Raw genomic sequence first — 72,089 nt, forward strand, 5'->3', positions numbered from 1 at the left:
TTCACTTATTTAAAGAATCTACCTCCAAATAGAGTCACATTGGGAGGTATTGGGAGTTAGGGCTTTAACATATGAGTTTGGGGTGGATGCAGTTCAGCCCTTAACGCCCCTCAAGGCCTGACTGCTGCCTCAAGCTCTATTTAAGACAGAGCTGAACAGAGCTATGCTTCAATATTTCTGCAAACTGTTTCTTCAACTAGTCTTCATTTCACCGAAGCAGGAAACATTACCTTCTGCTTCAAATGATTGGTTCCCAGAAGTTGTCATAAACTGAGCTTATAATAATCTTAGGACTACCTGTCTGGGATCAAAGGGTCTGAGTTCTGATCCTGATGCTGCCCCAGCCTTGGTGAGCTGAGCTCTGCATCTGAAAAGTGAGCAAATTGAACTAGAAGACCTCCCGGTTCCTTTCCATCTCCAAAGTCCTCTGACTTTTTGGAGCCACAAGGAGAGTTTGCCTTAGAGGAACTGACTTGCTCATCAGCCTTCTAGGGCGTGGTGGTGTCCTTCTTATTCAAAAGTCCCTCACTTACTGTGCTCAATCGAAGCCACAGTCACAGTCAAGCTGTGCCTCAAAGGTGACTGCGTTCCACTCCCAGGTTTTTGGTGATTTTGGAAAAACAAATGGACTTATTTTAGGGACTGTCACTTTCTGAGATCCATGCAAGAGGTCCCATTTAGGACCACCTGTCTGGAAATAAGTTCACGCAGCACCTTGAATTCTAGCTTCTTCTCAAGGCAAGGAAAGTTGGTTCCACGGCAGTTTGGACAGCTGTTGTTTGTTCTCGTTATGCAAAGCCAGCCCAGATGAGGCCCCTCCAAATCTACAGAAACAGGCGCGCAGCTTACCCAGGCAGCCTGGATTGGAAGGGCAGCAACACAGAATCAGGCAATCTCTGTCTGCATTGTAAATACTGAGGAGGAAACAGATGGAAGTCATATTCGAGGGCAGAGGAGAACACGGTACCAGCTCACAACCTCTGGGACAGGTGGCACCAGGAACAGCATAGTGAAGAGCTCCTGAGCTGAAGAAGGGCCACAGAGGAAAAACCAAGGGCACGGCGGGGTCCCGCTAACTCCCGGAAACTTGCAACCCAGGCTCCTTACCCCAGCTCACCTTCCCAGAGAGGCCCCGCCTTCACCTCTCTTTGAGTGTTTCAACTCTGCACCGAGGACTTTCCCAAGACTGGGGACAGGCAGAGGGCCCTCTCCAGCCTCCCTATGCTGGGGGCAAAGAGCCCTGGGGTCAAAGGGTCTGAGTTCTGATCCTGATACTGCCCTGGCCTCGGTGAACTGAACTCTGCATCTGAAAAGTGAGCAAGTTGAACTAGAAGACCTGGTTCCTTTCCATCTCCCAAGTCCTCTAACTTTTCTGGGGAGCCACAAGGAACGCAGAGTTTGTGTTAGAAGAACTGACTTGCTCATCAGCCTCATAGGGCGTGGCAGTGCCCTTCTTATTCAGAAGGCCCTCACCCACTGTGCTCGATCCAAGGCCACAGTCACAGCCAAGATGCAAGGGCTCTAGGCCCCCTGTCACCCAGAGGCAACCCAACGCTTCTGCATGCCCCAGCCACCTGCAGGGTGTATGGGCTATAATGGGGCACTGGCGGAGTGGGCCTTTCCTTCCCTCTTCATAAAATGAATACGAATTTATACATACTTAAAAAAATCCTCCTTTCTCTATCTCAGTTTGGAAGAAACTAAGAAATATGTGTGTCCTACGCTTTCTGGTTGATTAAAGAACAGCTTGACCTGGAAAATGGAAATTTTAAGCTGCTTACAGGGCCTGGAAAGAAACGAGGAAGCCAATTTGAGCGCAGAATAAAAATACCATCTGGACTTTGGTGACAGTGAGTAACGCTGCTGGCTTTTCTGAGCTCAGACAATTATTATATGAAAAAAGAGTTTCTAAATGCCTGCATGTTAAAATGGTAAAAGATGTTTAATGGGGAATAGAGACGAAAGTGACCCCGGCACCCCTGCGTGACACACACTTGGGTACAGGGCACCCACCGTGTCTGAAAGCACGGGAGGAACAGATGGTGTCATCAAGGGCATCTCCAGTCTGTGTAGGCGCAGAGCAAAACCAGCCATGCGCCAGGTCTGGGGTCTCCCCACATGGCCAGCTCACCAAGGAGGCGGAGGACAGGAGGAGCACGGGGGAGGAAGTCCCATGTCCCATACGCTTTGTCTTGGACTTTGTGAACTCTTAGCTCAAGACTCTGCAGCACTAGGAAGGGCCCCTTCGTCCATGTGGGCTGCTTCAGTGAAGTACCAGAGGCCGGGTGATTACAAACAGCACCTGGTTCAGATTCCAATATATGTGTGACACACCCCACACACACCACACACAACACACGCAACACCACACCACACACACACGTACAAACCACACATCACACACACAAAACTACACACAAGCCACACATACACACACCCCACACAACACACTCCACACAACACACACACCCTACATACACCACACACATACAAAACCACGCACATGCCACACACACACCCCACACAACACACACACCCTACACACACCACACACACACCCCCCACACCCCACACCCACACACACACCACACCACACACACATGCACCACACATACACATGAACGCACCACACACCACACACACACCCCCCACACCACACACACACCCCCCACATACCACACACACACCCCCACACACCCCCCCACACATACACACACATATACCCCATACACACCCCACATCACACATACACACCCTACACACCCATCGTACAACACACACACACCCTGCACACACACCACACATGCACCACACCACACATACACATGCACACACACCAAACACACACCCTACACACACACCCCACACCACACACCCACCATACACACACCACATACACACACCACACATACATACCTATACACACATACACACACCACCCCACACACACACCCTACACCACCCACACTCACATCCCACACACATAGCCACACACACACAACACACATACATACACCCCACACACCCTACACTACTCACACCCTACACCCCACACACATACACACATTACACCCCACACACATACACATGTATATACATACACACCACACAGCCCTCCACACACACCCACACCCACACATACACACACACTGTTTTGTAAATATTAATTTTTTTATAATTTGGCCTGAGGTCTCTCCTGAGAGTGGCTGTAAATTCTAGCCCTGACCAGGAGCGAGTTGGGCTGAGACACACGAGGCGGTGCTGCAGAGTTCATGAGCTCAGAAGCAGCCGGTCTCCCAGGGCCGGAAGAGGAGAGGGCAGCCCACCTCGCAGGGCTGACAGGAGTGGGGAGCTGTTGGGGACATGCACACTCAACCACCGGGCAGGGGGAAAGACAGGGAGACCCAGGGGTCAACGCCTTTATGGGGACCAAGGAGTTAGTCAGGAAGGTTTTCCATGGGAGTTCTAATCCGTGGGTCTGGAGCAAGCAGGCCAGAGCTCCATGGGGTCTCACTGTGACTGAAGGGTCACTGGGGCATAGGTCTGCAGAGTCCATGTGAAGTGTGGGGTCTGAAGGCGAGTCGGGCAGGTTATGTCCAACTGTCCCATGGGGAGGGGTCACCAGGAGGCAGTGGTGCAAGGCAGATGTCTGGACCGGCCACCTTGAGAACCTGGGAGGAAGAGGACTGGAAACTCTGTCGGAGTGAAAGTCCAGCTTACATTCAAAACGGATCTGGCACAACATAAAATTATTCACTACACACCCACATACACACACACAGAAAGACACACACATTCTTGATGTCCTAACTGCTTCCTCAAATTCTTGAAACAACCCTAATCAGGCTGTCACCTCCACCACTCCACCAAAACAAATCTCAAAGTCACCCAGGACAGCCTGTGATAAGTGCAGCACTCACTTCTCAGTCTGCCTCTTTCTGAACTCTGCCGCATGGAATACCATGATCGCTCCCACCTCCTAAGACACCTTTGTTTACCGGCCACCCCAGGCTTCCAGGATGTCTTTGTGGGGATTAGGAAAAGCCTCTGCTCTGGGCAAATGCAGCTCCATGAGCACCTAAGCCATGAGGAGAGCAAGAGCAGCCCCTTCACCTGGAGCCTTTATGCAGTGCACAGACTGCTCAACAGTACAGGGCAGTTCTGCAGGGTTACAGGCCAAGGAGGGTCATCCAGTGATGAGAGGCTAGAGACACAGAACAAGGAACCAGAGCCGACCTCAGAAGAGGCAGGCAGGAACATGACACGGCTCCTGGAGGAAATAATTGGAAGGAGAAGGAGAGGAGCACCTCTTCCAACAAGTGAGAAGCTTTCTACCAGTGTCTCATTGCCAAGAATCGGCCCCAGTGCTTATGTGAGAGCATATTCTGATGCTGAAGACATACACACTGAAGTAGGCAGGGGTCAGGGTCCTGATGTACGCAACTGACTCTGAAATGATCCTGCTCTGTGTATATGGGGTGCCGAGAGAGACAGGGATAGCAAGGGCTAAGGCAGCGGGCACAGTCGGATGGCAGGTGGGCTGGGGTGAAGAGGGTGGGTTCTCTGTACTCGTCCTGTGCTTGCAACTTTTGCTGGCAGTTTGAGATAATTTCCACCTAAGATGCTCTCTCTAAAAACAAAAAAGCTCAGCCTGGATGGCACCAGGGTAACACCCTGCAGAGCCACCCTCATGGACCTCCAGAGGGACAGTGGCCCAGGCACCCTCCAGAGGACAGTGGCCCGGCCACCCTCCAGAGGGACAGTGGCCCATGCACCCTCCAGAGGGACAATGGCCTGGGCACCCTCCAGAGGGACAGTGGCCCGGCCATCCTGTTCTCCCAATGCCCAGGGCTTTTCCTGCTGCAACAGCAGAACAGTTTCACTGGAGGCCCAGGCACTCTCTGAGGAGCTCCCATCTCAGACTCCACCACAGCCTGTGCCCCATGGGATGGGACATATGGAGGGGGGTGCTATGAGGGACAGGACCCAGAATGCCCCCTCAGGAGGAAGCCATGTGCAAGCAACAAGATGCAAATTGGAGAGGGGAAGCCAGTATGCTGCAGTATTCATGCCTGGGAAAGGGGCTCTTGGCATCTGTCCCCAAGACAGGATACTCTGGTAAAAGCTGGTTTGGAGGCCATGATTGAGGCCTGGCGGATGACCTGAGCCCCCCACTTCCTTCCAGACCCCAACTCAGCTTGTTCAAGAGCATCTGCAGGGAAGGGGAGATGGGTAAGACCCAGTACAGCATCTTCTGACCTGACTAAGGTGAGAGCCTGGCTCTGCCTCCCAAGGAAATATCTAGAAGGTAGCAAGAGATGGTTCTGGGCCCAGGCAATGTGAGTTCCCTGCCAGAATCAGGCTCAAGGCTGCTGCGCTGACCATCAGGGCCGGGTAGCCTGCCCTCTGGCAAACTATGCCTGGGACCCACCAAAGTGACCATTCTTCCCATGGTGGCCAGGCCTGGGGCGGAAACAGGGAGACCGTGGCACAAGACAAAGACCAAAGGGAAGACTCAGGAGGCTGAGGGCCTGCCGCCCACCCAGCCCTGCACAACCACAATCACCTCACCTTTTCCCTGTTCTGAGGTCTCCGTGTTCAACATGAGTTCTCTAATGGATATAGTGTTCAAACCAACATTTTATTGCAGGGCATATAAATATCATGATCAAAGTTTTGACTTTTCACTTCAAAAATACCGAACTAGGGACTGATTTCACATTTCTGTTTGTAGAAATATTCCAAAGAAAACAAGTCTCTGAAAGCAATGCTTGCCAAAAATATTGTTTCTTAATACCCTTGTTTATAGAAAAATGAAGCATCTGGACCAAAGGCTCAGCAAAGAGCAGAGGGCTGATGCTTGCATGAAGGAAGCTGCCACAGCGTCCCGGCAAGCTTTGCAGAGGGGCTGATGCTTGCACGAAGGAAGCTGCCACAGAGTCATGGCAAGTTTTATTCCTTCTTATTTCTAAAGAGATGTTGTGGGTTATGCCCAAAACTGAAAACCCAGAAACAAAGATTCGGGGGGGATGGCTCTGAGCTTGTTATCTCTGAACTTCTCTGGGGAGCACGGTAAGATTGCAGAGGGCTGCAGGGCCATGTGAGTTGAGCTTTCAAACTTTTTGGAGGTTTTGCATTCTATTTTTGTCTCTAAGACAGATTTATTGAGGCACATTATGCATGTACGGTTTAATTCATCCTTTTCAGGTGTACACACCATAGGTGTTGACAAATGTAGCCAGTCATGTGACCACCACCACAGTCAAGATATAGATCATTCCCATCACCCCCTAAGCTCCCCTTCCCCTGGCCATCAATCACCTCCCCCCATCCTCAGCAACCTTAATTTATGTCCCTATAGTTTTGCCTTTTCCAGAAAGGTGTACAAATACAGTTGTACCAAATGTAGATTTCAGCATCTGGCTTCTTTCACTTCGCATAATGCGTTTGAGATCATCCATGTTCTTGTATCAGCAATTGTTTGTGGCTGAGCAGTACTCAGTTGTTTATGGCTGAGTAGCATTCTATTGGCTGGATATCACACTGTTATCCAAGCACCAGTGGAGGGCCCTTTGGGTTGCTTCCAATGTGGGTGATGAAGCTGCTGTTTTCTTTTCTCTTGGGTAATCACCTGGGAGTGAAAGTGTTGGGTCGTGGCAGTTTCCTGTGCAGTAGGTTTAACTGTGGCCCAAAGTGGCTATATCATTTCACATTCTCACCAACAATGTATGTGAGTTCCAGTTGCTCTCCATTTTTGCTGACATTTGATCTTGTATTTTTAATGTAGCCATTCTAATCGTGGTATCTCATTATCATTTGAATTTGTGTTTCCCTAATGACCAGCGGTGCTGAGTGCCTTTTCATGTTCTTCTGTGCTGTTTGATCTCTTCTTTGGTGACGTATCTGTCGAGCCCAACCCTTAAACGCATTCTCATACCCGGTGCTGATGAGTGGTGGGGGCGGGGCCTATGTGAGAGGCATCCCAACGTGTCTGTTACTGCGGCTTTCCTTCCTGTGCCCTCTAATGATGCCCTGGAGGACACCGTTTGACCACAGCCATCCTACAAAGGCCTCTCGGGGTGAAAGCTCCTAGCACTCTGTGCTAATCAGCTGTGAGGTTCATAAATGCCCCTCTCATTGAGGTTATGGGGAGGACGTAGTCCAGTGACTCTCATGATGTATCCATGCATACTTTTCTGAGCAGGAGAGACAGCGTGGTGACCGCACAGCCGGCACATTTAGAATCATGCAGAACCTATGGCCTAGCTGATGCTGGGCCCAGAGAGGTGACCAGATTTGACGGATCTTAACACAGTTCTTATGGCTGTGAAGGCAGCAGGGACCTTGTCAGCAAGTCCACTCATGGCAGTGGATGGGAAGAGCAGGGCTGGACCCCACGTGGACGGCAGCAGCCTTGGAGCCTGCCACCAGGGCCCTTCCATGACAGCTGCATGCGGTACCGCTCCGGGGTTCCTGTCCACAGGCGCCCTATGCTGCCCTCTGCCAGGTTCTTGGTCTTTTCCTGCACACTTTGTGCAGCCTCCTAACATGAGCTCAGCATGACCCCAGCTCCTCCCCACCTCCTTGCACCCTGGCTGCTGCTGCCCACAGTCAGATGGGCCAGACCAGTGCTTCCCAGCTGGGGCCGGCTTCCCCTCCTCCCCGATGCCTGGAGATATCTCGGGTTGTTGTGACTAGAAGCAGATGATACTAGCTAGCATCTTGTAGGTCAAGGCCAAGGATGCTGCTCAACACCCTACAGTGCACGGGACGGCCCCCCTACCCACAATCAGGGCATATCCATCCCTGGTGTTGATAGGGTGTGAAGAGTGCTGAGGTTGGAACCCTTGCCCTAGGCACTTCCTGACTGACATCCTCCATGGGGGGGCCCAGCTTTCCTCAGGGCACACATGGCACTAAGCCCATGGGGGTGGGGGTGGACAGGGAGCCGCAGAACCAAGTGTCACCCACAGCAGGGACTTAGGGGCGAGCAGGAGGAGCGGGGACATTGGCTGTGTGACGAACATATCCAGGGCACCAATTTGTCATTAATCCTTGTGGCACTTTAGGTTATGAACTGTGGTTTTATCATTACTTCCATTTTATTTTTATCTTCAGCAAGGAAAAAAATAATAAGGAAACAGGCAAAGATCAAAGAAGAAGGCATGAGTAATAGCTACACCCCACAGTGATCTGGACGTCGGCAGGGCTGAGGACATGAGACTGTCTGCTGCAGATGCCACCCTTCTGCAGCTGCCACGTCATAGCAGGCCAGCCCTGTGTGGTCCCCACCTCCTGAAAAAATCTATCTGCTATTTTTTCAACAGGAACGTTTATGGATTCTCTTTCTCACATCATTAATCTTAACTTAGAGGCTTACAAAAACTGAACTTGTTTAAAAAGTAAAAGCAAATTAAAAAGTAGATTAAGCATAAGGTAATGGTTAATTTTATGTATCAACCCGGCTAAGCCACAGTACCCAGATATTTGGTCAAACATTGTTCTAGATGTTTTTGTGAAGGTACTTTTTGTAAATGAGATTAACGTTTAAATCAGTAGACTTTGAGTAAAGCTGATTTGCATCCATAGTGTGGGTGAGCCTCATCCAGTCAGCCAAAGGTCTTCTAGAGAAAGACTGAGGTCCCCTGAACAGGAAGGAACTCTCCCGCCCACGGCCTTCCTACTCAAACTGCAGCTCTTTACTGGGTCTCCAGCATGCCGGCCCATCCTACAGACTGTGGACATGCCAGGCTGCACAACTGCATGAGCTGATTCCTTAGAATAAGTCTTCCTCCCTCCTTCTTTCTCTGTGTGCACGCACACACACACACACACACACACACACGCACACACGTTGCTTCTGTTTCTCTAGAGAACCCCGACAAACATGCCATGTTTATTATTTTTAGATTTTTCAGTGGCTGACACTTCATTATCCACATGACAGTGGCTCTTTTTCCTTTCACAGTATGTTTTAATTTCACGGAGATCTGGGTCAGCCTGTGGGCGTGGGTAGCTTGTGAACCACCATCAGTGGGTATGTTCCAAAGAGACTCAGTGTTGAGAATGGCTGTCCTGTCCACCCAGAGTGCGATCTAAGGCCATGGAGAGAGGGTCAGTCAGGCCCAGTCACAAACAAAACACCCATAAGATCTCAAGTCAGTATCACCTCCCTCCTGGGAAGAAGGCTCCGCACAGGCAGGACCCAGGGAGGAGGCCTGGGGAAGCCACCCTGGCCTGGAGAGGAGAATGGGAGACAGAGGAAAAGGGAGCTCGGTGAGGCTTCGAGTCACAGCCACAACCCGACAAAGTGAGGCGCAAAGTCGTTCGGGACACAGAGGAGAGCAGCACCCACAGCATGGTGCCACCTAGGGAGTCCAGGAAGATGATGGTGGCATTGGGCCATGTCCTCACACTACATTTTATCTTTCATAGATCGTGGAAGACAAAAGGCGGCAATACGTGTTTACTAAATGAACAAATGAATGGAAGAAGCCCATAGAGTCAAAACAGAAGAAGTTTTTGTGCATACATGTTCAGCCCTAACTCCTTCACTCTTCCAGCCGTTAAGAAAACGTCACCCAGTAGTGGCCGACACTCAGCACCTGTTCCAACACATTCTTCAGAGGCCGCCCAAGGTTTACAGTGAAGTCCATTCTCTAAAATGTGGTAGTGAAAGTTCTTGAAAATGCCTCCCCGACCATTTTTAGTTATTTTTGTGAGAAGTAGTGTTGTGAGTTGAATTGCATTCTGCCAAAAAGATATGATACTCAACCCCAGTGCCTAAGAATGTCACCATTTTTGGAAATAGGGATCTTGCAGATGTAATTAGGTGACGATGAGGTCATGCTGGAGTAAGGTGGGTCCTGAATCCAATGACTGAGGACCTTATATGAGGAGAGATACAGAGAAACACAAGAAGACCACGCAAAGTCAGGCAGTGATTGGAGCACGGCTGATGCCAGCCAACGAGCGCTGAGCCTTGCCAGCATGCCAGCAAACTGGGAGAGGCAAGGAGGGACCCTACCCTGGTGCCTTCAGAGGCAGTGTGGCCCCGTAAAATCCTGCACCTGGATTTCTGGTCTCCAGATTGTGAAAGAATGCATTCTGATGTTTAAGCTTGTGGTAATTAATTACATCGTGGTAATTAATTACATCGGCCACAGGAAACTAACAGAGACCCCAAACAAAAGGAGTGGAACAAGGGGTTGAATCATCACTCCAGTTGAGAATTGAGATTTTCTCAGGCCTTCCTTCGAAAAGATGTAAGTCTGGTTGAAACGGACACAGGTAAAATGGCACAGAACAAGTCTGTGCCTTAAAGAACAGGTACTAATACTGAACCCATTGGGAAACTCCAATTCTTAAACACGGCACCTTTCACAACACCCAGTGCTCTTGCGGTGCTTACATCATGCTGGGCAGCCGGCTCTTGTCTGCTTTACACTCTTGTCTTGTACTTTACACTCATTAACTCAACTCTTCCACAACCCATGGGGAGACCGAGGCACAGAGAGTTTAAGTAACTCACTCAAGGTCACACAGTTGATCGCTGGCAGGGTCAGGATGTGAGATCTGGGTCCACAAGCTTTTTTTTTTTCTTTTTTTTTTTTTTTCAGGGTCTCACTCTGTCACCTAGGCTGGAGTGCAGTGGTGCCAACATGGCTCAGTGCAGCCTTGACTTCCTGGGCTCAAGCGATCCTCCCACCTCCATCTCTCATCTAGCTGGAAACACAGGTGTGCTAATGTTTTTATTTTTTGTAGAGACAGGAACTTACTTTGTTGCTCAGGCTGGTCTCAAATTCCTGGGCTCAAGCGATCCTCCTGTCTCAGCCTTGCAAAGTGCTGGATTCTAGGCGTGAGCATCAGCACCTGGGCACAAGCTTTTTCTTAAGCACTAAACGATGCTGCCTGTATTCATTCTCTGGGGCTGCCACAACAAATGCCAACAAACCAGGTGTCTGAAACCACAGAAATATGGTCTTTCAAAGTTCCAGAGAGTAGAAGTCCAAAAGTGAGGTGCGGGCAGGACCATCCTCCTCTGAAGCCCCCAGGAAGGCGCCTTGCCCAGCGCCTCTCAGGCGACTTCAGTCCTGGGTGCTCCTTGGCTTGGAGCAGCATCACCCTAGTCTTGGTCTCCATCGTCACGCGGCCTTTCCCTGTGCATCCCCCACTTATAAGGTCACAGCCATTGGATTTAGGACCCACCCTAATCCAAGATGACCGCATCTGAACCTGAATACATCTGCAAAGACTGTTTTTCCAAATAGGGTAACGTTCACACATACAGAGAGTTCGGGCTTCCATCTACCTTTCTGGGGACTCAATTCAGCCCACCACAGAGCTCAGGCCTGCCCCAGGAATGCTGTGCCCTTGGGCTGCTCCAGGCTGGAAGGGCGCAGGAAGCAGAGCCGGCCTCCAGGGCTCCGCCAGGGACCACACTCCAGCCCATGCACCGGGGACCCAAGACAGCCCAGCGGGAGGACAGTTGGAACAGAGACTCTGATGACCGTGGGAACAGCTTGCACACCTCTGTGCCGCTCTGAGTGTGACCTGCTCCATCCCTTCACTTGATTTGTCCTCTATATCTGGAAGCGTCCTCTCCACAGTGCAGTGGTTTCCCTGCGAGGCTCCTGGGTTATTCCCGATGATTTGCTTTGCTGCCCAGCACAAAGGCTAGCATTTAGAGTCACTCTCCAGAGAGACCCCTAAGGCTCAGCTTAAAGCAGAATCACAACAGAAGCCTAGAGAGGTTGCCTGGCAACGACTCCCTATTGTGCCTATTGTGACCTCGTCTTCCCCGGCCTCCTGCAGTGCCCCTGTGCACTGCCACTGTCATCGGCCTGAGGTGCATGCCAGTATGGGCCTTCCCACAGTTCTGTGCCCTGTCCCCTTCCTCCCAGGGACTAAAGACCCTGGAGGAGCTTGGAATGCCAGGCTTCCAGAGCCTGACTCCTGCCCATTACACACTGCACAGCAAAGTCCGGATTCTATGTTCCATTGCCGCCTGGTCACCTGGTCCCTGCCCTGTTGTTCCTCTTTTGCAGGACTTGCCTTGGCTCTCTTGTCCTCAGTCTACGTCTTGTCTCAAACAAAGGCCCTCCCCAGACACAGTGCGCTCTACAATAGTGACATGTGAACAACTACACATCCCTGATTTCCAGGAACACTTGTGAATTCACGTATTCACCCTCCATTTTAAAAAGTCACATTTCCCATGCAGTGCTGGGTACAGCATTTAAAGCATATCTCCCGGACTGCTGTGTGCTCTGGGCAGCTGCCGGAGACCATGGCAGGATGTGTGCCACTGTCACAGATGAATAACCCCTTCTTAGCATACTTTGCAATATAATCAAATCCCATCATGCCTGTTTGGTGATGTTAATTCCAGGATTCTATTCTATTCTATTCTATTCTATTCTATTCTATTCTATTCTATTCTATTCTTCTATTCTATTCTATTCTATTCTATTCTATTCTATTCTATTCTGGTAAGAACACATGAGATCTATCCTCTTAAAATGCTAAGTGTCCACTGCAGCATCATGACTATGGGTGTGATGTTCTGCAGCGGATCTCTAGAGCTCATTCATTTGGCTTAATTAAAACTTAATGCCTGTTGAGCAGCAACCTCTCATTTCCCCTCCCTGAGCCCCTGGCAGCCACCTTCCCACTCTTTGGTTCTATGAGTTTCACTGCTTTAGCCAGCTCGTATAAGTGGAATCCTGCAGGATTTGTCCCACTGTGACTGGCCTGTGTCACTCATCCGTGTTGCCGTGGTTTGCAGAATTGTCTTTGGTAAGGGCGAATAGTATTTCCCTGGCTGTATGCACCATGCTTTCTTTATTCGTTCACGTGTCGATGGACGTTCAGGCTGACTCCACATCTTAGCTGTTGGGAATGAACGTGGGAGTGCAGACATCTCCTGGAGAGCCTGATTCCAATAATTTGGATAAACACCCAGGATAGATTAATGCAGCTGTGGCAGGGGTTCAACAGCAGGCTTGGTGGGGCTGGGGGCAGGATTCTGCGTAGAGCTCCAGGGCAGGCACAGGGCACGAAGAAGGAAAGTGGGCGGGGGGTGAAGAAGCAGCTCTCTGAGGGTAGGGCTCTGGTTACACCTGGTCCCCCAGCCTCAAACCAGCATTGTCGCAGGCTCCTCCCAAGTCCAATGAGCCACAGGCCTGCCCTGGATGCTGGTGTCCATACCATCACCACTGTCTTGTTCAGGCTCTTTAATTCCTTCTTGAAAGCATTGCAGAAGGCCCCCACCTCCAACCCCGCTTCTATTCTCTTCCTCTCCTTTGACCTTCCACAAGGAGGAGGCTTGTGGAAGCCTCAAAACCTGAACATGTCTCTCCTGATTGTGAAACTCCACCCAGTGTTCTTGTTACCCAAGGGGAGTCCAGACCTGGGCACATGTGCACAGAGGCCCCTACCTGTCCATCCTCAGCCCTCACACCAGGGCTCCAGCTGGGCCCCAAACCCTCAGGTCCAGAGTGTCCTCTAAGCCCCATGCCAGGCCTTCCATCTAGAACTCCCTTCCCGATGTGCATTCTTTCAAGTATTCACTGAGCACCTGCCATGTCCAGGACCTATCCTAGGTGCCAGGGATACACCATGGAACTGAAATTTGGGTGAGGTAACTGACGGTAAACAAAGACCCAAGAACGCAGCAGATATTGGTAAGAGCTACAATGAGTAATTCAGGATCAGGATGGGAAGAACTGACTGAAAGAAGCAGACATAAGAAGAACAAAGAGGAAGGATGTCCCAGGTGGAGAAAAGAGGCCACACAAGGCCCCTGAGCAGGAGGGAAGGCAGAGAACAGTGCAGCTAGAGGTGGTGAAAGGGACAACAGGCATGGTCTGGGGGTGGGTGCTTCCTGCAGGAGGTAAATGAGGGCTTGCTCTAGGGCTCAACACCTGTGGATGTCCACAAGCATGGAGACTCCATGAGGGCAGGAATCTCTGTTCTGCTTACTGAAGTATCCTAAGGGATAGAACCATGCATACAGTGTGTGTAGCGGGTGCAGAACCATGAGTGATTGAATGAATGAAGACAAATACATGACTCCGGATTTGGTCACACAGAGGCTACTGGTGACCCTGACAAGTCGTGGAGACTCCAGAAGACTGATTGGCACTTGGGAGGTAAGATGCAGACAGGGACACATAGGCCTTGAAGGAAACTCAGCGCACTGCGTTTAAAGTGTCTGCATGCCCCTTGGCTGGTGTGCTCCTTCGGGTTGGGGCCTGAGTCCCATACCTCTCTGCACCCTGCCAGCCAGCATAGCGTGCAGCCACCACTTGGCACATACTCAGTGAATATTCATCAAATGCAGGTATCACGTTGATGAGCAATCAGGAGCTGACCAATGTCACTTCTCAGAATCCACCAGCCACCACTGGTCACACAACCTACCTAAGGGCAGGAGGCTGGCCATGTCACTATCATGACTGCCCTGTGGGGAGGGAGATGACCCAGAGAGAAGCACAGAAAGTCTCTGCTGCTCTCCTCAAAAGCAAATCCCATTCCACCCGCAAATACCACAGGAGCCCTCACTTGGGGCCAGGTGCACACTGGCCTAGAAGCTCACGGTCTAGAAGTAGAGACAGCTAATAAGCCAACATTCCAGCCCAGTGCTTTAACAGAGGTGTGTCCTGGGCCCCCAGGTGTTGGTGGCTGCTGCTCCAGTTGAGGGGATCAGAGAGGGAACTACAAGGCATAACACTCGCCTGTGGCCCAGAAGGATGGGCTGCAGTTCTCCAGGCCACCTGCCCTGGAGATAGGACAACGCTGGACCCCTAGCGTGTTACTGACTTCTAGTATTGCCTAGTGGTAACTGCCTTGCCCAACTGGAGGATCAGAGAAGGGCAACAGTAAGGTCTGTCTTCTGCACTGTAAAATCCTTCCACAGAGTTCTAGATTTTGCATGTAAAACCTTCTGAGTCATTAACATATTAGAAATCTCTGAAAGATAATTTAGAATTTCCTGATTATCAAAGAATCTACATCCCCCCTCCATTATTACAACCCAATGGTCAAGTTTTAGATCCTCACTATAATTCAGTGATGATTTCCACGACCAAAAATGATTTTGAGATTGTTAACTGAGCAAGTATCATTGAGGTTAACTCAGTGAAGCCTCAGAGTAGCGATTCGTCTCAGTATTGCTGATTGCCTTCAGTCACGTGCTGCTGGGCCTGTGCTCCAAGGGGCTACAGTGACAACACAGAGCAGATCTACAGTGGGGATGACACTGGAAACCTCCCGTTCAGATCCTGTGACGCGTCAAGTGAAGCTTCTTCACTTCCAATACAATTAATATCAATTCTTGGGCCTGAAGGCATTTCAATTTCAAAGTGCTTTGCAGTAGTTCAACTTTGCTCTGTGATATTTTGTCTTTTATAATATATTTGATGTAATTTTTGCTTGTTGATGGTCTTTTGACATTTTTGCACATATTTGGTCCTATTCAGAACATCTGAACAATGTTATTCTGAAGGGTAGCTTACACTTGATAAAACAATTGGTGGTTTTTTACCGTAGATTTATTGTCATGGTGGCCACCTAGTTGTTTCTTTGGTTGTTGTTGTTTTTGGTACCTGAATCGAGGATAGGCCACTCACTGTACTGGCCAGTAAAAGACAGTGAATGCAGAAATGGGGATTTTAGTTTTAACAGAGAATTCTGCTGAACTAACTTCAAGCCCAGGAGAAAGAACACAGGGCTTAATTTTAGAATAAGTATTACATTGCTGATAATATAGTCTAGTAAGAATACTACCTTGATAACTATGCCACCATAATGGAATCAAATAAGCACTCCAGTCCACTGATTGCAAGGAAAAAACTAAAGTTAAAAAGGAAGTCAGATTTCATAGAGATGTTCAGATGTTGTTCTCCCTTACCGCCCTTATCACATGCCCTAGTCATCTCATTTTTCAAACTTAGTTGATTTTTATAAAGCACAATTTGGGGGAATATTTCCAAGAATCATTTGAAAATTCCAGACTTAGGCTGAGCGGGGTTGCTGATGCCTGTAATCCCAGCACTTTGGGAGGCCAAGGCGGGAGGATCACTTGAACTCAGGAATCCAAGAACAGCCTGGGCAACATGACAAAACCCTGTCTCTACAAAAAATGCAAAAATTAGCCAGGCATGGTGGTGCACGCCTGGGGTCCCAGATTCTTGGGGAACTGAGGCAGGAGGATTGTTTGACCCAGGAGTTGGAGGCTGCAGTGAGCCATGTTTGCACCACTGCCCTCCAGCCTAGGTGACAGAGTAAGACCCTGTCTGGGGGAAAAAAAAGAGAAGAAAGAAAATTCTAGAGTTATTATCGTCAACAATATGTAAAACAAATTGAATATGCAAACTTTGTGAAACCTCAGAAGACATCACTGTGGTTCTTGATCATTGGTCTTCACCAGCTAACAATTTTTAAAGTGCTGCAACATCAACAATCGGCCTACCTCAGAAAGAAAGCATAAAGAGAACTCAGTTTCTATTTTTAGACATAGTAATTTCACAGATATCAGAGAAGCAGACAGTGTACCAAATCAATTGAGTCACATTTAAAAGGAGGGGTTGGGGGGCGGGGAGAAAGTCTCCTCTATAATGGAGAAAACAGATTAAATCATTTGACCCAGTTTTTGTGAGAGGGCTTTATAAGCAAACCAAGTATAAGTTCTATAATGTTTTATTAAATCTAGTTCTAAAGTGGATGTTTTAATTCAAATTTGAGGGTATATATTTATTAAGATATTTAAATGTATCAAAGGTATAATATAAGCATACCAAATATAAAAAATAGATTTTGGAAATAAAAAAGCACAGTAAATGCTTTTTAAATCAAATTTAAACACACATTCACGTCTTTCTCAATAAGGTGATTCATGAGTCAACAAGGTTGACTCTTAACAAAAGGAGTAAAGCTCTAAACTCTCCAAGATTTAAAAACAAAAACAAACAAAAACCAGCCATTTGTTGTTGTTGTTGTTGTTTTAATAGCTTTCAGATCAGATGATTTAGTGAGCACTTTTCACCACTGATGCATTATGTGTGCAGGGGCCCATGAAGCTTGATGTCCAAATTGAACAAACGGCCTTGGCTGCCCTGAACACTGTGGGAAGGAAACACCGCCGTTTGCCTTGCAGATGCACCATGCATGCTGCCGTTTGGAAAAGGCCACCTAGACTAATGCCTTCTGGTGAGTTCACATTGCCCACAATCTGATGTCCCAGCCTGTGAATCCAGAACAGCCACTGTCAGCCCACTCAGGTCTGTCCAGGAATCAGCAAAGCCTTTGTCTGGGGCAAAGCTGCCTCCGCTTTCTTCGTGGCCATTGCATGGAAGGGGGTAACTGATGGACTCCAGCGCTTGTCCTCGTCAGGCCCCGGCCGAGGGAGCTCAATGCATTGAGAGGACCAAAGCCTGGCACCACCATCTGCAGGCTCAGGCCAGCTGGATCTGGGTCCCTGGGAGAGGCAGAAGAGTCTCCCCTCCTCTGTGCCTCATAACCTTGAGCGCACACGTGTCTCCAAGCATTTACCACTTGTATCGATAGTTCCTGTCATGTCTATTTCCAGGAGACAGAGCTGGTGCCATTTCCTTGAGGGTAGAGATCATCTGGTAGTCACCTTCACAGTCCCAAAGCCTGGGGCCATGACACACACGAATAACAATGATGAAGACAGGAGGAGCAAGACAAAGATGGTAAAAAGGTAGGTGTGGTCCACCTCCCACGTACCTCACTCTTTATGGAATAAATAACACGTAAACAAATTCACTGATCAGACACAGGACTTGGTGTATGCAGCCCTCTGCTTCCAGCCTCCTTTCAGCCTCTTCCCAGCTGCACAAACCTTTCACCTTCCCGAATGATCTAACCAAAGCACTGTGCTCCACATTCACCACTTCCCATTTAGGAAAAAATAAGATAAAGAGCTGACCAGTTAACAAATTCTACCATACACATCTGAAATGCTTTCAGAGCAGCTGGCTATATTTGGAAGGTCAGGGACACTGACAGGGACACTGATGTCAAATAGTTCCAACTTCCCTTCCTCCACTTCCGAGCTTTTATGAGGCCCCCTTTCCTGGTGTTATTCCTAAAAAGCAGGATCCCAGTGCAAATGAGATCACAGTCGAGGACACACAGCAGATGCTTGTAACAACAGAAGCAGTCACTCTTCACCCCACTTCACGGTTTTGGGGATGTGGAATCCATCTTTTTTTACCAAAGGACGCCCATGGTGCAGATCTGAATGCAACGGTCTTCCTTACCTTTCATGATAGCAAATTAAGGAATAGCACATAAGAATTTTCTTAATTCATACAAAGTTTATAATCATATAGAATTACTACTGTTACTATACATACACACACACACACACACACACACAGAGAGAGAGAGTCCTCTCCCAATCTTAAGACAAAAGGGTTTCTTAGAAACTAGTGTGGATCTAATGCAATGCAAGTAATATTTGTGGCGTTTGTATGCTGAACTGGAGGGATATCCTCCAGGCATTCGCCCTTTAAGAACAAGGATGGAGTGACCAGAAGAGAGAGGAAGAGGCAATTAGGCCCTTTGGAGAAAACCAGCACTAATGCTTCTGGCTGGGAGATCCTTAAGCTTAGTACCACTTTTCTTTTATGCTAATGTTTACAGACGGCTTCTCAATTATGAGAACCCAGTGTGATCAACACTCAATCCCACCCAACTTCAACTATGCTGAAGAGGCACTATGACTCGGGACACTCCAGTTCTGAGTATGTGGAGTGATATTCACTGTGAAGGTGGTTGTTGGAAACCATTTACACGGCAACCCAATGTGTTCCTACTTTCCTCACTTTCCCCACTTCCCATTCTCTTCTCTTTTCTCTTTCACATACCTTTCAAAGGCCTTCCCATGCTGCTACATGCACACAGGAATACTGTTCTTATCTGCAGTAGGCTGAATAATGACCCTTAAAGATATCAAGTCCTGATCTCTGAAACCTCCAATGTTACCTTATATGATAAAAGGGTCTTGCAGATGCTAATTAAATTAAAATATCTTGAGATGGGGAGACCATCCTGGATTCTCCAGGTAGGCCCTAAATGCCTTCCCAAGTGTCCCTTTATGAAAGAGGCAGAGAAGGTCAGGTGTGGTAGTGCACACCTGTAGACCTAGCTACAAGGGAGGCTGAGGCTGGAGGATCACTTAAGCACAGAAGTTCAAGGTTACATGAGCTAAGAGTGCACCACTATACTCCAGCCTAGGCAACAGAGCAAGACTAGGTGTCTAAAACAAAAACAAAAACAAAACAAAAGAAAGAAACAGGTAGAGGGAGATTTGACAAACAGAAAAGAGGCCACGTGAACACAAAGGCAGAGATCAGAGTGATGCAGCCACAAGCCCAGGAATGCTGGCAGCCACCAGAGACGGAAAGCAAGGCACTTTCTCTATATCCTCCAGAGGAAATGTGGCCTTGCTCACACCTGGATTTCCATCCCATAAGACAAACTTCGGACTTCTGACCTCCAGAACTGTAAAAGAATAAGTTTTTATTGTTTTAACCCACCAAGTTTATAGAAAGTTATTACAGCAGCCACAGGAAACTAATGAATTTTTTAAAGAGATACCACCCAACCCATAGATTGGGCAAATTTGGACAGCCAGGTATCCATTCCAATGAAGTGATGGTTAAGAGAATCGCAGCTGATTAAAACTTCCCACTTCCAAATATGCAGAAGCAGATACATTAAACCCCATATAGACTTCCCTCCCCCAAATTACGAAAGGGCTGTTTGTGTTTGTTATAAGAAATGCAAACCAACTGAGTCATACCATTAACCCTGGAGAATCAGCTACCACTGTCACAGTTTCAGAGAGAAAACTCTAGCTATCGGGAACAGATGGCCCAGGACACAGCCCTAGCAACAGACCCAAAGCTCCAGGCACACACAAGTTAACAGACATGGACTCTGCGCCAAGGGGTGTACAAACTAGTGGAGAAACCAGCCTTTGAGCAGATGGAAATAGGTGAAATAGATGGTACAGTGGAGTCACTGAAGCACAGAGGGAGGCAGCCTCGGTCTGACACTTGAAATTGGATTTGCCTGCAAATCGAATAGGAAAAGGCCATCCTAGGAAGTGCCTGTGCCAGGCTACATGGCTAGAGTGGTTGGCAAAGGCAAGGCAAGCAGAAAACAAAGCCACCTTGGCAGCACTGAACAGGCCATGCCCAGCACTGAGGCCACAGGCATCTGCAAGCCACATGGGAGGGTGGGTGGGTATACAGCACCAGAGCAAGTTAACCCGATCAGCATTTGGAGAGATGAGTTTGACTGAAAATGGACTAGACTGGGAAGAGAAGGAAGCAAAACTGAGGCAGGAACTTGGTTGCAATGGCTACAGATTGGACAGAGATGCTCCAGGCCAGAAACAGCTGAAGTAAGGCTGGTAAGGACAGGTTTAAGTGGCATTTAAGAGGCAGATTGATAGGACTTAGTGACAGTTGAATGCAGATATTGAGAAATAACCATCAAGTTTCTGGCTTGGGTAGCAAGGCAGACAGCAGCATCTTTAACTAAGTAGGACACGGTCAAGGATGGAAAAAATGATTCAAGGGCAGATAGAATGTCAATAGGAAGTCCAACTGTGAGCTTGCTGTGTGCACAGCTGTGGGTTGTCTGCAGGGTGTCTAATGAGGTGGCTGCATAAACAATGTGCATTTTGTATAAAAGAACATATGTGTCTATGGTGTGAGAGATCCTGTTTGGGGTGCTTCAGTGTATGGATAACACCAATAAAAATGTGTGGAGCTCCTCCTATAGTCCAGGCAAAAGGAAAGAAGTAGAGGGAGATTTGACAGACAGAAGGTGGCCATGTGAACACAGAGGGAGAGACTGGAGTGATACAGCCACAAGCTCAGAAATGCTGGCAACCACCAGAAGCTGAAAGCGGCAAGGAATTTAGACTGAAAGCCAGGCATTGGGCAGGCATAGGCAAACAAGAAACCTGTTGGGGGGATGAGAGGGTCCTGGCTGGCAAATCCAGTATCACCTACACGAGTGGTGTCAACAAAACCTACACCAGGTGCTATGGGAGCACAGAGGAGGGAGCACCAACCCTAGATGCAGCTGAGAAGGTGCCAGTCGGGTGGGGTGGGGAGGTGGTGGAATCCGGGAGGAAGAAGCACCAATCAAGATGAAATTATCCCGTTAAAATAGGGTATTAGTGGTAGGGGCGATAGCTCAGACAGAGGGGACAACACACTTGAAGCCCAGAAACCCAGAGGCAAGAGACAGAGCAAGACTAGAGGCATGCGTGTCAGAGCGGAGGTGGGGGAGAGATGGTGGCGGCTGGGCCAAGTCCTCAGGCACTTGGGCATTGTGGTTTGAACTCTCACCTAGGCAATGGAGAGTCATTAAACCCTAAGAAAGGGAGTGGCATGATCCCTTTTGCTGTTTAGAAAAATCGTTTTGGCTGCAATGTGAGGGTGGATTATAGGGGGAAACCTGGAGGCTGGGAGAACAGTTAGGAAGCCATTCAGGCGGGGAAGAAGTGGTTACATTCCCAGAGAAACACTCAGGAGGTCGGACAGACAGGACTTGGGGATAGACCCAATACTGGAAATGAGGGAGGAGCCCACTATGGTGCCCACATTCCTGGCTCCAGCAACTGGGCATATGTTCCAGGCATGGATGAGACTGCATAGGGTGTGTGTGCCAAGAAACCCAGTGCAAGCATGGGCAGGGGCAGAAGGGCCAACACAGCGGGCCCAGGAGGAGCAGTCAGCCAAGAGGTGGGAGATCCAGGGAATGAGGCGTAACTGAAGCAATCAGTGCTGAAGCAATTGGAAGCGTGTCACAAATCAAAGAGAGCAACTGAAAGATGCAACGGTTTCTGCCAGATTTGGCAGTTAGGTCAATTCCAGTGAAATGGTGAGGCCGAAAGCCTGATCATATAGCTCAAAGCAGAGACACCAATGTGTATCGTCCTGAGGAAGGCTGAAAAAACAAAAAACAAAACAAAACAAAAAAACAGCTAAGCAAGTGGCTACAAAGGGATCGCTCAAGGGAGGCTGCTTCCAGCATGTGGTAAAGCGAGTACTAGTTTTCTCACCTATGAAACTAGGATAGCAGCACACACTCCCCCAGCCTAATCACAGGGGATCCTAAAACTCAAGGTTCTTTGAAAACTTATAATCACTGTTGCCTTCTACTTTCAGAACAGAGCCACTCTGTGCTTTTCCACCATACAGTTCAAAATATAGACACTCTTCAGGCTGGGCACGGTGGCTCACGCCTGTAATCCCCGCACATTGGGAGGCTGAGGCGGGTAGATTGCTTGAGACCAGGAGTTTGAAACCAGCCTGAGCAACATGGTGAAACCCCATCTCTATCAAAAATACAAAAATGAGCTAGGTGTGGTGGATGCATCCATAGTCCCAGCTACTGCAGAGGCTGAGACGGGAGGATGGCTTGAGCCAGGGAGTGGAGGCTGCAGTGAGCTGAGATCATGCCACTGCACTCCAGCCTAGGGGTGACAGAGACTCCGTCTCAAAAAAAAAAAAAAAAAAAAAAAAAAAAAATTTTTTTTTAAAGTTTTTTAAGGTTGTAGGAGAAAATTTTTAGGTGCAAGATCCTTTATGGAAGACTAACAGTCCTCTTAAAATTAGTCAAACTAATAACAATCGACAACAGATCTGTTAATTTGGGAACAAGTTTTTAATTTGTATCAATCTAATGCTCTTTCACATACTTTCAAACATTACATAAATTATTTTACCTAGTGCATACAACTTTCAAAATCTGTATTTGGGAAGTAACAGACCCTTGACAATTATTAACAGGGGTTTTATATCCCGGAGTTTGAGTGTCTGCGGGAGAACCCGTCCCTGCAGGAGGCACTCCCCCTCCACCTGCGACCCGGGCTGGGAGAACACACGAAGGGCTCTGTTGAGCGCTCTCCGCCAGCGAGGCTTTCCTCCCGGTCGGTGTTGACAGTGTGGCATTTCTGTTATCTAATTTCTGGTTTTGACTGAAAGCGAAGTGAGTTTTCTCATCAGTGGACTTGTAACATTTCTGCAAAAAAACTGACCACAGCCCTCCCAGACACCGATGAGCGGGGCACTATGGAAAGTCTCGGGCTGCCTGCCGGCCGCTGTGGACGCCCCGACGGGGGTCAGGGCCGGCCAACAGGAGTCACCCTCGGACCGACCCCCATCTGAGCGGCGAAGGAGCCCGGACGCTGCGGCCGCGGCCGCCGGGTCCCCGCCCAGGGGCCAGGTGGCCAGGTCGCGTCGGGAGAAGAAAATGGAAGCGCTCTGAGCGACTATCGGCCGGCGCCGACCCCCGCGGCCTTCCCTCGCGGGCAGGGACCGTCTGCCGCCGACCCGAGGACCGCAGCGCCCCGCTCGCCGCCCGCGCCCGTCAGGAAGCCGCGCGTCGCTCCCGTCGCTGTCAAGGTAGTCGGCTCGGGGCGTCGCCCACCGTCCACCGGTGCATGGGAGCGCGTCCTCCCCTCCGAGGAACTAAGCGGCCGCGCCACGCATCCCGCCGCGCCGGAAGCGGGGACTAGGGGCGGCCCAGCCGGGCAGGACCGCGGCGGAATGACCCGGGGCGACCCCGCGGCAAGGGCGCCTCCGGCAGGCGGCAAAATTCCCTGAGAATCGGCGCGCTACTCGCCGCGACGGACTCCACCTGGCCGGGGCGCTCGGTCTCCTCGCCGTGGCCACCAGCCGAGCCGCCTCCCCTCAGGGCCGCCGCAGGCTCCCCTCAGGGACCGAGGGCGCGGGCTTGCAGCGCGGCGGCGTCCGTTCGGCGAGCGGCTGCCGGCAGGCCCGCCCTCCCCGGCCCCCAGCGCCGCGAGCCCCTCCCGCCCCGCCCTCCGGCGCCCGGCGCCCAATCAGAGTGCCGCGCACGTGACGAGCGCTGCCTGCGATGACCTCATCCCTGGTGTGGGATGACGTCAAATTCAAGATGGATGGAATCACAGCGGCAGCGGCGGCTGCGGCGCGCGCGAGCCGAGTGTGAGCGGAAAGGGGCCCGGCGTCTGCCTCGGGGCTGAAGACCGGTGAGTAACTGTCACGCCCCTCGCTCTAGGAGAACTGCGGGGCCCCCTGGGAGGCTACAGCCTCCCCGCAAAACGCGGCCTTTCCTGACGTAACTCTGAGGTGATTTCTCTCCTCTTTTTTCTCCACCAGCGGGTTGCGGGCTCCGAGCGCTTCTGCGCGTGCGCGGGGCCTGGGCGCTCACCGAGCATGCCCCGGGTTCCCACGTAGCCGATTGTACCCTCACACTGCGCATACTCCCTGCCCGCACTTGGCCTCGCCCTCGCGAATGCGCATGCTCCATTCCCTCACGGGCTTCACTCGTCACCGTGGCCGAGCTGCCCCGGGGTAGGGGACTCGCTTGGCCCAGGCGCGCGCCCCTCGCGCGGAGCGGTTAAAATGCCTCGTGGAGAAGAGCGCGTTCTCCCGTTCTGGGCAGGGGTTGGGGGCCGGCGGTCCGGGCCGCGAGGTGCGTGCGGAAGCTGGCCGGTGGCCTTGGGGACCCCGCACCTGCCGCGACCCGCAGCTCCCTTCACGGTCCGGGACCCAGCCCCGCCGCCCCGTCTCGGCGTAGTGGCCGGAGCGTGACCGCTCGGTGCCCGCCGGACGCTCGCTCCCCGCCCCCGGCCCGCCTCCCCGCCCGGCCCCTCCCGCGGACGCTTGGTCCTCGCTGCGCGTTTGTTCCCCTCCAGACCCCCTGCAGACCTTGTCTGGGACTTCTCGGCGGTCCCGCAGAGCACAGCACCCTCCGCTGGCCCGGAGCTCTGCTGCTCGGCCGGCGACCGTCTCCCCGCTGGAGGAGCCCCTTCCCCCGGCCGAGGTCTGCGGCTGTAGGGGCAGGGAGTCAAGACGCAGCCCGTGCCGGCCTTAGAGACCCTGCGGCAGCGCCGCCACATCTCTTCCCGGCTTTTCGGGAACACTCCCGGTAGTCCATCCTCAGAGGCTCCTGCCTTTCCATCCTAGCACACCCCTGGGGGCTCGCACTCTGCCCCCGGTTGCTATGCGCTTCCAGCCACGAGGGCTCTGCGGTTCAGGAGAATTCCGCCAGAGAGCGCGTTCGGAGGCGGGGTGTGTTTGGACAGGTATCCCGGTGGGATTGCCTGAGCGAGAGGAGGGGGAAAGTTAGACTTCACACGGCCTGGGGTTTTTCCTTTCGTGCAAGCACTCGCAGCCCTGGCACCGAGCCTCCGAGGGCACGCGTGTATTACAGCGTAGTCCAGCGATTGTTCACATGATGACCCTGAGCGCTCAATTAAGCAGCTTACATTATGGTCCTCATACCTTGTTTAAGAAGACAAGAAAGTGGGTTAATCCATTTTAGAAAGATTTCTCTTGGAAAATTATCTTTTAAAGCTTTCCTCATGTACTTGAAGGAGTAAATCATGATCTCTAAGGACTAGTAGTCATTAAGTTTAAGCACCCCTAAATATCGATGTTGAAAAGAAAGTCGAAATTTGAAGTGCTGGTTTACTTAAAAGTAACTTTTTGTTTATTTTTCCTTTTTAACACTATTGAAAGTATAATGTGCTTCATTCTGTTGAAACAGAAATTGAAGAAGATATAACCCCTGCCCTCTAGTAACTTAACACTATTTAGGAGGGAATATTAGATGTGTACACTGGTAAGGAAAAATTGTAAACAAAATTGGGGTTATTAAGAACGTCTCGATGGAAATGAGATAATTAAAGGGACAATTTTTTCTTTTCCTTTTTATTTGTTTTTATTTTGACGGAGTTTCTTGTTGCCCCAGGCTGGAGTACAATGGCATGATCTCGGCTCGCTGCTACCTCCGCCTTCTGGGTTCAAGCAATTCTTCTGCCTCAGTCTCCCGAGTAGCTGGGATTACAGGCGCCCACCACCACACCCAGCTAATTTTTTTTTTTTTTCCCAGTAGAGAAGGAGTTTCACCCTGTTGGCCAGGATGGTCTTGAGATCTCCTGACTTCGTGATCCACACCCCAGTTGGCCTCCCAAAGTGCTGAGATTACAGGCATGAGCCCCTGCGCCCAGCAGAAGGGACAATTTTAGTTGTCCCTAAAGCCAATGGAAGTAGAGAGAGCAGATCGTAAGCTATTTAAGAGCTATGTTTGACCAGGTCGCAGTGATAGGCTATAAGGGAAAGAGAAGAGATTTCTGGTTTTGGAAACTTAGGGGCTGGCAACACACCAAAGTAAATCGGGAATATGTGAGGACAAGCAGATGTGGGAGCAGGGAAGAGAGGTGTGGAGTTTAAGTACCATGCTGGACCTGAGGATATACTGTGATGGAACTGTTCAGTAGGTACCTGAGAGGGTGGAGCCTCAAGAGTCTAAGCAGAGATACAGATTTGGGAGTCACCGTCCAGTAGTGATTAAAGTCACAAGGTCTGATAGAAAAAGCAAAGAATACTGCCCCGTGTTGGGGCTCAGTAACAGATGCTGGAGAAATAAAGGTGAGCCAGTCCAGGTCTTGAGCCTCAAGTTTGATGATTTCTCTCTTTGCCCAATACCTAGCTTGCTAGGCCTTGTGCTGGGCATCAGGGATACAGGCATGCAAGCAAGGATTCTTTCTTTAGGGAGTCCCTTGAGGGAGACACATGTAAAAGCAGATCAATTGAAGACGTGTGGTGGTATTACAGAGAGATGAAGTATTGTGGTTTAGATGACCGAGCTGCTGGCTAGGGGCAACTACAAAAGCTTTGTAGAGTCGGTGACATTTCACCTGGATCTTTCGATAGAGGTTAACCAAGTAAAGGAGAGGGAAGAGAGATCTTGGGTGGCAGAAGCTGGATATGCAAGTTTGTAGAGTAGATGGTAAGGAGTGTCCAATAAGGGTGGAGAGATGAATTGTAACCAAAGTATGAAAAGTCTTGTATGCCAGTCTATAGTTTGGATTTTCTTTAGAAATAGAAAAATCAGTACAGTACTCCAAAGCAGGGCAGTGATGTAATGTGCTTTACTTCAGCAGAACAACTAACAGCCATAATTTTCACTCCTGCATTTAATTGGAGTGAAGAATACAGAAAAATCAAATCTTTATTGTTGTGGAAGATAACGTGTTGAGCATTGATAAGAATGCCAAAAGATATTAAATAGATTATCAGTCTTTAAATAGCTTTCAGTCCTCTTGGGGAGACACAAATGACTAACAATAAAGGCAGTGAATAAACATGTAAATGGTGCTGAAGTTGAAAGGAGGTATTTGCCCATTATAAACTGAAGTAGTCAAGGAAGGTATGTTAGTTTGCCTGGGCTGCTATAACAAAGTACTGCAGACTGGATGACTTACCAGATTTCTTTTCTCACAGTTTTGGAGGCTAGAAGTCTAAGATCAAGGTGTCAGCAGGGTTGGCTGCTTCTGAGGCTTCTCTTTGGCTTATAGATTACATCTTCTTGTCCCTACTTCGTCCTTCCTTTGTTCATGTCTTTGTGCTAATCTTCCTTATCTGTAAGAACACCAGTTACATCAGTTTAGGGGTCACCCTAAAGCCCTCATTTTAACTTAATTACGTCTTAGAGACCATGTCTCCAAGTACAGTTACATTCTCCAGGTGCTGGAGGGTAAGTCTTTATCATATAAATTTGGGGGGGAAGAGTGGGGACACAATTCAACCCACAATGGAGGATTTTATGGAGGAGCTGGGACTTGACCTGAGCTTTGAAAGGTGATTCATGTTCTGAGTAGTGTGCTGAGGGGGGGTTTAGGTGAGTTCTAGGACTTTCCAGATTGGGGAATGGAAGAAGTCAGATGTGCAGGTTAGGTCTCAGAGACAGAGTATCTGGAGCAGGAAGGTATCACTAGGGAATAACTAAGGGAAAGAAAAAAAAATTTTTTTTTTTTTTTGAGATGGAATTTCACTCAGGCTCAGCCGTCACCCAGTGGTGACTGGAGTGCAGTGGCACGATCCTGGCTCACTGCATCCTTCACCTCCCAGGTTCAAGCGATTCTCTTGCCTCAGCCTCTCTAGTAGCTGGGATTACAGGCACCCGTCACCACACCCAGCTAATTTTCATATTTTTGGTAGAGACGGGGTTTTACCATGTTGGCCAGGCTGGTCTCAAACTCTTGATCTCAGGTGATCCACCCACCTTGGCTTCCCAAAGTGCTGGGATTACAGGCATGAGTCACTGCGCCCGGCTCAGAAAATTTTAGAAGTCATTTGAAACCAGATTTTATAGAGCCCTGTAGTCATTGTTTTAAATATTTTAGCCTAATGGAGAACAATTGTTTTTATTATTTTATTTTTAAACAGGATCAAAGCTGGTTCTCTTCATTCAGATCTTAGATCTCAGCTGAAATATTCCATCAAGATATTTTCTGACCATCCTCTCTAGGCACTGCATCCAGCGATAGCACCTTGTTTATTTGTACCATAACACTTAGCAGAATCTGAGGTTATCTTTTTTATTTGTTTCCTTATTTAGCATCTGATTTATCTCACTAGAAAGTGGGGGTCTTGTCTGTTTGGTGCACCCCTGTATTTCAGATAAATCTAACCATGCCTTGTACAGAATTGGAATTCAGTAAATAAATTGAATTAATAATAGGAGTATTTAATGTGTATGTTGGGTGAACGATCAAAGCTTTGTTCTAAGAAGCTCAGGCTAGCAGCTGTATTAGGATGAGTTTGGAAGGCATGACAGGAACAGTGAATACCACGTGGAAATATATTAGGGTTCTTTAATAACAAGAACAGAAAATGGCTGGCTTGAATGGAAAAAGTAGTTTATTGTAAAGATACAGCACTTAAGAGCTAAAAAACTGGGCCAGGAAGAAGGACAAAAACCAAGCTAACTCCAGGAATCTATGTAGCAGGCACTAGCAAGGTTGCATTTTCAGGCCTCCGCTGAGATAAATCAGCTTCATTTATTTATTGCCTTTGTCATTCTTCTCAGGATTCATATTCCAAGGACAAAGTTTCTGATTGATTTGGCTTTGGTTGTATGGTTAGCCCAGAGCTAGGGGAGAGGAGCACATCAGGCTGTGTAGCACATCAGGCTGTAGCACACAGTGGGACAAGAGCAGTTCTTCTATAGCAAAATCATGGGGCTGTTAACGGGATGGAATGGCTGTGTAGTGGCTGGAAGAAAACAGCCAAGGCTGTGACCAGAGTCTGCTAAGGTGCAAAGGAGCTTGAACTATGTTAGAGTAGGATCATTCTGCTGAATGTGGCAGAGAACAAACCATCAAACCAAAATCAAACCCCCTTGGTAGAGACTGAAAGTGTGGTGAAATGGAATACAAGATAATAACATAACTCCTCTTGAAGGATTGGATAAGCTAGTCTAGGTTTGAAATCTGAGGATATTTGCATTGTCACCAAGTGAGTGATGATAAGACTGAAACTCAGAGGCAGCTTCCTATCACCATCGAATAGTAAAATCCATTGGTAGGTGGTATGGCTAAATCCTGAGATTAGGGTTTGGGGATAAGCAGTCTGTGTGTGTGTTTATATTCCAGAGTCAAATGTAGATGCTTTGTTTTTTTAACTAGGTGTTTGCCTTGTGTTACGTGCATTCCCTCTCTTTTCTAGTATCATGGTTAGGACTATAGAAGCAATCCCCAATATCCAAAGGACCCATGTTCCCAGAGTTGAATTCTAGGTTGATGCTGGATGTAAAGAGACATTTTCCTGTAGAACTGGTAGTAGCAGTTTTGTGGCTAGTCTGGGAGCCAACTTAATTTATAATGTACCTTTAGCTATGACACTAGTCCAAGTAGTAGGTGAGACTATTTTGATCCCTTTCCATCTCTCTTTCTCAACCCCTCACTCACCCCCTGGTACCCTTCTGAGTGCCAGCTCATGCTTTGCTTTCTTCTGCTTCTATCACTAGAATGCTCTATATTCAAAATTGCCTACCTTCCCCCTCCCTCAAAAATCTTTTCCATACGACTGATTTAACACTCTATAGAGGAAAGTATTTGCATTGAATTAATTTATGTTAAGATATGAGGCTGGGCGTGGTGGCTCACACCTGTAATCCCAGCACTGTGGGAGACCGAGATGGGCGGATCACCTGGGGTCAGGAGTTCGAGACCAGCCTGACCAACATAGTGAAACCCTGTCTCTACTAAAAATACAAAAATTAGCCAGGCCTGGTGGCTGGGGTCCCAGCCACTCAGGAGGCTGAGACAGGAGAATTGCTTGAACCCAGGAGGCAGAGGTTGCAGTGAGCCAAAATCGTGCCACTGCACTCCAGCCTGGGTGACAGAGTGAGACTCCATCTCAAAAAAAAAAAAAAAAAAAAAAAGAAGATGTGAGATATGAGTCCCCCACCCCCTTAGCATTTATTACCTGAGGAATTTGAAGTGATGGTATGAAATAATCTTCTGGAATCCAGTTCTGAAGGGTTTTGTAGCCATTCCAGGGAATTGGAAGTTGAGGCCAAGGCAAGCCCTTGCAAGGTTTCAAGCCCCAGCAAGGCCGATGAGCATTTCTGAAAAGTGTCTATGGTAGAAATGTAAAGAATGGAACCTTTAGTATTACAGGTTGACTATTCCTTTCTGAAATGCTTGGGACCAGAGGTGTTTCAGATTTCAGATTGATTGGGATTTTGAAGTATTCGCATTATACCCGGTGATTCAGTATCCCTAATCCAAAAACCCAAAATGCTCTAATGAGCCTTTCCTTTGTGCATCATGTCATTGCTCAGAAAGTAGTTTTGGATTTTTGGACTAGAGATATTCAGCTTGTATTATAATTGTCAAAGGAGTGATGAGTCCCAAGCCTTCCTTAGGACTATTCACTCATAGTTAATAGTGAGTAGTTCCCACTATTCACTCATCCACCATTCTACCCGCTGGCCAAATTAATTGCTTCCTGGAATCGGTATCCCCATAGCATTCTTCACATCCTTCATTAATTGTTGTCTGTCCTACCATGGAAATGTGAACTACAGGAGAACAAGAAGCAGGCCAGTTACTCATCTTCCCATCACCAGCACCTGTTGTGATACATGGTGGGTAGCAGGCCCACACAAGCATCTGTGAGGGGAAGAGGAGAAGGAAGGAAGATGTGCATGTGCCACATGGGAAGTGCTGAATGTACTGGGGCTTTCAAACATGTTGTCTCTTCTGTCTTTCATAAAAATCCTATGTGGTGGGTAGTGTTAGCCATGTTTAACAGGTAAGGAAACTAGTCAGAAAGATTGAGTCATCTTTAGAAGGTTACATGCCTACTAGGTGGCAGAGCCAGGATTTGAGACAAATAGACTGATTTGAAAGGCTTTTCCATGGAACTGTAAGGTCCTCCGTGAATTGTTAACCATAAAGATTCTCTCATTTTGAAATTTCAGAAGACATGAAGTAGAAACAATCCAGGCAGGCTTTGGGAACCTATTTGTGTGCGAGGATCAAATTGGTAAGCAAGCCGGCCCTGTTTCAGAAACTGGTTTTCCTGGGGGGTTTTCCTTTTAGCTTTTTCTGTTTCTCATAAATAGACCTTTTCTTCCAAATTTCACCCACTTGTCTTTTAAGAGCTCCAAGGTTTTTCCGCCATGACTGAAGTGGCAGAACTTCTGCCGTGATGAGTCAGGTGGAGATGAGCCGTGGAAAGGAGGGGCGTAGATGATGGTGGCAGCAGTGCATGTTTATATGTAAGATGCACTGCTTCTGTAAGTCGGAGGCCCTGATTACTCATAATGAAAACCTGCATGGAAATTTGGAGTGATGTGCCAGCAAACTTACCGGTCTAGATCTGAAAAATACAGTGAGGAGAAAGTACACCCAGCAACAAAGTTCGCCTTATCTGACGGCAGACGAGCAGAGAAATCAAAAGTTTTTGAGGATTCGGTCTACACAGCCACCAGCCACAAACAGTCTTGCTGGATTATCTCGTGATTGTCAGCAGTTGTGATTTTCCCCCTTTTACTTACATTCTTGATGGAGCATTTTATATTTTTAGGTAATTGTTAAACTCAAATATACTGTCATTAAAACACAAAAATTCAGTATGTTGTCTGTTTGCAGCCAGAGTAGGAAAGGGTACATTGTTTTCAAAGCTTAATTGAATTAAAATGTAAAAAAAGCAAGGGCCTTAATATAAAGGTGAGGGATCTGCATCTCATTCTAGACATCTAGATTCTCCAGATCCTGGGGTACTGGGGAGAATGGACAATGTTGCTTTCCTGTGCAAGATCCTCAGATAACATATTTTAGCCCCCAAGGCACTAATGCCTCCCTCTTCCTCCAGCCTCATGGGCGTTTCCTCCCCCATGTGTACCTTTACCTTTCACCAGACAAAGCCACCTGTGGTTCCCTTGGATTCCTCCTGCTCTGTCTTGTCTCTGTGGTGTTGCATGTACTGCAGCCCAGCCAGCTGATATGAATCCTGCCCTGCTACTTATTATCTGTCTGACATTAAGCATGTTACTTAACCTTCTGTGCCTCAGTTTTCTCATCTGTAGAATGGAGATAATAATAGTACCTAATTCCTAGGGTTGATGTCAATATTGGGTTGATACATAAAAAGTGTTTACTTTTGTGTATGTGGCAGAATAAGCACCCAAATTATAGCTGTTATTAAGTACCTAATTACTGTTCTCCTGAATGGAATGAAAAATAAATACTTATCCCTTGAAATGCCCTTCATCCTTCCTGCCTATCTCTTCCCGGCATTCCCTATAAAACTTTCTTCGTATAACGCCCTTCCTGGTCTCCATCTCACCTGGCTCTGATGCCTGTCATCCATACTGCGTCTCTGCCTCTACAAACATCCTATCTGCTGCTTAGCATACTGGACTAGGCTGATGAATTGACCTGTCCTCTTCCTGCGCAAGACCTTAAGCTTCATAAGGCAGGGCCGTACTTGTTAAATTGGTATCTTCCATGTCCAGAAGGGTTCTAGCACACCCTAGACAGATGCTAGCCATAAGTCTATAACTGTCTGGATAACCTTAGGCAAATGACTTGACCTCTCAATGCCTCAGTTTTCTCATTTGTAAAAAGGATTGATGGCACTCTAGTTCAGAGGATGATACGAGAATTGGAAGAGGAAACTAGAGGCAGTGTCATGTAGGGGTTAAGAGCTTAGCCTCTGGAGCCAAGCCAGCTGATGCGAATCCTGCTCTGCTACTTATTATCTCTATGACGTTGAGCATGTTACCTGACCTTCTGTGCCTTAGTTTTCTCATTGTAAAATGGGGATAATAGTACCTACCTCCTGTGGTTGATGTAAATATGGAGTTAGTACATAAAAAGTGTTTACTTTTGTGTATGTGACAGAATAAACACCAAATTTTAGCTGTTATTAAGTACCTAGTTACTGTTCTACTGAATGGAATGGAAAGTAAATACTCTGTAAAGTGGTCCTGCAGTTGTGTATCAGGAATTTGGACATCCCAAGGCACTTTTCAGGCTGGTGTGATGGCTCTAAATGGAGGTTATAGGAAAGTTAAGTTTTAAGTCCCCAATAATTTTCAGGGACAGTGAGTATTTCTCTTACAACTTAACTCTGAGTGACTTTATTATTGTCCCCTAGTTCGTAGATGTTTTCATTCAAAGAATACAGAAGTCTGTGATCCAAGAAATTTGAAGCAGTGACTTAGAGCAGAAATAGGGATCGTGATACTTTGAATAATGCATAAAGAAGGAAACCTTTCTAAACAAAGAACAGGGACACAAATACTGCTTTTTTGGCAACAGGATGCATACAGTCTGTGGAATATCATTTGCTTCAGGTCCAGGGATGTAGAAAACTCCCCTTGGTTTAGTCTTCACACTAAAGGGCCAGGACAAGCCCTTGGAAGGGAGGTTTGAAGTGGTTAGCCTTTACCTGTGCTTCAAGTTCTGTTTGTGTCTTAGTTTGGATTCCCCCAAAAGTAGACCCTAAGATAAAGATTCAGATGTAGATGTTTATTTGGGAAGTGATCCCAGGAAGCACAAGAAAGGAAGTAGGGACAGTAAGGCAGAGATGGAGGCTCATAAAGGGTATACTGATGAACAGGTTGCTGCTCACATGTAGGATATCAAAACTGAATTCTTAAAAAAAATCAGAACTCCTGTTTTTTCTGTCAAACCTCGTCTCTGCTAAGGATGCCCTTCCAGTTATTTTGGCAGAGTGCTTAACTCCACACCTTCTGTTTTCTCCTGCAGTCTGTCCACTAGAAATCCTAATGACTCTGCCTTTACCTCCATTGCTACCACCCTAGTCCCAGCCACTATCCTCTCTCATCTGAGTCATTACAGTGGACTGCAAGCCGGCCCGCAGCTTCCATCCTAACCTACCCTCTGTTGTCTACTCTCAACAACAGAGCCAGAGCAATCCTTTGGAAGCATAATTCAGGTCTTTGTCATTCCTCTGCTCAGAATCTTCAGTGGCTGTCCATTTCATCCATAGTAAGAAAGAAAGTTCTTCTGGAGGTCTCCCAGCCCTTGACAGTCTTTCTTCTTCTTGCTTCTCAGATGTCATCTTGCATGGTTCCCAGCACACACTGCTCCAGCCCTTCTGTTGCCTTAGCTTCTCCTTTTGTTGTGATGTTCTTCCTCCATTTATCTCCATGGCTCATCCCTCGCCTCCTTCATACCTTCTCTGATCCCATTTTGATGAGTGAATGACATGAGAAGTTCCTGGTACATTTTATAGTGTAGGTTCCTGTATAGTTAGGTGCTATATAAATGGTAGCAACTATTATCTTATTTAATTCCCACAATAGCATTATGTGGTAGCTGCATTATCCTTATTTTATAGCAAGGTAAACTGAGGCTCAAAGAGGTTGGTTAGCCTAGAACACTGGCTCTCAAAATATTTTGACTGACCCACAGGAAGGAATACATTTTATATCTCAATCCAGTCCATGCTTGCTTATGTGAATATGTACATATATATAATAGAAACAAAAGTTTCTCAAGCTCGTAATTAACCTTATGACATTTGATGCATTCTGATATTTTCTGCTCTGTCCTAGTCATTTATTTTTTAAATGCTAATTTTAAACCACCAAATTGAGTTTAAGAACCCCTTTTGACAGAGACTATCCAAGCCTTTAATTCTGTATCGTTAATTCTGTGTTACAGCTTTTCCCTGTGGCAACATCTGAACTAGCTTTGTCAAAAATAGTGCTGAAAACTCCTCAGTACCCAGCTGAGTAATACATGTAACATTATAAGCTTATGTCTTTTTCTACTGACCTCTGTAAAATATGATAAGGGTTTCTTTATACAGATAGATGTAAAGAACGTCTGGTAGGAATAAGGAAAATTTGAATGACTAACAGAAGAAAAAGGAAGGGAAATTATCAAGTAGTCACAAATAGAATAATTTTTAAAAAATAGAGGAATTAAAATTTACCATTTACTTTGAAAGGATGGTAGGCGGGAATGGACAGAAACTTGGTACAGTCTGACCAAAGCAGTTGTTTGTGGGCAGGCTAAAGGCATCATCTCTAGAAGAAAGTCCTGTGTTGCAGTCAGTTAAATTGAGTCGCATCTTATCAGGGAGTCAGAAGGAATTGTATACTGCATGTGGCCACTCCCAGGTTGACAGCCTAGGAGACTCTGGGCTCTTCTGAAGAGCCTGGTGGCTGGGGTAACCAGCAAAGGCCAAAAGAGAACGTACAAATGTGCTGGGGTCAAGTTTGGTTCATCTACAGTTTGCCCTCTAGAGAAAGATAAAACCGTCACAAATATTCTTAGTTACTTGGGATACATTTAATCTTAGAAATAAATGTCTTAACAATATTTGAAAGAAAATATGGCATTATAAAATGAAAGGAATGTGCCAGGTGCATTGGCTCACGCCTGTAATCCCAGCACTTTGGAAGGCTGAGGCAGGCAGATCACGTGAGGTCAGGAATTCGGGACCAGTCTAGCCAATATGGTGAAACCCCATCTATACTAAAAATACAAAAATTAGCTGGGCGTTGTGGGGCATGCCTGTAATCCCAGCTACTCAGGAGGCTGAGGCAGGAGAATCACTTGAACCCAGGAGGCAGAGGTTACAGTGAGCCAAGATTGAGCCATTGCACTCCAGCCTGGGCAACAGAGCGATACCCCATCTAAAAGAAAAAATGAAAAGGATGAGGTGTTAGAGGAACAGAAGCCTAAATAAAGGGTCAGATACACAGAGTCAGGCATTTTCTCCGCATGAAATGGCTTTGTCTGCATCGAGAATGTGGTGGGGTTAATCTGCCCTATTTCTTTGATACCAAATAGATGCCTATTAATCCTGCAATTTCTGCAAGTTAAGTGCACATTTGTTGAGTTTTCTTTAGATGAACTCTTTGCAACAACCCTGCAAGAGGAGGGCACAGTTGTCATTCCCATCTCACGTGAGGGACCTGCCACACCGAGAGGCTAACAGAAACACCCAAGGACAATCAGCCAGCCTGCAAGGAGCTGGCATCTCAACCCAAGTGTCTGGCACCAGAGCTTGCACTCTACCACTTGGCCTCCTCTTTTCATGTTTAGATTTGAAGAGCATTTCAGTGAAATCTCAGTTTAAACTCTTTAATTAAATTTAGAACTGGGCTAAAGTTTCCTTTGTGCTATTGTTGAAAATGTGATTTGGTAAGAAAATAGTATTCATGAGATTGCAAGGCAAATAGCATTAAGAAAGAAAACAAACTTCTTTTATTCTTTAACACTTACAATCTTTTTTTTTTTTTTTTTTTTTTTTTTAGACAGCGTCCTGCTCTGTCACCCAGGCTGGAGTGCAGTGGCGCAGTCTTGGCTCACTACAACCTCCACCTCCAGGCTTAAGTGATTCTCATGCTTCAGTCTCCTGAGTAGCTGGGATTACAGGCGCATGCCTCCATCCCTGGCTAATTTTTGTATTTTCAGTAGAGATGGGGTTTCACCATGTTGGCCGGGCTTGTCTCGAACTCCTGACCTCAAGTGACGTGCCCGCTTTGGCCTCCCAAAGTGCTGGGATTACAAGTGTGAGCCACTGTGCCCGGCATAAACACTTTCGTTAGTAATTAGCAAATAATTTTTCTCTTTCCAGATTCTTACCTATTTTTAAAGGTCTCTTGGCCAAGCTCAGTGGCTCATGCGTATAATCCCAACACTTGGGGAGGCTGAAGTGGGAGGATCTCTTGAGCCCACAAGTTGGAGACCAGCCTGAGCGACATAGTGAGGCCCCGTTTCTAAATAAAATAAAAAAAATTACCCGGGTGTAATTAGTCCATTTTCATAATGCTAATAAAGACATACCTGAGGCTGGGTAACTAACAAAAAGAGGTTCAATGAACTCACAGTTCCACGTGGGGAAGCCGTGTAATTATGGCAGAAGGTGAGTGCCGGGCACATCTCACATGGTGGCAGGGAAGAGAGAACTTGTGCAGGGGAACATCTCTTTATAAAACCATCAGCTCTCCTGAGATTTATTCATTATCTCAAGAACAGCATAAGAAAGACCTGCCCCCATGATTCAGTTGCTTCCCACTGGGTCCCTCCCAGATGTGAGGAATTGTGGGAGCTACAGTTCAAAATGAGATTTTACTGGGGACACAGCCAAAATATATCATTCCATCCTGGCCCCTCCTGAATCTCATGTCTTCACATTTCAAAACCAATCATGCATTCCCAACAGTCCCCCAAAGTCTTAACTAATTTCAGCATTAACTCAAAAGTCCACAGACCAAAGTCTCATCTGAGACAAAGCAAGTCCCTTCCACCTATGAGCCTGCAAAGTCAAAAACAAGTTAGTTACTTCCCAGATACAGTGGGGGTACAGGAATTGGGTAACTACAGCCGTTCCAAATGGGATAAATTGGCCAAAACAAAGAGGCTTACAGGCCCCATGCAAGGCCAAAATCCAGCAGGGCAGGCAAATTTCAAAGCCCCAAAATGATCTTGGACTCTGTGTCTCACATCCAGGTCAAGCTGATGTAAGAGGTGAGCTCCCATGGTCTTGGGCCGCTCCGCCCCTGTGACTTTGCAGGGTATAGCCCCCGCTCCTGGCTGCTTTTATGGGCTGGCATTGAGTGTCGATGGGTTTTGCAGGCACATAGTGCCAGCTGTCGGTGTATCTACCATTCTGGGTTCTGGAGGATGGTGGCCCTCTTCTCACAGCTCCACTAGGCAGTGCCCCAGTGGGGACTCTATATGGGGGCTTCAACCCCACATTTCCCTTCTGCATTGCCCTAGCAGAAGTTTCTCCATGAGGGCCCTGTCCCTCATGGAAGGGACACAGCCCTGCAGCAAACTTCTTCCTGGACATACAGGTGTCCACATGGAAACTGTCAATGCTTGGAGCTTGCACCATCTGAAGCCATGGCCCAAGCTGTACCTTGGCCCCTTTCAGCCACGGCTAGAGCACCTGGGACACAGGGCACCAAGTTCCTAGGCTGCACACAGAAAGGGGTCCCTGGGCCTGGCCCACGAAACCATTTTTTCCTCCTAGACCTCTGGGCCTGTGATGGGAGGGGCTGCTGCAAAGGTCTCTGGCATGTCCTAGAGACATTTTCCCCATTGTCTTGGTGATTAACATTCGGCTCCTCGTTACTTAGGCAAATTCCTGCAGCCAGTTTGAATTTCTCCTCAGAAAATGGGATTTTCTTTTCTTTTTACTGTTAGGTGGCAACTTCTCCAAACTTTTATTCTCTACTTCCCTATAAAACTGAATGCCTCTAACAGCACCTGAGTCACCTCTTGAATGCTTTGCTGCTTAGAAATTCCTTCTGCCAGATACCCTGAATAATCTCTCTCAATTTAAAAGGTCCATAGATCTCTAGGGCAGGGGCAAAATGCCACCAGTCTCTTTGCTAAAACATAACAAGAGTCACCTTAGCTTCAGTTCCCCACAAATTCCTCATCTCCATCTGAGACCACCTCAGCCTGGATTTCATTGTCCATATCATTATCAGCATTATGGTCAAAGCCATTCAGCAAGTCTCTAGGGAGTTCCAGACTTTCCCTCATTTTCCTGTCTTCTTCTGAGTCCTCTGAACTGCTCCAGCCTCTGCCTGTTACCCGGTTCCAAAGTTGCTTCCACATTTTTGGGTATCTTTTCAGCAGTGCCCCAGTCTATTGGTATCAATTTACTGTATTAGTCCATTTTCCCACTTCTAATAAAGACATACCCAAGACTGGGTAACTTACAAGAAAAAGAGGTTCAGTGGACTCACAGTTCCACGTGGTTGGGGAGGCCTTATAATCATGGTGGAAGGCAAGGAGGAGCAAGTCACATCTCACATGGCAGCAGGGAAGAGAGAACTTGTGCTGTCATGAGAAGAGCACGAGAAAGAGAAAAGAAACCATGATTCAGTTACCTCCCACTGGGTCCCTCCCACGACATGTGGGAATTGTGGGAGTTACAATTCAAAAGGAGATTTGGGTGGGGACACCACCAAACCGTATCACCTGGCGAGGTGGCATATGCTTGTGGTCCCAGCTACTCAGGAGGCTGAGTGGGAGGATTGCTTGAGCCCAGGAGGTTGAGGCTGCAGTGAGCCATCATGGTGCCACTGCACTCCAGCCTGGGTGACAGAGAGATACCCTATCTCAGAATAAAAAATAAGGGTCTCACAAGACCTGCTTTGCAACCAATTGTTAACAGTTCACATTATGTTTAAGTATATGTAGTAATAAAGCTGATTTTCTGTCAAAATTATAGACTTCAGGGGTTTTGATAATTCATACTTGTTTTCTGAAAAGGAATAGTGCCAAGCATCAAATGGATAAGGACCCTAAATAATAAACCTTTATTTTCAAATATTGCTTCCATATCCACCTGCCAAGTTCTGGCAGCCTTTTTGATGGTATACAAATGCCTATGTTACAGTTCCTGCAATTCTTCTGTTTTAATGAGGACCTACTTAAACCACAAGACTTATTTTACATTTTCACCATTATTTAAATAAGATTGTTCATTCATAAAGCTTCTGTCAGCCTACGGTCTGCTAAATATTGGTACCTTTGCAAAGACAGCTGATGTTCCTTGCTCTTGAGGAGCCCTTCATTCCAAGGGAACTTTTCACTGCAATATCTGTAGTAATTTTACGTTTTGTCTTTTAGATAAACTCAAGCCATGGAGGGATTACTGCATTACATCAACCCCGCACACGCCATTTCTCTCCTAAGTGCCCTGAATGAGGAGCGTCTCAAAGGACAGCTGTGCGATGTGCTGCTGATTGTTGGAGACCAAAAGTTCCGAGCTCATAAAAACGTCTTGGCTGCCAGCAGCGAATACTTTCAGAGTTTATTCACAAATAAGGAAAATGAGTCACAAGCTGTATTTCAGCTTGACTTCTGTGAGCCAGATGCTTTTGATAATGTTTTAAACTACATTTATTCTTCCTCTCTATTTGTTGAGAAGAGCAGCCTTGCTGCTGTGCAAGAACTTGGCTATAGTCTTGGGATTTCCTTTCTGACAAACATCGTTTCTAAAACACCTCAAGCCCCCTTTCCAACGTGTCCTAATAGAAAAAAAGTGTTTGTAGAAGATGATGAAAACAGTTCTCAAAAGAGAAGTGTCATTGTTTGTCAAAGTAGAAACGAAGCACAAGGAAAAACTGTTAGTCAAAATCAACCTGATGTAAGCCATACTTCCCGGCCCTCTCCTAGCATTGCAGTCAAGGCTAATACCAATAAGCCACATGTCCCAAAACCAATTGAACCGCTTCATAGTTTGTCATTAACTGAAAAGAGTTGGCCGAAAGATAGTTCTGTGGGATATGCAAAGTCTCTTGAGCATTCTGGATCTTTGGATGATCCTAATAGAATTAGTTTGGTGAAAAGAAATGCAGTATTGCCTTCAAAGCCTCTGCAAGACAGAGAAGCTATGGATGATAAACCAGGTGTGAGTGGTCAGCTTCCAAAAGGAAAAGCTCTAGAGCTGGCTTTGAAGAGACCACGGCCACCTGTTTTGTCTCTTTGTAGCTCATCAGAGACTCCCTATGTATTAAAAGAAACTAACAAAGGAAATGGTCAAGGTGAAGATAGAAACTTGTTGTATTATTCAAAGTTAGGCTTAGTGATCCCATCCAGTGGATCTGGTTCTGGAAACCAAAGCATTGACAGGAGTGGCCCACTTGTTAAGAGTCTCCTCAGACGGTCTTTGTCGATGGATAGCCAGGTTCCTGTCTATTCACCTTCCATAGATTTGAAATCTTCCCAGGGATCATCTTCGGTGTCCAGTGATGCACCAGGGAATATGTTGTGTGCTTTATCTCAAAAGTCATCTTTAAAAGATTGTAGTGAAAAAACAGCCCAAGATGACAGGCCTCAAGTGCTACAACCGCATCGCCTCAGGTCCTTTAGTGCTTCTCAGTCAACAGACAGGGAGGGAGCCTCCCCTGTGACTGAGGTGCGCATAAAGACCGAGCCCAGCAGCCCGCTGTCGGACCCCTCGGACATCATCCGCGTCACTGTGGGAGATGCGGCAGCAACAGCAGCTGCCTCATCTTCGTCGGTCACGAGAGACCTGTCTCTGAAAACAGAAGATGACCAAAAAGACATGAGCAGACTCCCAGCAAAAAGGAGGTTCCAAGCGGACCGAAGATTGCCGTTTAAGAAGTTAAAGGTGAATGAGCATGGGTCTCCTGTGTCAGAAGATAATTTTGAGGAAGGCTCAAGCCCTACTATCCTTGATGCAGATTTTCCAGATTCTGATTTGAATAAAGACGAATTTGGTGAGTTGGAGGGGACGAGACCAAACAAAAAATTTAAATGCAAACATTGCCTTAAGATCTTTAGATCAACAGCAGGTCTTCACCGTCATGTTAACATGTACCATAACCCAGAAAAGCCCTACGCTTGTGACATCTGTCACAAGAGGTTTCACACCAACTTCAAAGTGTGGACACACTGTCAGACCCAACACGGCATAGTGAAGAACCCATCACCAGCCTCTAGTTCACATGCTGTTTTGGATGAAAAATTCCAAAGAAAGCTGATTGACATAGTGAGAGAGAGAGAAATTAAGAAGGCCCTGATCATTAAGTTAAGGCGCGGCAAGCCTGGTTTTCAGGGACAGAGTAGCTCCCAAGCACAGCAAGTCATCAAGAGGAACTTGAGATCTCGAGCCAAAGGAGCTTACATTTGTACTTACTGCGGAAAAGCGTACCGCTTTCTCTCTCAATTTAAGCAGCACATAAAAATGCATCCAGGAGAAAAACCCCTTGGAGTAAATAAAGTTGCTAAACCAAAAGAGCATGCTCCTCTTGCAAGTCCAGTAGAAAACAAGGAGGTTTACCAGTGCCGTCTCTGTAATGCTAAGCTCTCTTCTCTCCTAGAGCAAGGAAGCCACGAGCGGCTGTGCCGGAACGCGGCCGTCTGCCCTTACTGCAGCCTCAGGTTTTTCTCGCCCGAGCTGAAGCAAGAACACGAGAGCAAGTGTGAGTATAAGAAGCTGACCTGCCTCGAGTGCATGCGCACCTTCAAGTCCTCTTTCAGCATCTGGCGGCACCAGGTTGAAGTCCATAATCAGAACAACATGGCACCCACCGAAAACTTTTCTTTGCCCGTTTTGGACCACAATGGTGATGTAACTGGTTCTTCAAGGCCCCAGTCCCACCCTGAGCCCAATAAAGTAAACCACATCGTCACCACAAAAGATGATAACGTGTTCAGTGATTCTTCAGAACAAGTTAACTTCGACTCGGAAGATTCCTCTTGTCTCCCTGAAGATCTTAGTCTTTCCAAGCAACTGAAAATCCAAGTCAAAGAGGAGCCTGTGGAGGAGGCTGAGGAAGAGGCACCCGAGGCCAGCACAGCCCCCAAAGAAGCGGGTCCTAGCAAAGAAGCCAGCCTGTGGCCCTGCGAGAAGTGTGGGAAGATGTTCACAGTGCACAAGCAGCTGGAGCGTCACCAGGAGCTTCTGTGCTCTGTGAAACCATTTATTTGTCACGTGTGCAACAAAGCTTTTCGCACTAATTTTCGACTCTGGAGTCACTTCCAGTCGCACATGTCTCAGGCTTCAGAGGAATCGGCACATAAGGAATCTGAGGTGTGTCCTGTTCCCACAAACTCTCCCTCTCCACCACCTCTGCCACCGCCACCGCCACTGCCCAAGATCCAGCCTCTGGAGCCTGACAGCCCCACAGGCCTGTCCGAAAACCCAACTCCAGCCACAGAAAAACTGTTCGTGCCCCAAGAATCAGACACCCTTTTTTACCATGCCCCACCCCTTTCAGCAATCACATTTAAAAGACAGTTTATGTGTAAACTTTGCCACAGGACATTCAAGACTGCATTTAGTCTTTGGAGTCACGAACAAACACACAATTGAAAGACCAACACTTTTTACCTATGGGAGGCAGTCCCCAGATTTCAACCGGAATTGTGAAATGTGTCATAAGAAACAAAATATTTTTTAAACAAGAATAATAAAGGTTGGAGATTGTTACGCTTGAAATTAAGTTTGAGACAAATTGATAATTACTTAGTAAAGTCCTTAATCAACTTTAGAAATACACCTTTTAAAATATTGTGATTCTGGACCTTACAAGAACAAGATGGTTTGATTTCGTTAATGTTGAAATTGGATTAGTCTTGATTGTGTGCATGGTTCCTCATTCCATGGTGTCAATATAATCATTTAATTGAGGTTTTTGGTTTTTTACTGATTTGTAATTAGTGGAATACTATCAAAGTATTCCTTCTTTTGATTATTTTAGACACTTGAGTTCTAGTTAAATCTTAACCATGTTCTTAAGTCCAAAATATATCAGGAAGAAGTGGAGTAGTTTTCTGTATTGATTTATATCTTAGACTACTTTAGCAATAAAAGATAAATCTCAACTTTGATAAGTTATCCTGACACTTGATAAAAATAAATATTTGGTATTTTGTGGTCATGTAGAACTTTTTGTATGACAATTGTGAGAAATTTAAATCAGCAATAGTAACACTTAGATCTTTATAAACTAACAAAAACTTGCTTTCAGTCAATATAATAAACGATAAACTCTAAGGAAGACCTGGGAAATGAACGCAATTTATGGAAGTCCCCTACAGTCAGTTTATAAGGGTTTCAGTAGTGATAGACATTGTGATAAAAACTTGTACCATGTTACATGTACACTGCACCACAGTCCAAATTCAGACCAGCATTTGAAGGACTGCAGATGTTTCATTTCCTCTGATTTATGCTGTCACAAATTGAAAATCTGAGTGTAGTTAGGACCAAAAACAAAGCTAACCGTATGGCACTAATTTTGATTTTAACATTAGTCTAAAAAATAAGGTCGGGACATATATTTAAATAGATCCCAGATACTCAAGAGTTAGCACAGCTGATCTAAAATTCTAAATTACCATTTCCTTGTAGATAATTCAGAGCAGAGGAGAAACATCTCGCTGCAGTGTGAACATGCTTTTCAAGAACGATATATACAACATGCACATTTTCCTGCCTCTCTCTTGTGACAGTTTCTGTTAGAATTTTTTGGTGGTCTGGTGGTTCAAATCAGCAAGGCCATTCTCTACATCATTGCTTGATATTTCAGAAATAGATATTAAAGCACTGTCAGTGGTCCAAAATTAGTTTTCGCTACTTATTTTGGTCTGTGGGTTTTGGGCTTTTCAGAGAATACTATGTATAATTTGTAATTGAAAGCCTTTCAATAGGATATCCAAAGTTCAGTGTGGTGTTTCAAAAGGGAAAATTTTTACTTGTAGGGGTGGGAATTAGATGTATTTAAAAAAATGAAACTATAAAATCCTTTTAAGAAAGTAATGCCAATTTAGACTCTAGGTTGTGTTACAAGGTATTCTTTCAAAATTTTTTTAAAAGTCAACTACTGTCATTAAGAAATAACTTTAAATTTGTGCTGTAGCAGAAAATAACTCCGTACCCATCAGTCTTATTGCCAACATTCCATCTCACTGGGAGGAAAGAGAATTCTCATTTTTTTATTGAACCAGACATTTTTATAAAATACTGATTGACTTTGTACATTATAGATATTATATATGAAATTTTGCCTTGTATTCTTTCACTTGAAAAAACTCCAAAATTCCACATTTTAGTAGTTACTTCCTATTCTTTCTTAAATTTGATGGAGAAGGGAAAATAAATTGCAGTTATTGATTCTTGCCATCTTTGTTTTCCTAAAGAAATCTATGCATTTTAAGGATAAAACTAAAGCATATGGCTTTACATGAAACATCAGGATGGATTATTGTACATTGAATTCATTCCCCGTATAATGTGGTATTTCTTACTCTGACCATCTTAGTAGCTGTCACTTCAGAAGAAGACAGTTTCCCTGAGTGATCATCACCTACATGGCCATTAGAGTATCTATTGGTGATAATTCCATGATACAGAGTATCTTGGCATTATAAATTCAGTATCCCAGGACTTGAACCTTTATGCTACATTTTTGAAGATTTTTAAAAAATAATATTGTTAATCAGTTAAAAAAAAGAAAAAAAATATTTTTGATCTAAACATAGGTTCTGCATATCTGTTAGATTTTAAAAATGACTGGTGTTTTGTCTTCACATTTTTGTCTAAGCAAGGAATATAAGATTTCAAATAAAATTTTGAACCAAAAACATTTATAATGCCGTTCTGGTTTTTCTATTACTTTTTATACTGTACTTTAAAAGCATTAGGCTGAAAGAGTTTATTTTGGTGGTCAAAAAAAATATGCTTCCACTCATGTAACTATTTTAAATGTTAAGAAGTAAAATAATGAAAGATATGTCAATTACTTTATTCAGTAAAGTTTTTTAAGAATGTTTATCTCAGCCAGTAGGCAAATACTTGGTGTAAAACAAGTTGGTCTTAAATTGTTGCAACTCATTAGCTAGTGAAGATATTCATGTAAATATCTTTTAGGATTGTAATTAATTTTGAAAATGTAGAAAGCTCTTTATTCCATGTAAGTATGCAGGATGCCTGCTTTTTTATGCAGTTGTGGAAAGAATGTAAAATGTTTTAATATATTCTTTGTTAATCTGAGAACTTGATATTGAATCATTTTCTTTATGTGGGAGAAGGAGGGAGTAACATAAAACGTGTTTTTATCACTCAAAGTAAGCAATGGAGGTAACAAATATTGTGCATTTTAACAGTAATATTTGAAGATTTGTAGAATATTCACCTTTAAAACTAGTTAGTATGCATTTATAATTTTACCAGAATATACAACTAACAATTCAACAGTGATGTTCTTTACATTTGTGGGGAGATATGTGATGTTCTTGGTATTCTGGTTTGGAATGGAATGTTTATAGCCTTGCCAGTAAAAATATGCCCCAGCACTTAATTAGTGACCGTTTGAATCCGTATGTAGTCCCATGGTGCTAATGAGAGTAGCTGCTGTGAAACAGGAATAAAATGTGTCTGTTCACGGAGGTGCAGTGTGGCTGCATCTACAAAGCCAACTGTCTGATCAAGGTGAGGGAGAGATGTGAGAATTAACAGATCTAAAGTTGGCCTTTGTTGCCTCAAATTGGGTTTGTACACACGTGCATGCGTGCGTGTATACAACTGTAATCTGGAACTTTAAGAAGTAAAATTATAGAAATTTCTTAGTAAAAAGTAATTAGGTATAATTCCAAATAGATTTCTGTATAAATTTTATCTAACTGGATTACAAGTCAGTTTGTCAATTTACGATGTCTCAGTGATGTTTCTGCAATAATTGTGAAATGCATTATTGATTTAAATAATGCTAACACATTTTAAAAGTGTTCTTTAACACTGACTACTAAACTTTAAGTTTTAAAAAATAGGTTTTCATTTATGGCTTTTTGTGGTTTTAGCACTTTAAGAAGTTTAATTTTTGTAATTTTTAATATGCTCTTTCAGTGCATCTCAGCAGGTACTCCAGCTTATGGCATTCCCATGTGACTCGGGGGAAGACAAAGTCAGTGTTTAGATTCTGGAGGAGAAAAAATGAGTTACAATGTCAGGTGTTTTAAAAAATTCCTTTTAGAGACAGTCTTTTGGGAACCAAAGCATTTTACTGTAAATCTTTAAAATAACAGAATTCAGTGCTCTTTCATCATTTGTTAGTGCTGTCCGGATTTTTCACACAATTATACTCAGTTATAACTAATTTTCAGAACATTAGTCCAAGGCTATTTCAAGTTTTCCGTTGAATATATGCTTATGGTTAAAAGAAAAAAAAAGAATGGTTTTATAATTCTGTATATTTTGTCATATGCCTTAGCAGAGTAAGTCATTTTTCAGTTTTACTTAGGAATAAGCTTTTTCGAACTGAAAATTCATGGTAAAGTAGGATTTCTATCTAATGTTAATCCATTGCTTATTTGTATTCAATTCTTTTGTCTGTTTACTTTGCTTAAATGTTGACTAAGAATGATTGGAGTCAATAAATTTGTACTGTATTTTGCTTTGAGTCAGTCTCAATGGTATGCTCTGTACTTTGATAGTAACCATGTGTAGCATTTACATTTATGAAAGTAAAGTTAAAATCATCTTATTTGGGTAATGTGAATAGCCACTTATGAGTTGTGAGAGATTTAATTTTCCCCCATTCCAGGTTGCTTATCGAATTAAGGTTGTATTAAAGCTTTAGTTATTTGGGCACCACAAATATATGATGGTTAAAACCAGATAGGTAACCATCTTTGCTCATCTGCCATTTCCTTTACTATTCACACTAGTAGTTTTTAAGGTGATGGGGCAGGGGGGTAAATGCAGAAAAAGAACATTTTTAAGTACCCTGCATTAATATTTCTGCATAGCAATTGATAAACCAGTTTTATTTGATAATCTAAAGAATTTAATGTCATAGCTTTTTTTTTCCCATTGTAATGAGGCTTTTCTGTAAAACTGGGGTATATCATTTTTTAAGTTTTATTAGCTCTCCTTGTAACGTGAACAGCTGAACTGTAGATAATCAAATTAATGCCACCAAGCTGACTGGAAATTAAGGAATTAGAGAGAAGGTACAGAGACCCACAGTGGGTTGATCAGCGCTGCTTCTCACCTGCTTGGACTCGCACTTCTTGGCTTCTGATGGTTCTGTTTTCCTTTACTGATATCCTAAACTAGCCTTTCTCAGGAGCCTCTGCCCAAAGTGTCTTGAACACACTGTACCAGGAACAAATTATATATATATATACACACACACACACACACATATATATATACACACATATATTTTAATCATCTGCTTTAACATTTTTTGTTTTTTTATTTTTATTTTTTAGCAATAACAGGCTTTATGAGGTTTGGGATTGCTGCACTCCTTTGCATCCTCTTAATCTTTGGCACATACTGAAGACAGCAGATAGTGTGGTAGCAAAATCATGTCCCCAGTGTTTAATATTTTCCCCAGCCAGAGGCAAGATCTTGGCTCAGTTCTTACAAACGTGAGCTCTATGAACTTGGAAAGTTGAGTGGCAGGTGTTCCTCATACATGGTGTATGTGTGAAGATTTGCCATATTGTCATAGAGGCACTTTGCAAATGCAGCACGGGGAAACACTGCTGCAGCATTAATTTGGGTATCATGCTATTGACCATCAGCCCCTGTCCTCCACAGGAGAGTCCTTGGTCAGTTCATCCACCTCATGATAATGCAAGTCTGCCTTTTGTGCAGTGTCTTAAAACCCCCTTGTGGTTGGCATCATTTCCTCCAGAAAATACTTCCTGGCCCCTTTCCGGGTGCTCTTCACCCCAGCCCACAGCTGTTGCCCCTCCTAAGTGTTGCCCATAACACCCTGATATCAGCCTGTCATTTGACTTGCTACTTCCTATTTCACCCGTGTATGGTTTATCCTGCTAGACTAGGAGGGACCCAAGGATAGGGGCTATTCCTTTGTTTCCAGGACCTGGCAAAGGGAAGGTGCCTATTAAGTATTTGATAAACAAATACAGCAAAGAAATTTTGTCCAAGGCAACAGTCAACCAATTTGTTTTTAGCTGATACGGGAAAGTTAGTGAAGATCTCTGCGAATAGTCTCCAGAGTTTGATTCACCTACACAGTGAGAGACCCATAGTGTATTTTAATTTTCATATGATTCTCAGTATGCTCAAGGGAGAATGAAAATGTTCGAATGGCTGGTGTTAGATTGACAAGTTCCTGGAACTTTATGAATCCCAGGTGCCCTGTGCTGCCATGATTGTTTTGGATGTGTGACAATCCATGTGCATCACTGGCATTGCCAAGGTCCCGCCTTACGACACCCGAGTGTGGACAGTTGCCTAATAAACTCATCAGTAAACCTAAGCAAAGGAATAGTAACTAATTCTGAGTGCTTATTGTGTGTGAAGCACTGTACAGACGTGTGGTGGTATTTGTAAACCATTAACAGACTTGTTTTTCTTAACTTTTTACTCCGATTCCCCATTCTCAGGTATCCCAGTCTCCTGCAGTCTGGAATATTCCTTATTCTCTCTCTGGCTTTTATGGCCTTGATCATTTGGAAGACTGTGAACCAGTCATTTTGTAGAGTGTTGCTTAATTGGAGTTTGTCCCATGCTTTCTCGTGGCTGAACCATCACTATGTATTTTGCAGTCAAAATATGCAGAATCTGTATTATCTTCATTTCAACCTATGGATGGCATCTGATGCCTGTATGCCCTGTTGCTGGTGGCATTCATTTTAATCCTTTGACTAAGATGGACTTCTGCCAACGTCACTATGTTTGCCCCATTTGTAATTAATAAGTATTTCGTGGGGAGATATTTTGAGACTGTGTAAAGTTCTCCTCATCTCAATTCTACCCGCTAACTTTAGCATCTCTTGATGTTCCTTGCCTGAATTAATTTATTTTTACAGTTGTTGCCAAATGGAGGTTTTCTCGTACCATCATTCCCTCTTCATTTATTTGTGGGCTTTCTACTGCAAGAAAAAAAAAATTCTGTAAGTCCCATTAACTTACTTATTTACATGTGTATGTGTTGTGGAATCATAGATTCCTATTCTGTTCATTGGTTTCTAATCCGTTCCCACCTTTTTCATTTTTTTTGATGTTCAAATTTTCCTAAATTTAGTAGTAGGAATTTCAAACCAGGCTGCTGCAAGCTTTGACATGTCCTCTTGGCAAAGTTTGACATGTCCTCTCGGCAAAGTAAGAAAAATGCTCAAAGAGCTTGAGTTTTTTTCTTAATTTCTGCTACAACAAGATGTTCCAGACTCATCTCCCTCTTTCCCTGCCAGAGCCCTGAAACCAGCCATTTTATTTTTGCATATGTAATAAGCTCCAAAATACATCGTTATTATTTTTGCTTAAATAGTCAATTGTCTTTTAAAGATATTTAATTAATAAAAAAAAAAGTCTTTATAGTTACCTATTTAAGTTTCCATTTCTGGTACTCATTATTTTGCCTGCAGATTCAAGTTTCCTATGATACCATTTTACTTCTGCTCAAAAGACATTAACATTTCTTTCAGTGTAGGTCTACTGATGTTGAATTCTTTCAGCTCGTGTATATCTAAAAAATATTTATTTTGCCAACCTTGAAAGCTATTTTTGATGGGCATGGAATTCTAGATAGCTTTTTTTTTTCTTGTGGTGCTTAAAATGCGTTACTCCCTGTTTCTAGCTTTATTTCCAGTGAGAAATCCTACTGTCCTTACCTTTGTTCCTCTGTATATAGTGTGTCTTTTTTACTCTGGCTGCTTTTTAAAGTTCTCTTTATTACCAGTTTTATTGCAATTTGATTATGATGCATAACCTTATATTAGGCCTTTTGAAATTGTCTCAGAAATCACTATTGTTCTGTTGCATTGTTCTCTTTTTTCTATGTTTCATTCTGAATAGTTTCTATTGTTACGTCTTCTAGTTCACTAACCTTCTGCAATGTCTAATCTGCCACTAACCCCATCTGGTGTATTTTTCATTTCAGACGTGTAGTTTTCATCTCTAGAAGTTTGATTTGAATCTTTTGTATATATTCTACGTCTCTACTTAACACATTCCATCTTTCCTCTGGCTTCTTTAACATATGGGATACAGTTAGAACACCTTTATAATGTCCTTGTCTACTAATTCTATCATCTACTCCATTTCTGGGTTTGTTTTAAATTGATGTATTTTTCTCCTCATTATGGGTAACTTTTTGTTTCCTCTTGGCATGTCTGGTAATGTTTTGTTGAATTGCAGACATTGTGAACTTTACCCTATGGTGCTGGTTATTTTTGTATTTCTATAAATATTCTGGAGCTTTATTGGGGGGATGTAATTAACTTACTTGGAAACCATTTTATCCAGGTTTTGCTTTTAAATGGTATTAAATGGGATCAGAGCAGAATTTAGATGAGGGCTAATTTTGTTCCATTACTGAGGCAAGTACACCCCCTGTACTCAATGCCCTTGAATTACTTCAAGTACTGTATGAACTCCAGGGATTGTTCCTTCTAATGCTTATGTGTTTTGTTGAGTTTTTTTTCTTTGCTTTTTTTTTTTTTTTTTTTTTTGACCAGCTTCAAGATGTTTCCTTACATGTTGAAGAGTCAAGGGACCTCTCTGCAGACCTCCAGAGTTAGTTCTTATTCATTCGTGCACTCGCTTGCTCGCTTGTTCTCAGGCTTTCTCTTCTCCAGCACACTGTGCTTAGAGCCCTAGCCGCCTTTCCCTCCCTCGGCTCCCAGCTCCATCTCCTCAACTCAGGAACACTGCTGCTGCTTTATCTCATCTCTTTCTCATCTCCCAGTGATCACTGTTCTTTGTTGCCTTATGTTCAATGTTTTGAAAATCACTCTTTCATATGCTTTGTCTGCAATTTAGTCATTTCATGCAAGATGGAAAATCAAGTCTCTATGATTTCATCTTGCCCAGAAGTGGAACTGAACTTGTTACTTTGTTATGGATAAGTTAGCAAATATGGTCTAAAGCACCTAGCCCTGTATGTCTGGGGATGCTATGCCAAAAGTTTGCCAGTGGAAAATTCTCCCAAATTCTAAGCAGCTCATTTACGAAAGAACTCAGTAGAGATTTTCTCAAACTTAACAAAAAAAAATTACACACGTCTCACTAAATTCAAACTAACTTTATCTCCTCCTCAGCTCCGGAGCCTTTAGTCAGGTCTGAAAAAGCCTGTGGTCACTTCAGCAGCAACCATCATGAAAGGAATTATGGGAGAGAAGGTCAGGATGGAAAGAGACAGGCATCTCTCTCCTGTTTGGTATAAGCATGGTCACAGTTTTACAAAGCCATAAAATATTACAAATTATAAAATAATGAGATATTTATGACCTGGAAGTGTCCTGACAACTGAGGCACCTGGAGCTTCAGCTTCACAGTAAATCTGCCTATTTTATTCATTCACAGTGAAAAACCTTGGTCACAATCCAGTATGTGGATTTTATAAGCTGATAATGAGTCACCATCTGCCATTAGACAGCCCTTTCCCTTGGCCAGGTCTTCAGATGACCTGGGTGGCAAGGATGGACTCTGCAAAACCAGGCTGGGGTGGTGTCCAGCTTGCTGGCTGGAGGAAGAGCCATTGCTTTGGGTTCTCAGTGTTTTTGGTGACAGATGATACGTAGTTAAAATGGCAGAAACACTAGATCTTTTCTGTCGTGATAAAGACATCAGGAAGTCAGGATGCAATCTTAATTTCTACCACTTGAAACAGAAATTGGTGTGTAAGGAAGCAGAGATTTTGTTCTGAGGGTCCTCATTATTATTTAAAAGTAGGTTTTCACGGGCCTGAAAGTTAGGTTTCCAAGTGGAGTTCATGGAACAAAAGAGCCAGTTTCTGTTCACAAAACCAAAGACCAAAGATAGATTACTGAATAATGTATAAGTTTGGTGTTATAAAAATAACATGTCTGTCTGAGTTTTTGTTAGGTAAAAGCATTAAGTACAAAATAACCTACTAGCCCTTTAAATAAAATGATTTACATCAACTGCTGTTGGGCCTCTAAGAAGTGTTAGCCTTCATGTCCAGCCCCTACACAGCCATATTATTTTAGAAACCTTGAGTGGGAGCTTTTCCTGATTTGTCAGAGTGGATAGTTTGGAAAAATCTCTAGCCTGTCACTAAGAAAAGGCTACCAACAATTGAGGAGCTAAAGCTCTTTCGCTGGAAATTTACTTGATGATCCAAAGAGTTATAGTTGAAGAGTTACCAGAGCTCAGGAAAAATATTAAAATTTATACAATTTGGAATCTGTTAGTTCTGCTTTTGGAATAACCGTATTTCCATTGCCAATGCTAGGACACAAGCCTAGGAGCATATTATGTCCCCAGTAAGTGGTTTTAGTTTTTTTTTTTTTTAATACCTTGAAGGCAGGATCGCAGCATAACTTTTGTGGGCCCTAGACACTTTGGGGACACATTTCCTCCACAAAATATACACAAAATTGTATTTTGCAACTACATTGATATAAGGGCAAATATAATTCAGGCTCTATTAAAAATAAACTTTTCTTCAACCCTAACAACTCATTTTTTTCCTTCTGATTTTAAAATAAACTCAAACATTGTTGTGGTCCATTAAAAAAAATTTATGTTTCCCTAAAAGTACCAGGGGCTCTAAGCACTTTGTCTACTGTGCCTAATGAATAAGTTGGCCCTGATTAAAGGAAGAAATGAAGCAGGCATGCAGCCAAGCAGGGAGAAACAGATTCTAATACAGATAAATGGAAACTTAGGGTTCTAATGTTTCCGTTGGAAATAGTTGTCCAGTGGATGACAACCTCCCAACATTCATGTTTATTTTTTAGCCTGGATAACTGTGACTATGAATTCTTATTGACACTTTTTTAATCCTCTAAAAAAAAGGGGGCTTTTATAGCTGACTCAGGATGAATTAGGTGCTCTGAGGAGCACTTAGATTCTTGATAAGACACACTTTTTGATGAATGCCAGACTTTGTAGGGAGTTTTCCAGGCCCTTCCTCAACTTACCTCCAAGAAGCCAACAAAACTCATGAGCTACGCAGAGCTCAGTGACCTAATGGTGGACACTCCTAGTCTCTGTCCAGGCACACTAACAAAGTAGGGGAGTTGAGCCTGTGACTCCCACACTGAATCAGGACTCTGCAGGGTGGGTGGGGGCTGACAAGGTGTACAGAGGAGAGTAACCACAGCTCTCCTGGGAAAGGAGGCAAGGTTAAGTCTGGCTTGGCATCTAGGAACTTGGATTTGGGAGGTTCTCACCGTCCCTGATAAACCCAGTGGCTTACTGCACCTAAACGTGTGCAAACCATATACTTCATGCTCAACAGCCACTTTCCTTCCAAGAACCTGGAATGTTGATGTATCCTGGGCAGGAGACACCTACATGACTAGCCCCCAGCAATGACCCTGGCACCAAGTCTCTCATGAGCTTCCCTGGGGGCAACGTCTCATTCATGTTGCCACAAGTAGTTCCTGAAGGAATTAAATGCATCCTGTGTGACTTCATTATGAGAGGGCTCTTGGAAGCTTACTCCTGGTTTCTTTCAGATTTCATGCCTTTCTTTTCCTTTGCTGATTTTGCCTTGTGTCCTTTTACTGAAATCAGTCACACCCATCAGTGCAACTCTCTACCAAGTCCTGTGAGTCCTCCTAGCCAATCCATGAACCCAGGGTTGGTCTTGGGGTTCCCCAACTCATGGTTTCAAGTCCATGACACCAGTGGCTTGCAGTGAATTCAACAACAATTGTATTTGTGAAAGCACTACAAATTTAGACTTTCATGATTCCAGCAGATCAAGCCAACGGCTCACACTCAACACATGAGCAGGCAAGCAACCCCTCGAGTAAGAGTCAGCAGAAACAACCAGCAACAGAACTAGACCACCAGAGACTGCTGGCATGTGCCGGGTACACAGCATATACTTATGAAATGTTTAAATAAATGAAACGTGAAACAGTAAGATGACAAGTAATTGGACATTGTCAGTACTGAACAGGCAGATTCGAGAAAGGAACAAATGGAATTTCTAAAAAAGAAAAGAGGTTTTAAGTAAAAAATCTCAATGAATGAGTTAAAGAATAGATTGCATATGACTGCAGAGAACTAATGAAGAAGCAGATATATCAGGAAAAAAATTACACAGAATGAGCCGAGACAGGATTGAAAATGTGAAGGAAAAGTTCGGAGTTATGGGGGATTTCTGCTCTGACCAAGATAGAGTAACAAAGACCGCATATGCCTTCGTACCTAAAACAATTAAAACAGCAGATAAAATATATAAACCAATAGTTCTCCAGGCAATAGGACCCCAGGCAATGAAGTGACAAATTTTAAATTATTTTATTTATTTATTTATTTTTGGAGACAGGGTCTCGCCATGTCACCTGAGCTGGAGTGCAATGGCTAGTCACTGGTGCAGTCTTACTGCATTTCAGCCTTGAACTCTTGGGCTCAAGTGACCCTCTTGCCCCAGCCTCCCAGTGTTAAATCATTTTAATGTTAGTAAAACTGTAAATATTTAGTATTATTTAATATTAATATTTGATAATAGTTAATGTTAATGAGATAGCCACTTGTAATATCTCTTAATCAAGTGACACTTCAATTTTTAATGCTATTAAAATACTTCATATTTAATGTTTTTAATATTGAAAATAATATATGAACTTAAAAGGATTTGAGATCATCACTTGGTCAGGAGAAATTATCAAATATAGCAGCTCTCTGAATTGAAAATGAGGTAAGTGTGGCTGGGTTTATTTCACACCTGTAATCCCAGCACTTTGGGAGGCCGAGGCAGGTAGATCACCTGAAGTCAGGAGTTCAAGACCTGCCTGGCCAATATGGTGAAACCCTGTCTCTACTAAAAATACAAAAATTAGTCTGGTGTGGTGGCGCACATCTTTAATCCCAGCTACTCAGGAGGCTGAGGCAGGAGAATCGCTTGAACCCAGGAGGCAGAGGTTGCAGTGAGCCGAGATCACGCCATTGGACTCCAATCTGAGTGACAGAATGAGGCCTCATCTCAAAAAAAAAAAGAAAAGAAAAAAGAAAAAGAGAAAAGAAGATGAGATACGCAAAGAAGTAGGTGTTGAAAATGCCATTGATGAGTTTGTTTCCATTAAAGCCAGAAAAGCAAAATTATAATAAATTTGTTTATAGTGTTAGTAAAATATTTAAACTTGAAACAATTTTATGACAATGTTACCTACTTTTCCATTTTTCAAGATTTTTCAACTTCTTTAATGTTCTAGAAAAAAACAAAACCATTCAAAATATAAAACATACATATAGGGGTTACATCTTTCCTTTTGCCTGTGATCCATTTTAACTAAAGATCTAGTCTTTAGTTAAAATGATGGAGTTTTTTTGTTCATAATGGATGTTTTGCATTAATTTTGATTTTTTCTAATATTACATTAAAATATTTATCTTGATTACTGAGTTTCTGGCATCCTCTTCCATTTTACACCCAGACAGCTACCTCACTCCCCTCACCCATCTCTGTTTGGAAGCATCAGCCTCCTGGAAGCAGGGAGCCTGGGCAGGGTATCCCACCGCAGTCCATTCCCTGACCAGATGCCTGGCGACTCTTGGGCCAGCGCATAAGGCAGTGTTCTTCAGATCTCTTGAGTGTGACTGAAAGAAAGTGAGGCAGAACTTTAAATACCCCACAGCTCCCGCTGTCCTGGAAGAATGCAGGGGCTTCTGGATGTGGCCATTTGTCATTCTTGGATGGCAGGACACAAAGATAAAGCAGTAGCTGCCGCAGTGACTCGGTGGTCTCTGAACGTGGAGCTGACAGGAAAGGGCCTCAGGTCACCACAAAGGTAAAGGTTGTGTCCAGCAGGTGTGGTGACATCCTGTGGCAAACCTGGCTCTACATAAAGTCACTAGGGGAGCTGTTGGGACACAAGTCGCCATATTCATAATAGCCCCACGGTGCCAGCCATCCAGTGCCCATCAACAGCAGTACAGAGGGATAGAGAGGTGTATTCACACAATGACTTCTGCTCGGCAGGGAGGGTGGATAAGCCGCAGTCACATGCTGTATCCCACACCTAGTGAGCAAAAGACCGACACAGAAGACTGTTAACTGTGTGATTCTGTTGTGTAAAGAACAAAACCCGTCAAAAACACATATGCCATAAGGAGTCAATGCCTGGTTATCTTTGGTGGGGGCCAGGGGTCTCGACTGGAAGCAGTATAGGGGTCCTGGGTGCTGGTCACCTTCCCATTCCTGATCTGGCTACACAGGTTTGACTGGGGAAAACTCACTGAGCTGAGCACATGATATGTGCCCATTTCTTTACGTATATTATACTTAAATAAAATACCTTAAAAGTAAATATAGGGTATTTGTGTGCCCAGCCTCATTGCGGACCAATCAGAATTTCTCAGGGTGAGCCCCAGGCATGAGAAAATTTTGTTAACTCTTTGAATGTTTCCAATAAATTTTAATATACAGCCAAGATTGAGAACCGCTGATCAGTCAAGGCCTGTTCTTAAACTTCCAAGTGAATGGAACCCCTGGGAGCTTGCTACAGGGCAGTTCTGCTTTCCCAGGCCTGGCCGGGGCCCAGGAGTCTGCATTTCTAACAAGTGCCCAGGCCAAGCCCAGGCTGCTGGAAGCAGGCCCACTCTGAGCAGCCGTGTTAAATGATTCACTGTCCCCTGCAAGGAGAGACTGGGAACTGCTCTCCATTTTTAACCAACACCTTGGTTATTCTTAGGCAAATTTGAAAAACACTGATCAAGTTACATACGGCCTCATCAGATGTGAGGAGTTCCATAACATTCACTGTGTTTCTTCACATGAGAAAGTTGGCTTTTCAAGGATTTCAGAAACTGCTTTAAAAAAATAATAATTTTACGGCTGGGCGCAGTGGCTCAGGCCTGTAATCCCAGCACTTTGGGAGGCTGAGGCGGGTAGATCACGAGGTCAGGAGATCGAGACCATCCTGGCTAACATGGTGAAACCCCGTCTCTACTGAAAATACAAAAAATTAGCCGGGTGTGGTGGCGGCGCCTATAGTCCCAGCTAATCGGGAGGGTGAGGCAGGAGAATGGCGTGAACCTAGGGGGCAGAGCTTGCAGTGAGCTGAGATCGCGCCACTGCACTCCAGCCTGGGCGACAGGGCGAGACTCCGTCTCAAAAACAAAAAAAAAAGAAAGAAAAAGAAAATAATAATAATAATTTTTTAAAAATCAACAGGTGGAGTCCCAAGCACATGTTCCTAGCTGGGAGGTGGCCGAGAGCCGCAGGGCTTGGCAGGCGCTGCCCACGCTGGCCTGAGAGAAGCAGAAGACAGGACCCTGCAGAGCGGCGGCTGGAGCAGTCCCAAGGGCAGCTGGGCCCCCATTGCCTCAGGAGGGCCCCACAGGGCTCCAGAATGATGGAGACTTGTCCAAGATCCTAGGACCAGCCGGAGACAACCAGGACTGTCCCGTGCCCAGCACGCAGCACGTGTGTCTCCTCAGGGTCAGGAGCTTGGGGACAGCCGTCCTCAGAGCTCAGGCTTCCATCCTCCATTCTGACTTTACTCCTAATCTCCTCACTAAAGACAGCGGTGCACAAGGTAAAATCAGTCTGCAGGGACCAGAGAGGGGCAGAGACTAGAGAACCGGGATGCCTTCAGACGCTGCTAGGGCCAGGCTTTTGGGCCCAGGTGGACCTGCAGGAAATGCTGCCAGAGCTTGCAGGTGTGGCAAGCTTTCCCACCACACACCCGACCTTCCCCTAGAGGTCAGGTGAGTCGTGGAAAAGCATCCCCCAACCCCATGTCTCCTCGGGACAGGGGCTCTAATCACCCATCTCCTGGCCTCCAGTGACCCTGGACTACCCGGCTCCTGGGGAGCGGGTGTGGCTCTTGGATTGGCAAGTTCTGGAAGAATATTTGATGGGCATGGTTAGGAATCTGCTGCCTGCAGAAAGCTCGTCGGCCCCATCAGCCCTGCCAGTGCTTGAGTTTCTAGATCTACCCAATTCACAACCCAACTTTACCAGGAGATCTCAGGCCGCATCCTCGACTTACCCTCACAGGACAAATAGTGACTGTTCGCTCCCTGGGTACTCATGACTTCACTCAGCTTATTCAACTTATCTAATATCTAACGTCTCCAGCACCCAGGTGAGGAAGAGGGGTGTTATTTACTGGGACCCCATGCAGGGACCTTAATATGAATTGCAAATGAAAGGGGAAAACATAAATATCCCAATTGTCTACAAGATGACTCCAGAAATTTCAGTCTGGTAATGATGACAGTGATCCCTAAGAACATTCTAGACCTAATCATTAAGCAGATGGTTTGTAAAGATTTGGAAAATAGTGAAGACTCAAGGAAGCAAGGATTCACTAACATCACTCCCAGTGAACGTCTCTGGTTTCCTGTCTCCATGGACACCTCAGATGGGGCAGCCCCAGGCAGAGCCCATCATCCCCTCCCCTTCCCCCCCCCGCCCGGCCTGCATTTCCACGAAGCACGTCACCCCCCACCCACGGATGAGACCTGGCAGTGTCTCCTGGCTCCTCCCCCTGCCTTACCCTCCCCAGTTCCCAGCAGATGCGGTGAGTCCTTCCTCTCCTCTCTCGCCAAAGACCCTTTCCCTTACAGAACTCTGCTGCCCTGCCCCAAGCCCAGTCAAAAGCATCCTCTGCAAAGTGCCCTAGGACAGGACTTCCCAAATTTTAATGTGCATTCAAACACCCTGGGCTCTTAACGAGAATGTAGGGTTTGGTCCCACAGATCCAGGGCAGAGCCTGACACTCTGCATTTCCAACACGCTCCCAGGTGGTGTGGAAGCTGCTGTCCTGGCCCACACACTGGAATAGCGAGGCTATAGGGGACACACAAACTTGATGGCAGTTCTTCCTCACTTGATCCCAGAGTGGCGGTTCCTCATCCGCTCTGAGTAAAACTGAATTCTCTCCAAGGTCACTTTGCACTTTGACCAGGAAATGCCTTCAGTTCCAAACTCATCTCAACCGGGTCCAATCAAACACGCTGGATATCCGGCAGATCTACCAGAAGCACAGGGCCCAGTCTCCACGGAGCCCGGCCTCCTCACGTTTCCTGGCCTTTGAACTCACTGCGCCTGCAGTCTAGAGTGTTTGTCCCGCCCTTCCCCACTTCCTCTTCAAGATTCAATTCAACCTTCCCCCGACCTGCCCCAGGGGACCGGGCTGGCTTTCTTCCGTGCCACAGACTCTGGGAAATGCCTCGTGGCCCTCACCGCGTGGGTTGAGATGGTTCCTGGGTGCCTGACTCCATCTCCCTGCACTGTGAGCTTCCTGTGGCTGCCTTAGCTACTTTCCTCCAATAACAAGAGCTTGTGGCCTAGTGGTGAGTTCTGGGAAGTGATTCCAGGAACAGGTCCGGACTGGGAGGAGGAAAACAGGGAAGAAGGGAACCCGCACTGGATTACTAGGCTGTGGGCAGTGGGGATTCGCTGCCTCCTGCTGGGGACCCTGGAGACCCACAGGGAAGCCTCTGAGAAGGGAGATACAAGCGGCAAGTGTTTGTCCTTCGTCCTCCATCTCTTGTCACTCACTGGTCAAGGTTGGCCCCAGGGAATTAATGTTTCATCATTTCAAGATCTACCTGTCCCCCAGCATGGTGACGCCAGTCCCATGCAGGGGCAGTAGGGAAACCCGAGGCAAGAGCGTAGGCACAGGGCTGCCAGGTCCTTCCTGTGCACCGCCAGGTGACAGAGCAGGGCTGAGGCAGAAAGGTGGGTCAGGAGGACACGAGGTGGGGCCTAAAGCCTCCAACAAGAGGTAAGGATTGCAGCTCTTCTCAGGTGTGGCCCAGAACAGACTGCCTCTGCGCCCCATGGCTGCTGGCTGCACTCCAAGGAATGCCGAATGAACGAAGGAATGAATGCACGAGCAAAAACAAACAGCCTCCTGTTCTTTGTGGATGCAGCTTCCAGACTGATAACCCAGGAAGTGATCGTCGTTTTGCAAGCAGAGTCCTGATGCAGTTGCGGGTGGGTGAAACCTCATGCAGGAGGCGTTCAGCTCTGTACCTCCCGGCCCCCTAAAGAAACAGCCTTAAGAACAGGGCTGGGGACCATGTCCTTCTCAGCCAACTCTCTTCATCTTTCCCATGCCTCATCCAACGCCAGTGTCTGTTTCTTGACAAAGACTTTGAAGTCATGCTGATGCTGATCAAAGTTGATACTTTGGGCAGACAAAATAAAAGCTGGAAGAATACCAAGTATCTCGTGGGCAAGGCCTAAGTTAAAAATAAAAAATAACTTAGTGGAGAAGAGGCTCTACTTCCAGAAAAGACTCTACACAACGGCTTTACATGCAGCCTGGGAAGTTAGGGTTGGCTGGCTGAGACCCTGGAGTCCATCTGACCCTTAGCGTGTTCAGGCACGTGAAACACCTTCTCAGGTGCGTGAGACACAATATCTTGGCAGAGATGCAAGGGGCAGGCTGGTTGGGGAACACGCTTGAACTGGGACGAGAAAGAGTAGGAATGCAGTAGGCCAGGAGTGACCAGATGCCCGTGACAAGTGCAGAAAGGAGAGCAAAGGTGGACCAAAAGCAAAAGATGGAAACATGAATACGCGAAATGAAAAACCAAAGTAAACATTGCTTTCTTTCTCGCAGGTTTGATTTTGAAGAGCATTGTTGTGGCGCTGTCCCCTAACCCCCGGCCCCCGGCCCAATCCCACCATCTCCCTCTCCCAGGGCGACAAGAGAAGACTGAGCAGCAGGGTGCAGTCCCAGCTTGGCCGGTGATCCCTGAGGCTCTGGCACAATCTCTAGAGCTGGAGGGTTCCTGGCACTCCCTTTATCAGCCAACATCTGGCTCTTACCTGAATTTTATTTTCGTAATAATCCAGATGCTTTGGTTTACAGGTCGTATCCTTCTATAAGGAGCCTTATCAAAGTCAACCAGATATAAACCAGAACAACTAAAAATCCAAGAACCGACTGGGCGCAGGGACTCACATCTGTAATCCCAACACTTTGGGAGGCTGAGCCGGGGGATCACTTGAGGCCAGGAGTTCGAGAGCAGCCTGTCCAACACGGTGAAACTCCGTCTCTACTAAAATTACAAAAATTAGCTGGGCATGGTGGCACACACCTGTGATCCCAGCTACTCAGGAGGCTGAGGCAGGAGAATCACTTGAATTCCAGAGGCAGAGGTTGCAGCGAGCCAAGATGGCACCACTGCAGTCCAGCCTAGGCAACAGATCGAGACCCTGTTTCAAAATAATGAATAAAAATAAAAATAAAAATCCAAGAGCTGATCAAAACCAATCAGGAGCAGGCCCTTGAAACAGAACAGCTGTTGATCAAGAGGCATCTGGGGAAACTGCCTCATGGTCACCCAATCACAGTGACCTCTAAGGTTAAACTGGGGAGACAAACTCCAACTAATATTAAAGGAAGAGTCTATTATAATTTTAAACCAAAGGGGCCTTGGTAAAATCACAAAGTCTTTTAATACCAAAATATTCTTCACACAAATCATCTTCATACTGGACCTTATTAAAAGCAGAAGGTATATCATTCATATCAGCTCAGGGAAATTCTTCCCATGCGGCACTGAAATAAGGTTTGGGTTTTTCTCCTCATCATCTAACGTCATGTAAGTCTTTGTCAAGAAACAGACGCTGGCGTTGAATGAGGCACGGGAGAAATGAAGAGAGTTGACTGAGAAGGACGTGGTCCCCAGTCCTGTTCTTGAGGCTGGTTCTTTAGGGGGCCAGGAGGTGCGAAGCTGAACGCCTCCTGCATGAGGCTTCACCCACCTGCAAGTGTATCGGGACTCTGCCTGCATAATGTCATCGTAGGCCCTGGAAATGCCCTTGTCCCCCGTGTGTCCATCTCTTGGATGCCAGATGTCCTCCATGGGCCTCTGCCCCTGAGGTCTCACCGCACTCCTGGTGGAATTCATTGACTGGGGCCTATGGAACCCCGTTCTGTGCTGCATTTGCTCGCGGGAAAATGCCAGCAAGCCCCTCCGCTGCCTGGCTAGCGGCAGGCACTTCCTCCCAGTGGGGATTGGGGAGCACTGGCTCCTGCTCCTCCTTGCAGGGCCTCGGGGAGATTTTATGGGAACAGAGGCTCCTTTGGCCTGGGCGCTTCTGCAGGGCGTTTCCAACTGGAGGCGGCTCCAGCTCATCTCCTCTGCCTTGTCTGTCTCCATGGCCTCCATCTGTGACCCTGACCGGATTATCTCTGCTCCTTTTACCCAGCATGGAATAGAGCACAGCTTTCCCAAGCCCCTCTCTCCTGAACACAGCTTCCCCGAAGTCGGCTGACAGACCATCCAGCCCCAGTTTCTCGTGCATCACTGGGGGTCTCAGACTTCATATCCAGCACAGCAACCTCACAAGCCCCTGAGTGCAGTGCCGTGGTACTCCTGGGAGGACGAGGGAGCCAGGGCTGCCACCAGCCGGACAGGCCCTCTCCTGCATTAGAAAGACACCCCTTCCTCCAGGCAGACGCAGCCTTCCACCAGGAGGTATACTGGCCCCACTGCTCCTTCTGCCAGGGGTCCTTGTGCAGTGAGAGGCCTGAGTAACTGAACACAAATGTGGTAGCAGTCATGAGAGCTAAGAGACTGCAGCCTCCAAGGCCACTACTGCCACCTCTGTGCAGTGCCAAAAGGCATGAAGCAGGTGTCAGGAGTGGGAGACCTACAGCCTCTAACTCCAAGAAAAGAAATGGGAGCAAGAAGAAAGAACAATTCCTACTGTGGTACATCTAAGCCAAGGACAAAAGAATATCTAGAAACAGCTAACTATAGGCTGGCACCTTTATTTTAATCATTTTCCATCTTTATAGATTTAAAATAAATGTAATATGTGGAATTTTGCTTTTGATGTGTGTTATCCACACTCTAGCAAGATGAACGGCCTGAAACGGCCCGGATGAAGAGGCTTCCTACCTCCAGACACAGCAGTGCCATGACCCGTGATTTTGAAGCCAAGATTGTATTTATTTTAAATAGAAGCATATTGAACTGGGGAACACGTTCTAACATCCCAGCTCCAGCGGGTGGAGGAATTCTGCTCTGCAAACCTCTCTCCAGGGCTGATTTGCTGTTGTGTCCCCGCTCTGTGGAAGCCACGAGGAATGGTCATGAGGATGTTGATCCTGGGCCCCCTCGGTGTGCTAGTGACTGGCAGCAACAGTGAGGGACAACCAGCTGTGTGTGTGTGTGTGTGTGTGTGTGTGTGTGTGTGTGTGTGGTGTGCTCGCAGGCTGGAGCCAGCCAATATCAGGGTAGCTGTGGGCATGCATGCATGTTTACATGTGTGATCTCAGCTTTGGTTCTGCTTGAATATTCCTGACAACTGCACACTCTCCTTTCTGCCCTTCACAAAAGGGCTGTCACTCAGAGGCACTGGCCAGGAGACTGAAAGCAGCTTTTGTCCCACTAACCCCCTTCCCTGAGTAAGATGCAGGTGGAAGTTCATATTTTGCAACAACAGGGTGACTAAATTCTGGGACACCAAACAAAATTGCACTTGAAAACCCAGCCAGGCATGGTGGCTCATGCCTGTAGTCCCAGCACTTTGGGAGGCCGAGGAGGGAGGATCACAAGGTCAGGAGATCGAGACCATCCTGGCTAACATGGTGAAACCCCGTCTCTACTAAAAATACAAAAAAAATTACCGGACACGGTGGTGGGCGCCTGTGGTCCCAGCTACTCAGAAAGCTGAGGCGGGAGAATGGCATGAACCCGGGAGGTGGAGCTTGCAGTGAGCTGAGATCGCGCCACTGCACTCCAGCCTGGGCGACAGAGCGAGACTCCGTCTCAAAAAAATGAAAATAGAAAGAAAACCTTCTTGTTGGCTTTTGTGACTTGCATTCACTCACTCATTCATTCACCCATTCATTCAATTATCTAACAACCATCTGTTGAGGCTACGCCATCTGACCAGTTCCCCATCCCATGCTGGGATACAAAGCGGAACAAGACAGTGAGGGAAGGAGACAGACCTGATCGCAGGGTGACTGTCTGCTGTACACCCGGAGCCGATGGAAGTGACCTTGTGCCAGGTCCTGTGCTTGCACGTATGCTTATTAGTTACCTGGTCCTCACAGAGACTGTAAGAAGTGGGTGCTCTCATTCCCCCCGTTACAGATGAGGAAACTGAGGGGCAGTGAGGTGAAATGATGTACCTAAAATCACAGCAGCCAGAATTTGACCCCAAACAGTCGGACCTGGAGTCAGGGGTCTTAATCCATATGTGACACTTCCTGCTGAAGGAGATCATGTCTACGGTGGTCCGTTTCCAAGACAAAGTGCCTTGAATTGGCTTAGGTCAGCAAACTACAGAAGAAACAGGATACACTAGGCCCCTGCTTGGATCGTCAATGCCTGCTTGTCCGCTGCCCCTGCCCTCAGTTGCTGTCACCTGAACCAAAGAAATTTAGTCTAAGATGAAAGTTTACTAGCCTTCAAAATAGCTCACTTTGTCTGTTCTTATCAGCCTGCCCGGCTACTTAGGTCATAAATACTTGAAGAGCCCCTGAGCTAACTAGGATTGCAATGCATTGTGCCTGCAACAAAATGCAGCAGGACAATCCTACAAAACAAACAAACAAACAAACGAAAAAAACCACCTAAAGTCCCTGCCCAACAACCAAGAGTGACATCTGGGAAGATTGTGAGCCCCGGTGTGTTAGTGACTCGCAGCAATGAAGAACCAGGGGAGGGCCCTGCACACCAGGGGATAAATTGCCTGTTAAAACCATGCTGGGTATGCCTGCCCATCAGACACTTGATTTTGCAAGACCATCATTAAGAGTCTCACTCTCAGGCCCAGTGGCACAGGCTCAGTGGCTCATGCCTGTAATCCCAGAATTTTGGGAGGCTGAGGCGGGCAGATCACCTGAGGTCAGGAGTTTGAGACCAGCCTGGCCAACATGTTGAAACCTGTTTGTATGGGAGGCCAAGACGGGCGGATCACGAGGTCAAAAGATCGAGACCATCCCGGCTAACACGGTGAAACCCCGTCTCTACTAAAAATATAAAAAAATTAGCCGGGTGTGGTGGCGGGTGCCTGTAGTCCCAGCTACTCGGGAGGCTGAGGCAGGAGGATGGCGTGAACCCGGGAGGCGGAGCTGGCAGTGAGCCGAGATCAAGCCACTGCACTCCAGCCTGGGTGACAGAGAGAGACTCCGTCTCAAAAAAAAAAACAAAAAACAAAAAACAAAAAAAATTAGCTGGGCATGGTGACTCGTGCCTATAATCCCAGCTTCTTGGGAGGCTGAGGCATAAGAATCACTTGAACTGGGGCGGCAGAGGTTGCAGTGAGCCGAGATCACGCCCCTGCACTCCAGCCTGGGCCACAGAGCAAGACTCTGTATCAATTAAAAAAAAAAAAAAAAAAAAAAGTCTCACTCTCACTGTTCTCCAGGTCTCTGAGTCTGTTCTTTGGGCTTGGACAGGTGAGTTTGTTTCTCACACTGCTAAGGGGTAACTGTGATCTGATTCTTGGAGGCAGGAGAGAGATTTTCAGGCGAGGAGGAAGGGGGATCTGCAGGCAGAAAATGGTAGGGGTGATGCCAACCGCTGGGCTGGCTGGGGTCTGAGGAGGCCCTGCAGGAGGCTGGATGTGCCTGTGGAGGGTCAGGGGTGCAGGGATCAGAGGGATTATCTGAGAAGGGAAGCCTGGCATTGTTTTCCAGGCTGAAGGGCTTGAGCGCTTCCCTGTGGTCAAAGCCAAGGAGTGAGTGGTCGCTTCTGCACCCCAGAAAGACACCCAGTCTCCATGGGAGGACTGATCCTGAGAGGGGAGGGGGCAGGGCAGCCCCAGCCCAGCACTGGAGGGCCTGGCTGCTGCAGGGCCTGTGCACACCTGGAGTAGTAAGTACGTCTTGCAAAGAGCAGCCCTAGACCCAACTTAACTTTGGTGCTAGAGCTACAAACCTCTAATTGAAATCAAGAGATGTTTCTAGAAAACCTGCAGATTTTTGAGGAGGAATTCAAAGGACCGTAAGGCCTGGTCCCAGTCCTGAAGAAACTGAGTCCAGCCAAGGCGATAGGCACACACACGAAATGTGAAATAGCAATCCAGGTCCCCATGACATTCCACAGGATAGAGAAGGTGTCTCTGGACAACACCTAAGGAGAGTTCAGGAAGCAGCAGGTGCAGGCGTGCAGGTCACTGCAGGCAGCTGGTCAGCAGTGTCTTCAGCAGGATGAAGCCCAGGGGAAGGGAAACTGTGGCAAGGAGCACTGGCCGAGGATCCAGGGGACAGGTCTGGGGAATGGGGAATGGAAGGTGATTAAATGTGTATGTGGAGGGAACATAGGGGAGCCCCATTGCCAGGAAGTATTCCTAAATAGCCGTGGGCGACACTTGCGTGAGGCAGGTCCCGGGATCCTTACCTGCCCTCTCGCCTGTGTTGGGCACCATGCAGCAGCTTCATGCATCCTGCTGTGGTCTTCCATCCTTTCCATGGCCCAGTGAGCTAGGCAACCTCAAGCCTGTTTTACGGATGGGGAAGATGAACATTAGGAAGGGGAGATAACACGTCCAAGGTCACACAGCTTGGAAGCCCCCTGGGGGGATCCACAGCCAGGTCTGTTCCGAAGTCCCGGCAGCTGGGCCGGCAGGTGGGTGCGGGATGGTGTGAAGGAGAAGGTTCCCGCTGGAGAGCCAGCAGATGGACCCAGCGGGGAAGAAGAAAGAAGCTGCAGTTCAATCACAGAGAGAGGGCTGGCGGGATTTGGTTCCTGATTGGTCGGATGGGATGGGATCGAGGTTAGAGAAAAGGAGGCTGGTATAGAGATGATTCCTGGGGGTGTGTGTGTGTGAGAGGTGGTGATTCCGAGACCTGGATGGAGAAGTCAGAGGCAGGAATATCTTCGCTGCTGAATAAACATTTAAAATGGTATTTGTACGTGGTCTCTCCAACACAGTGGGTGCTCAGTCCAGATGAGCTGCACGAATGAATTAATGACTCTCTAGACTCTCTTCACTTGTATTTCACCAAAAGAAGCATCACCAGCCAGGAGCGGATTCCTCTGTTCTCCTTTTGACTCATTTTTAATGTTTTTTAAACATTAAACAATGGAGAGGGCCAGCTCACCAACCCAGATCAGCCTCCAGGGTCACCCCCTTCCTCCCCCTACTATCTCCTGGGGCCATCTTGGTCAAGTGCGAATATGATCTCATCTCTTCTCTGCCAAGTCAGCCACTCCTTTCTTTTGCTGTAGGAACAAAACCCAAAGTTTGTTTTTGTTGCTTATTCATGTGAAGTTAAATACACTTGGTGTGAAGGGTGCACTTAGAGCTAAATGAATTCTTCCCTATTCTTGGCTCTGTGTAACAACAGTCATTATTGTGCTGTACGGAGCGCCCGCCGTGGGCCAGGCGCCGTGTCTGTGTACATGTGTTACCTCCAGCCCCATAGCGGCTCTTTGCAGCAGGACTGGCTCCCACCTACAGTGGAGGAGGCAAAGCCCATGCCCTTCATGCCGCACCCACGTCCTCTCAGAGCCCTGAGCCCTGGAGGCAGGATAGGGGCAACCCGTATGCCAGGGAAGGTACCCAACCTCCCCTCCTCACCCGGACAATTGCCCGGTGGGCCCCTCTGGTTGACCTCACTGGTCTTTTCCCATTTGATAATTCATCCCAAGACTTACTAATTACGTCCTTTCCCAGTGTTTTGTGACGTTCACACCCAGGCATCAGTTTCTAGAGTCTGTTGTGTTTGGGAGCCTCGCCATTCCATTTCAAGGCGCTGCTTTATAACACGTGCCCACAGGGCGGGTGCCTGGCACTGGCTCAGCACTCGGTCTCTGCCACCCCCACTGTGGAATCCTTTCTCTTCCCTGACTGTTTCTTGCCTTTAGAATTTCTCAACCCCTTCCATGGTCCTCTCCTTCGTTTCTATCTTCTTGCATCTCAGACCAACGCGATACTCCCGTGGGCAGGCATTGCTTTATCCTTGCTGGGGTGGCCTCTCCTCACAAGCCCTGCCCCACACACCCGCTACACTGCCTAAGGGAGACCCCTACATGGCACCCTCTATAGCCCACTCCCACCCGCCACCCCCTCCAAGTGCATTGTGGAGGGGCCTGGCTCACCATCCCAGCTGAGCCTCCAGGTCACCCACCTCCTCCCCCTACTGTCTCCATCTTGGTCAAATGCAAATATGATTTCATCTTTTCTCTGCCAAGTTAGCCACTCCTTTCTTTTGCTATAGGAACAAAACCCACAGGCTCATCGCAGTCCTGCCTGAGCCTCTTGCCCACCCTCCAGTGGCATTGCAGGGCTTTCCTCAGACTCCTCTTGGCCACTACTCCCAGCTGCATGGCTGCCCTGCCACCCATGCAGTTCACACAGTGACTTGTGGAATAGTCCCTCTCTCTCTGCTGACTTCAGGTCCCATGATAATTGATTTAGCGCATCACTAACCCCCCAGCATCTAGCCCAGCCCCTGACACACAGCAGCTGTTCAACAAATATTTGCCAAATCAGTGAACAAAAAAGTGAACAAACCACCACACCCGGCCCATAACAAAAGCCACTCATAATATTTGTTAAACTAACCAGTCAAGCTCTGTTTTAAACGGTGGTAAGATACACATAATATTAAATGTACCATTACCACCATTTTAAAGTGTATTATTTGATGGTATTCAGCACACTCAAAATGCTGTGCATCCGTCACCCCATCTAGTCTTCCAGAATGTTTTCATCTCCCCCAACAGAAACCCTGTGCACATCAGCAGTCACTCTCTGTCAGCCCGCCCCTATCCCCTGGTAACCACTCACCTGCTTTCTGCCCCTGTCGCTCACCTATTCTGGGCACTTCATGTAAATGGAATCATGCAATGTGTGCCATTTGAATCATGCAGTGTGTGGCGTTTGAATCATGCAGTGTGTGGCGTTTGGATCATGCAGTGTGTGGCATTTGAATCATGCAAAGTGTGGCGTTTGGATCATGCAATTTGTGGCGTTTGGATCATGCAATGTGTGGCATTTGGATCATGCAATGTGTGGCGTTTGGATCACGCAATGTGTGGCGTTTGTGCGTGGCTTCTTTCACGCAGCATTGCGTTTTCACGGTTCACCATGTTGTAGCCTGGGTCAGTGCTTCATTCCTTTCTACGGCTGAATAATGTTCCGTCACATGGAGAGACCGCATTCTGTCTGCTCATTCATCTGCTGATGGACTTCTGAGCCTCCCATCTCAAAAGGCTGGTATGACACTTTGCCTTCTTGCAGCTGGTCCCAGAGCTACAGGAGAAAGGCAGGGATGCCTCCTGGCATAATGGACATTCTCTCTTTTGCCTGCCCCCCTTTCCCTCTTCATCTCAGGACAGGCTCATTAAACACCGGGGACGGACCAGCAGGAGTAGCAGCTCTGCCACCATCAGCGTGCACCAGGACAACCCCTCCCGCGGCCTCCTGGGACAGCTCCTGCAAGAGACTCTCATCTACAGCATCAGCAGTGGCCAGTCCAGCTCTCCCCAACACAGAAGAATACTCCCTTGTCTCTGCTTCTCACCAGAAGCTTTGAATCTTATAAACCTGCAGGCAAGAAGCATCTCCATGTTTTCTCTCCATCGTTTGAGCGGGGAGGAGAAGCTCTGGTGAGGAGATGGCTATCTGGATCATCTACCTTTGTCCTCACCAGGGAACCCTCCTGGGGAGATTTAGAGAGAAAGGAAGCAGTCACTTCCTGTCGGCCCACCCCTATCCCCTGGTAACCACTCACCTGCTTTCTGCCCACACATTGTTTGTGTCCACAGCGTCCATAGTACTGGATACTCTCTGTCTAGGAGGACCTTGCGTGCTGTCGTTGACAGATGGAGGGCTGGCCCAAGGCCAAAGGGTGCAGGGACTGGAGCAGGCACAGTGCCATGGCCACATGTTGACCCAGTCTCCAAAGGACACATTTGCACACTGGACACACCTCTATCAACAAGAGAACTTTGCTTCAGTTGGTCCTTGAATTCTGCGTAATTTGTTAGATCAATTTTTTAAAAAGACAAAATAATTTTTTTAAAAAGGATCATTTTCTCTCCAAGAGTAGTGGATTATTGCATCTGAACAAATGCTTATGCACAAACCCTTCAGTCATCTCGGGCCTCCCCATGGAGGCCTGGCTTGGGTGCTTTGACTTCTCACTGCAGAGCAGCGTTGACGAACATGAGCATGCATGGATTTATTATTGGAGCAAATAATGCCAACCAGCCCTTTCTAACACTTGGCTGAATATGAAATGATTCCCAAAGACGTATCTGATGGGACTGATGTCTTAGAAAAATGCCCTCAGGACTGAGGCTTCGCTGCTTTGCAGTCACTTGTCTTCACAGAGGCGTATTCTCAGCTAGTAAAGGGGTTACCTGTTTGGCGTCAAAGCTGTGGACACACCGCTTCAGCCCCGGCTGAATTCATAATAAGTGGAGTGTCCTTGATGAGGACTTTGGATTCCTCATCTGCAGGACAGTGATAATAGCATCTGTTTCATCCACCTCATAGCTTTTTTTGTTTGTTTGTTTGAGACAGAGTCTCGCTTTGTTGCCCAGGCTGGAGTGCAGTGGGGTTAACTCAGCTCACTGCAACCTCTGCCTCCTAGGTTCAAGCGATTCCCCTGCCTCAGCCTCCTGAGTAGCTGGGATTACAGGCACATGCCACCACACCTGGCTAATTTTTGTGTTTTTAGTAGAGATGGGGTTTCACCATGTTGGCCAGGCTGGTCTCGAACTCCTGACCTTGTGATCCGCCCGCCTTGGCATGTTTATGAGGGCTAAAATAAAAATGTGCCAGTATCTAATTTCTTTTTCATCTTTTCAATTCCCTTTAAAGGGTTTTTGGTCAATCATTTATTGGACAGCCCAGGCTCCATCACATTGGCTGAGATTCTGGGTGCTTTAACCTGGCTTCTCGCTATTTCTGTGGACTTGCCCTGGAATCTGCATGCCTTGGAGCAGCCTAGCCAAGGGGTCTCTGGGCACCGACTAAGGATTTCGCCCCACAGAGGGTCCTCTGCCAGGTGCCCTGAGCATTCCCACCCTGACATCCCCTCCAGAGGAAGGACCCTTCGTGTTCCCCCAAAATTCACATGTTGACCCTTCGTGTTCCCCCAAAATTCACATGTTGAAGTCCTTACCTCCAACGTGATGGTATTAGGAGATGGAGCCTTTGGGAGGTGACACTGAGGTCATAAGGTTGAACCCCATGAATGGGATTAGTGCCCTTGCAAAAGAGACCCCAGAGAGCGCCCTCCCTTTCTTCCCACCGTGTGAAGAAACAACGAGAAGGCGGCAGTCAGCAACCCCTCACCAGAACCTGACCCTTCTGGCCCCCTGATCTCAGGCTTCCAGCCTCCAGGATGGTGAGAAATAAATGTC

General features: G+C 46.4%; 1 protein-coding gene across 7 annotated transcripts; it reads left to right on the forward strand.

Annotated features, from left to right (window-relative positions):
- Positions 1-23,931: 23,931 nt before the first annotated feature.
- ZBTB21 (zinc finger and BTB domain containing 21) lies at positions 23,932-47,274 on the forward strand. Of its 7 annotated transcripts, none has more exons than XM_025380973.1 (4): positions 23,932-24,067; positions 31,318-31,382; positions 39,977-41,592; positions 42,196-47,274. In XM_025380973.1, the coding sequence occupies exons 3-4, from the start codon at positions 39,990-39,992 to the stop codon at positions 43,188-43,190; spliced, it is 2,598 nt and encodes an 865-aa protein (XP_025236758.1). In that variant the 5' UTR covers positions 23,932-24,067; positions 31,318-31,382; positions 39,977-39,989; the 3' UTR covers positions 43,191-47,274. The 7 variants fall into 7 exon arrangements, with proteins under 7 accessions (XP_025236758.1, XP_025236752.1, XP_025236755.1 ...); XM_025380968.1 differs by adding an exon at positions 31,717-31,925 and having other exon boundaries at positions 23,968-24,067; positions 39,977-47,274; XM_025380967.1 differs by having other exon boundaries at positions 39,977-47,274.
- The last annotated feature ends 24,815 nt before the right edge of the window (positions 47,275-72,089 follow it).

The sequence above is a fragment of the Theropithecus gelada genome, chromosome 3 (assembly GCF_003255815.1).
Source record: "Theropithecus gelada isolate Dixy chromosome 3, Tgel_1.0, whole genome shotgun sequence".
NCBI lineage: Eukaryota > Metazoa > Chordata > Mammalia > Primates > Cercopithecidae > Theropithecus > Theropithecus gelada.

Excerpts from the sequence above, each read along its gene's own strand:
- ZBTB21 (XM_025380967.1), top strand. The coding sequence starts at position 39,990 with ATGGAGGGATTACTGCATTACATCAACCCCGCACACGCCATTTCTCTC.